Below are 72089 nucleotides of genomic sequence, written 5' to 3' on the forward strand. Positions count from 1 at the left end.
CTGTACTGTATATACTGTATATACTGTGCATTTTATATTTAATATTTAATTTTTGTTTTACTGCTATTTTATTGCTTTTTATTATTCTATTATTATCTTATTGCTTCCTGTATGCTGCTGTAGCGAAAAAAAATTCCCCTTGGGGATTAATAAAGTAACGACCTACCTACCTACATACCTTCTAGCTTGCCAGTACCTCTCAGCTGCTTCAGGAAACACCTGTGCCAACCAGACCTGCTTTTAAAATGGTCTACTCAGATTCCATGTCCCCAACCTCACTCGGGATATGTGAGAAGCTCTTCCGGAGGCGGGAGTTGAAGACCTCCTGAATAGGGGCCTCTGCCAGACATTCCCAGTTCACCCTCACTACACATTTGGGTTTGCCAGGTTTTTCCAGCCGAGCACAGAAGTCCAACAACAAAAAAACATTTGGGTTCAAACTGGGCAGGCTGTACCTCCTAATCACTCCCCGCCAGGTTTCTCTGTCGTTGCCCACATGAGCGTTTGGCCTGTTTGGTCCATAAGCACAAACAGTCAGAGCCTTCCACCCTGTAACCCACAGGCGCATGGAGACGACCCTCTCCTTCCCTGGGGAGAACTCCAATACAGCCGGGGGCTCGTGAGTATCCGCACACTCGTCCGGCACCTCTCATCCTGGGCAACTCTAGAAAAGGACAAAGTCCAGTCCCCCTCCAGGAGCATGGTTCCAGAGCTGGTGCTGTGCGTGGAGGTGAACCCAACTACAGTATATCTAGCTGGTACAGATCCACCCCCCACACCAGCTCCGGCTCTTTCCCTGCTAGTGAGGTGATGTTCCAGGTCCCTTGAGCTAGTCTATGATGCTGGTGATCAGCTTGCCGTCCGGTCTACAATGCACCCGACCCCAATGCTTGTTCCTGGTTGGTGGGCCCACAGGGTGGCTGCTCCATGTTGTTTCTTCGGGCTGAGACCCACTGGGTTCCATGGGCGAAGGCCCGGCCACCAGACGCTTGCCGGCGAGCTCCCCTCCCAGGTCTGGCACCAGGAGCGTGCCCCCGTTTCCTTGATCTGGGCGAGGTGGCTACATTCCGTGTGCTTCTGATCATCTGGGGTTGTTTGAAGCGCTCTTGGTCTGGACTCTCCCCTGGGACCAGTTTGTCTTGGGAGACCCTACCAGGGACTGATACCCCGGACAACATAGCTTCCAGGATCACTGAGCCACTCAAACCCCTTAAGGTGGCGATTCTCTGAAGGGCTTCAAAACATGCAGCATAAACTCTATATCAGAAACCTTTGTCTTTATGTGCATCTTCATGCTGAGAAAATAGTACAAGGAATAGTTCCAAGAAGGAAATAACATTGTTGTGGTTTGAACAAAACTTAAGTTCTCTACAATCTTTATTGGAAACATACAGTATCTGTACAGTCACTGTATAACAAAAGCAGAGGTATATATTGTTTACAAAGAAAAAAAAAATACAAATTTAAACCCCAAGTTGAAAATATCACATCCCTAAACGATGTCAGTTTCACACCAGACCTCCATCAACACCACCGAATGCTGAGTGCTTCTTAGTTGTGTTTCATGTGTTTTTATTGCATGTGGATGCATCAATAGCAGTGTTCAGTGATAGTGTAAAATGACATCATATGCATTTCATATGAAAATGAAACTATGAGCCAATCATCCAACATGAAGCTGCAGGACATCTTTGACAAGTTCATCATCATTTAGCGTCCGTCACTGTTTTCTGTCTTTTTTGCTGTAACGTAAATATGCTGCTTGAAATTAAGTTGATAAAAAAAGCAGGTCATGAACCATAAGCCATATGGAAAACAAAGAGCTAAAAAAAGTTAAAAAGGTCTTTGTGGAGTTTTGCACTACAAGCAACCCCTTTAAAATAAAAGTAATTTGGTTCATATATAAGTATTGATAAGTGCAGTTTTACTGAATATGCAGGTCATAATTCCCCTAAAAAGGTTGTCATATGCTCATATGGTGATGATTGTCTTACACAGATTATTTATGACATTATATGAAGGCACTCTCTGGTAGCATGTGGGGCTTAAAGCTCTGTTTAATACTTTTAAAGACCCCATGTGTTACTCTTTGGCGGTCCCTAGTGGTGGGAGCGAAAAAAGAAGGTAAAGAGACTAATGAATGCTGGCATTACTGTAAACATGCAAAACAGGAGTATAAAAGATACTTCTGATAAAAGTATTTGTTAAAATTAAAATACAACTTAAAAACATACAAAGTAAAACAAATTAAAGGATGAGCAGATCAGAAAAGGTGCTTTATAACACGAAGGCCCTGAGGAAACCGTGTATGTGTGTGTTTGACAGAGAGGAATCCTTGAGTTTATGCGGTCAGCTTGGAGACATCTGAGGAAGATCTACAACAGAAGAAGAAAATAATGATGAATCCCAAACAGGATCCTTCAAACAGCACACACAGAAACAAGATCATAAAACATGACAGGTTGGTCTGGATGCTGCGGACGTTGTATCTCTGGAAGATTAATAACTTCCAGATGGTTCATTAGACCAGTGATAAGGTCTGCAGCCTGCGGTCGTCTGACTGCTCGTGTTAAAAACCTCCACTAACGGTTCGAGGTCTGATGACGTTACCTCTGAGGAGCGGAGCGGGCCGGTCGGCTTTAATCAGAGTACTCTGAGACAGAGCGTCTGTCATCCAGGAGAGGGCGCTGCAGCAGTACTCCAGCTGCAGGAGAGAGACCCACAGACAGAGATGGATGAGTGCTGAGCATGCAGAGCCGACAGCTGCAGGGAAACCAGACACACCAGCAACACACATATACACCCATATCAATCCAGCCATACATACAAGGGTCGGACCGGTGACACTCATCAGTGTTTTGTTAAGATGGGTCAGCTTTTTATTTTTACCTGGCTCGAAACAGGAAAATCTCATTCATAGAAATACAAAAAAATAAAGAAATCTAATCAAGCAAAGAGGCGATGAATTTAAGCTGCAGCTCCACAAACTGCTGAACATTCAGTTGTGTCCCTGGGAGGAACATCTCTCAGTAAATACAAAGTTTACATGTAAAGAATTCACTTGTATAACAACGCTGGATTTTATGGCCTTTGAAAACAACTTGAGACTTGATGGTGACTGTTACAGATCAGGTGTCTATTTAAGGTGCTGCTGACCTCCGTCTCCAGCACATGCAACCTTCGGTCGTGGTTACGGATCTCTGCCATCTGTTTCAGCACACTGTCCACCCTGCAGAGACACAAACACACACACACACACACACACACACACACACACACACACACACACACACACACACACACACACACACACACACACACACACACACACACACACACACACACACACAATGAATATACCAGCTGCAGGTACAACGTCGGAATTCAGTTCAACAAGAATAAACAACCACAAAAGAATTTGAAAACATTTTAAAAGTACAGTGCATCCAGAAAGTATTCACAGAGCTTCACTTTTTCTACATTTTGTTATCTTACAGTCTTATTCCAAAATGGATTAAATTCATTTTTTCCCTCAAAATTCTACACACAATATCCCATAATGACAACGTGAAATACATTTTTTTGAAATTTTTGCAAATCTATTAAAAATCAAAAATGAAAAAAAAAAAAAAATCACATGTACATAAGTATTCACAGCCTTTGCCATTACACTCAAAATTGAGCTCAGGTGCATCCTGTTTCCACTGATCATCCTTGAGATGTTTCTACAACTTGATTGGAGTCCACCTGTGGTAAATTCAGTTGATTGGACATGATTTGGAAAGACACACACCGTCTATATAAGGTCCCACAGTTGACAGTGCATGTCAGAGCACAAACCAAGCCATGAAGTCCAAAGAATTGTCTGTAGACCTCCGAGACAGGATTGTATCGAGGCACAGATCTGGGAAAGGGTACAGAAACATTTCTGCAGCATTGAAGGTCCCAATGAGCACAGTGGCCTCCATCATCCGTAAATGGAAGAAGTTTGGAACCACCAGGACTCTTCCGAGAGTCGGCCGCCCGGCCAAACTGAGCGATCGGGGGAGAAGGGCCTTAGTCAGGGAGGTGACCAAGAACCCGATGGTCACTCTGACAGAGCTCCAACGTTGCTCTGTGAAGAGAGGAGAACCTTCCAGAAGGACAACCATCTCTGCAGCACTCCACCAAGCAGCCTGTATGGTAGAGTGGCCAGACGGAAGCCACTCCTCAGTAAAAGACACATGACAGCACACCTGGAGTTTACCAAAAGGCACCTGAAGGACTGTCAGACCATGAGAAACTAAATTCTCTGGTTTGATGAAACAAAGATTGAACTCTTTGGCCTGAATGCCAAGCGTCATGTTTGGAGGAAACCAGGCACCGCTCGTCACCTGGCAATACCATCTCTACGGTGAAGCATGGTGGTGGCAGCATCATGCTGTGGGGATGGTTTTCAGCGGCAGGAACTGGGAAACTAGTCAGGATGGAGGGAAAGATGAATGCAGCAATGTACAGAGACATCCTTGATGAAAACCTTCTCCAGAGCGCTCTGGACCTCAGACTGGGGCGAAGGTTCATCTTCCAACAGGACAACGACCCGAAGCACACAGCCAAGATAACAAAGGAATGGCTTCGGGACAACTCTGTGAATGTCTTTGAGAGGCCCAGGCAGAGCCCAGACTTGAACCCGATTGAACATCTCTGGAGAGATCTGAAAATGGCTGTGCACTGACACTCCCCATCCAACCTGATGGAGCTTGAGAGGTCCTGCAAAGAAGAACGGGAGAAACTGCCCAAGAATAGGAGCCAAGCTTATAGCATCATACTCAAAAAGACTTGAGGCTGTAATTTCTGCCAAAGGTGCTTCAACAAAGTATTGAGCAAAGGCTGTGAATACTTATGTACACGTTATATTTTCGTTCTTTATTTTTAATAGATTTGCAAAAAATTTAAACAAACTATTTTCACTTTGTCATTATGGGATATTGCGTATAGAATTTTGAGGAAAAAAAATGAATTTAATCCATTTTGGAATAAGGCTGTAACATAACAAAATGTGGAAAAAGTGAAGCGCTGTCAATACTTTCCGGATGCACTGTAAAAGAGAAACAGATGAACAAGTTAAACTGATTAATACTGACGTGATTAACAAACTAAAGGTGAACGAAAAGAGTCAATTAGTTAAAAGATCTCTCTCGTCAACAGATGAAAAAGCATTCACTTCTCATTTGAGGTTTTGGAAAGAACTGTACACGGTTTTCTGTGTGAAAAATCAATAACAAATAAAACCAATTTAAAATTGTTTGCCTTTTTTTGAACTGTTTATAACAATATGTGATATTACAGCAGCACAGGTTTGACTGAAAAACGGCATCAGTCACATGCCTGCATCCTACAGAGCTGAATTCATGCAACTTTATCAGCGTATGAGATATTTTCCAGGATATCAGAGGGTTAATATGCAACATCATGCAGCCCTCCAAAACCTCATCAGATCATCTCCTCTGTATTCACCTGTGCTGAAAGCACAACATTTCTAATGTCTATTTTGAATTGGTTATCATATTCACAAGAATCTGATTTATCCTAATTAAATTAATTATTAAAAGATATTTTACACCAACACATTTGTCTGCTAATAATTTGAATTTGTTAGCTAAAAGAAAGCATTGTTCCCTCAATAATATGCAAATGTGTGCATAAATATGTTCCAAAACGTAAGAGATGATCTCCTCTGTGAAAAGTATGTTCAGTGTAAGAATGAGGTTTCGCTGTGAAGGAACACGAACGCATCCACAAAGTCACAAAGTCACAATGTTTCAGCATCAAAGGAGCCGATGTGACATCCTGCGTACAAAGTAGTGCGTGTGGTCACGTGACGTAGGACTACAACCTCAGTGAAAGGTCGTTGGTCTGTGCCACCGACAGTTAATACGAATACATTGATATGTGAGGAAACACGTCAACGATCGGAGAGGAAACTTACTTGACGGATGTCCGCTTCAGTCGCGCCGTGTCGCTCTCCCTCTGCCTCTTATTCTGAGCCGACAGGAGGTTTTCTTTCTGGATCGCCTCCCATGTGTTGAGTCGGCTCGCCTTCCTGCCCCGCAGCTCCAGAACTGAGGACGGAGAGGACCAGTGGGAGGACAGACAAGCAGGGACACAGATAAACATCCACAGAGAGAGTTATCTGAGCTCTTGGTCCTTTAGAGTTAATGACAGGATTATTTCACAGGTAACGAATCCCCAGTAAAAACTAATTTGGCCTCCTGCTGTTCCTGAGCCGACAACCTTATCTGGAACACAGCTGGAGTACACAGCACCAATTATTATTCAGAACATTTCTGTTGGGGGGGGGGGGTTAATAGAAATCCAGAACACCTTGGCTGTCGTTGGGGTCCAGTGGTTGATCTCAGAGAGGTGCTTGGAGTTTTGGGATGGTGTGTTGGAGTAGGAGGTTTTTCTTTTCGTTTTTGGGTAAGAACTTGATCTGGAGGATGAAGATTTTGGCGGAGCAGAAAGTGGATTTGTCTGCTGTTACCAATTCATTGATGGAACAGATAGAATAGGTAGAACAGGTGGAATAGGTGGAACAAGTGAAACAAGTGGAACAAGTGGAACAGGTAAAACAGGTGGAACAGGTGGAACAGGTAGAACACGTGGAACAGGTAGAACAGGTGGAACAGGTAGAACAGGTAGAACACGTGGAACAGGTAAAGCACGTGGAACAGGTGGAACAGGTAGAGCAGGTAGAACATGTGGAACAGGTTGAACAGGTTGAACAGGTAGAATAGGTGGAACAGGTGGAACAGGTCGAGGGTGTCGTTGTTGTTAAATATGAGAGATCTCCTGCGGTTTCCGGGGATGTGGGAGTCCTTTTGGACTTGAGTCCTTGAATTGGAGGATTGTGGGTAATCTCTACTGGGCGTAGACCTTGGGTTAATTTTAACCAATCAGCATGAATCAAAACCAGATGACACTCTGCCACCGCTGTAATTACCTACTGTGTCCACCAGAGGGTTTTTAACAGAGTACAGAATATTGATCAAATAGTTTTAGTGAACACCAGCAGCTTGACGAGGTGCTGAGTGTTTATTCTGCAGTGAACGCTGAACTTATGACAGTTTATAAACGCTTTTCTCATCACTGTCACCAGCCATCCAATCACAGTGAAGGAGGGGCGGGACAAATGCGGTTAACCACCGACACTGGTCCCTGATTGGTCCGCCCTTCAGAGTGGCTGAGCTAACGCTAATAATAATAACAACAACAACAACAACAACAATAATAATACCAGACTATTCAGAATACCAGAAAAGTGAAGCTGTGAGCGACCTGCTGACAGAGACTGGTTCACGGACTATAAACTGTGTATCAGCCTTTTGATTTTAACATCCACCTTCATACATGAACAAAACCTGAATTTAACCTAACCTGAACATCAACTCCCTTTTAGATTTTAGTGCTCAGATGATTTTGGACCTCCCCCGGGGGAGACAGCCCCCCACCCTGTCTCCACCTGCCACTTCTCACCAAAGTGTTGGTTCTTCACTGACGGGATGCTGTGGACATGTCTCTTGATGAACAGGTGCAGGTGTGAGATGATGATGAAAGGTGGAGCCAGGCAGGGCCTGGAGTGATACTCTACTATCAGGTTGTAGCGCTGGAACTTCCAGTAGGTGTCGCTGCGCTCCTGGACTTTGGAGAAGGTGTGACTGTGGAAATTATAGACTCATTGTTTACATATAGAAGACATTCCTCTGCTGGGTTTCTGTACTGCAGTAATAATCTAATAAACATATATATAGAGGAATTGAAGTGAATCCTTGTGAGTTTTAGTGCACCTGAACATGGCGATGAGCAGGTTGACCAGCACAATGTTGGTGAACAACAGGTAGATGACGAGCAGGATGACGACCAGCCAGTTCGCGTACGTGCTCAGACACGGCTCGGCTCCCGCTGCGATCTCGGTGGCGTTGTTTGTGCAGTTTAATTCCTCCACTTTATCAGCTGGATGGAAGTTAAAAAAACTTGAAGACCTTATAGAGTGGCATCCATTTGAACAATGTTATGTTCAAATCTAAGATGATTCTGTGTTCCAGTGTTAGTGTTACAGGTGTTTCGGTGTTACAGTGTTTCAGGTGTTTCAGTGTTACAGTGTTTCAGCGGTACGATGTTAGTGTTACAGTGTTACAGTGTTTCAGTGCTCCAGTGCTCCAGTGTTTCAGTGTTTCAGTGTTACAGGTGTTACGGAGTTACGGTGTTACAATGCTCCAGTGTTTCAGTGTTTCAGTGTTACAGTGTTTCAGTGTTACAGTGCTACAGTGTTTCAGTGTTAGTGGTACAGTGTTACAGTGTTTCAGTGCTCCAGTGTTTCAGTGTTACAGGTGTTACAGTGTTACAGTGTTTCAGTGCTTCAGTGCTCCAGTGTTACAGGTGTTACGGTGTTACAGTGTTACAGTGTTTCAGGTGTTTCGGTGTTTCAGTGCTCCCGTATTACAGTGCTCCAGTGTTTCAGTGTTACAGTGTTTCAGTGTTTCAGTGTTACAGGTGTTACAGTGTTTCATTGTTTCATTGTTACAGTGTTTCAGGTGTTTCAGTGTTACAGGTGTTTTGGTGTTACGGTGTTAGTGTTTCAGGTGTTTCAGTGTTTCAGGTGTTACAGTGTTTCAGTGTTGCTGCATTAAATCCTGTTTAGTTGTAATCTGAAGATTTTGCTCAGTGGTGGGAAAATTTGTAACATTAAATCATTATACGAGCTGCATATTAGAATACAATGCAGGCTTTGTTTAAGTACGGTTTGTTTTCTGGAATTGCATTTGATCTATTTGTATTGGATTACACCACATTTAACTTACTGACTAAACATAATAAATGTGTGCATTCATTTAAGAAAACTGATTTGAATTAAATGACAACCTTTGAACAATGTGATACCAGAGGTTGGAGTTTTGACCTGATGCAGCTGACCGATATAAAGGCAGGTCGAACTCACTGTCCATCTCATGAATGGGTATCTGCCCAAAGATGTGCAGGTATGGCCTGTAGAAGACTCGGCGGAAGATCCAGTTCGGACGCGGGTCGAACGAGTAGAGCAGAGCTTGATTGGCCACTCCGTAGGCCATGAGCCAGACGGCCAGGAAGAACAGGAAGAAGAACAAATCTTTCACCTGAAGCAAACACACATAAACCAGAGAGGACATCTGTTGAAGAATGTGTGAGAATGATGAGGACGCAGCCGGCTTTACTAATTCATGCATTCTACCAACTGAATCTGAATGTAGAGTCACTGTCCATGATGCTCAAATAATCCCTCACATGACATGCAGCCAGATGCTTTTATGATTGTAATAACAATAATAATAATAATACTAATAATACCAGACTGTATTCTCAGAGAAGAAAACTGTAAGCGATCCTGTGTGTGAGTTTTGTGTGTCCAGCAGGTTGTTGTGTGTCCAGTAGGTTGTTGTGAGTTTTGTGTGTCCAGCGGGTTTTTGTGTGAGTTTTGTGTGTCCAGCAGGTTGCTGTGAGTTTTGTGTGTCCAGTAGGTTGTTGTATGAGTTTTGTATGTCCAGTAGGTTGTTGTGTGAGTTTTGTTTGTCCAGTAGGTTGTTGTATGAGTTTTGTATGTCCAGTAGGTTGTTGTGTGAGTTTTGTGTGTCCAGTAGGTTGTTGTGTGAGTTTTGTGTGTCCAGTAGGTTGTTGTGTGAGTTTTGTATGACGTCACCATTTTGCCGACGATGATGATTTTGGGTCCGAGTTGTTTGTGGATAGCGAAGATGTGGATCAGACGTAGAGTGAAGACCATGTAATCGATGGCCATCACAGCTCGGCCAAAATTATACGACCAGGGAAACATTCTGGAAAAACAAACGTCAATCTCTGGTCAGCGTCCATATTCACCTGCAAGATGATCTCACACTAACAGACGAGAAAGAAGTAAAATAAAAGAGAAAAGACGGATATTTGCAAAAACATGTGAAGGAGGAATCACCTGCAGCACACAGCCAGAATGAAGAGGGCCATGGCTGTCAGATCACACTTGTTCCACACATCCTGGATGTAGTTCTTCATCCTCTGGAGCACAAATGAACTGCCCACAAAGAAGGTCTGTCGACCAGAGAGAGGAGAGTGAGGACAGATGATGGATCAGTGGAACGAGTTCTGCAGGAGTCAGCTGGGAGACCAACACAAGAAAGACTCTACATGGAGACAATATTCATCGGGACCAGACTGTGGCTGAATAAATAGCAACCTATTGTAAGACACACAAAACTCACATAACAACCTGCAGGACACACAAAATTAACAACAACCTGCTGGACACACAAAACTCACATAACAACCTGCTGAACACACAAAACTCACATAACAACCTGCTTGACACACAAAACTGCCTCAACCCTTTTGCTACAGTTTTCAGCCTGTGTACATGTACATGCTGTATGTGTCTTCGCTACCAACCTGTCGGATCTCCTCACACACTAAGGTGAAAACCCAGAAGTAAAGCACCAGCTCCAGCATGGCGGGGCCGTCGGGGGGCGGCGGCTTGAAGTCCACCAGCAGAACGTAGGCGAACAGGCAGAGGAAGAGGAAGTACATGAGCACGTTGCCGAGGAAGGAGGTGACCGGCGCAAACCAGAACTGCCTCCAGCGGGACACGATGAAAGGTCTCTTGGAGGTGGTCGGCGAAGAGCCTGTCGTAAACACCCAGGTAAAAAAAAAAACAGGAAGGGGTTTAGAGACATCAGGAAACACAGACAGACAGCAGAATTCAGTCCTCTGTAATACTATTATAATGTTGGAGCATTTTAAAATGACATCATCTCACAGAACTATGTCACAGTCACGGTGTAGAAATCAGGTGATCAGATGGTGATACTCTCATCATCTTTTAATATCTGCCCTTCTGTTGATTTTACACACTAATACACACAATATCTAAAAAAAATTTGTTCGGCCAAAGAATGGGAAATAATGGTGAGGTTGTTGCCGGACTGTCTGTGCAATATTTCAGATTAAATCTGAAACAAATATCCAGAAATGTAATGAGAACAGGATTGAATATTGAGTCTTCATGGTTCTCAGATTGATTTTTAATGATTTTATGATCGCTGACATTTCAACATAACACCATTAAATAAAACTGTAACTTTGCTCTTTGGTACATGTTAAAGTAACTCGAATAGTAGCTCCATTGCATGTCCTGTTGATCTTATCATTCTTATGGGTTAATCATGTTTTCCTGTGACGCTCCTCCCATTCTTGCACTTTATCATGTAAGAAATCAACGGACATGTAACCATGATATTTGAATACAAAAGGAACCCTGAACAATTTTGGATGTTTTGTGGAGAAAGTCATCACTGCCCATATCATAATTGAATCTAATGTAGGTGCTCCCTGCACTCACTGACTTTAATAAAAAACATTCTTTCACCAGCAACGGAACGAACATGACGTTCATCACCACTGCTGCTGAAACTCTGAGAACAGAAGACGATCGTCGGTCCATTTGGACGTTTTTGATTTCTGGTTTAAATCTTTTTAAGAGATTCCTTATTATATAAAAAAAATGGAGAAAAGCAAAAGGAGTGGTTGTACTTTCCATTATATTATACGCTCGGAGATATAAAGGCACATTTTTATTTTACCAACCAAAACAATAAAACACACAAAAATAATTCATCCCAGAAACAAGCACTGTGTGTATTTTCTCTCAGTGATGTGAACATATAAGTTTTAAATTTCTTCTTCTGACCTCGTCTAACTAGAAAATAAAAATGAAAATGTGAAGTGCAGTGACAGCTTCACTGATGAATGTGTTGGCGGCACCCTGCTGACTCTCTGAGACACTTCTTACTTCCCGACAGGAACATCACCAACAGGAGGAACCACTGAAACGAGGATCCAGACTCACCCACGAGGTTTTCTTTCAGAGCCCTGAACTCTTCTGCTTCTTCCTCACTGCAGAACGAAGCATCACAGACTGCCGTTAGAACTTGATACAAAAACCAACACAACGCGATCTGACCAGCGTGCGTTTCATTTTACTTCTGTATGATGTCAGCGAGGGAGAAGACGGTCGCATCGTTCCCTTCCAGACTGTCCGTGTCTCTGCCGTGTGGGAGCGCCACGGACTTCACCTCCTCGTCCGGTTCCCTGTGACATCATCAACACACACACGCTGCCATGTTTTCGTCCGTCAAACCATCAGAAATATGAATTAAAGGAAAACAAATTTTTTTTTAAAGTTTTTTTAAAAGTTTTTAAAAATTAAAAGTAAAACACACTCACACAGTCAAACATACACTCACACAGTCAAACACACACACTCACACAGCTAAACACATACTCACACAGTCAAACACGCACTCTAACAGTCAAACACACACACTCACACAGCTAAACACACACTCACACAGTCAAATACACACTCACACAGCTAAACACACACTCACACAGCTAAACACACACTCACACAGTCAAACACACACTCACACTGTCAAACAGTCACACAGTCAAACACACACTCACAGTCAAACACACACTCACACAGTCAAACACACACTCACACAGTCAAACACACTCACACAGTCAAACACACACTCAAACAGTCAAACACACAGCATGGCACAGTAAGAACACACCACCGACCTGAAGCTAATCAGGTCTGTGTACAGGAATGGGGGCAGGAAGAAGGTGAGGACCAGTTTCCAGACCTCGGTGCTCCTCTCCATGTCGCCCCACCAGATCTGAGACAGCAGCGACTGCAGCACAGAGGACATTCATTACACTGCCTGCATCATGGCAAAGAGTTTGGATCAAAGAAATTTGTTCAAAAACTGAATTTGAAAGACAAAGATTGGAAATGAATGTTATAGAACGGCTACAGTCTGTCTGTTTGTTTCTGCGTCTGCAGGTCATTTCTAATTTCCCAGCCTGTGTTGTGGAGGGTTCTCCTGTTTACTCCAGTATGGTCCCAGTCTGTTAAAGCAGCAGTGAGCAGGATTTAGGGACATCTGGTGCTGAGTTTGCAGATTACAACCAGCTGAACATGAGTTCACCACAAGAGGCCTTTTGTAGTGCCAGTGTTTGGTTTGTCCCCTCTGGGTCCCTGTAGGAATATGGCGGTGCAACATGGTGCACTGCGTGGAGGAGGACCTGCTCCCTCTTCAGATATTCAGTCTGGTGTCATGGCAACAATGATTCTTATTCACTGATAAAACCTTATTTATGAATATTATCTTCCATCTAAACAATCCACACTGAACCTTTTCCTCCTCTTGTCAGCATCTCTACCTGAACTCCATCGTGGCTGAAGAAGAGACGAGCGTCGGCCACCATGGCCATCTGCAGACACGTAGCTCCGCCCCACACCGGAGACTTCCTTATAAGGAGAGTGAAGGAGCGGCTCTCGCTGTTCTGGTAACACTCACCGAAAACATCTGGACACAGAACACAGTGAAGGACATCGTCATTTTATCTTCTCAATAAGTGTCTCTTAAGTTTCTCACTCTTCACAAGACGACGTACCTCGTGTCACGCCCCCGCCCCTCTGGGATAAGTAGATATAGTGAATGGACGGACAGGGTCTAACCGAGCTGTGATCTTGGTGTGAAAGGTCCGACTCACCATGTGCCAGGTTCTCAAACGTCTGAGCCAGTTCCTTCATGGCCAGCTTGTTCTCAGTCTCACTCTCAAGTTTAGAAAGTTCCCTCAGCAGCTTACAGCCTCCCAGAGCGCTGAGCACCGACTCCCCGGCCTGACGAGAACAAGATCTCAATAAACACCAGAAACACAAGATCCTAATAAACACCAAGAAACACAAGATCTCAATAAACACCAAAAAACACAAGATCCTAATAAACACCAAGAAACACAAGATCTCAATAAACACCAAGAAACACAAGATCTCAATAAACACCAAGAAACACAAGATCCTAATAAACACCAAGAAACACAAGATCTCAATAAACACCAAGAAACACAAAATCTCAATAAACACCAAGAAACACAAGATCTCAATAAACACCAAGAAACACAAGATCTCAATAAACACCAAGAAACACAAGATCTAAATAAACACCAAGAAACACAAGATCTCAATAAACACCAAGAAACACAAGATCTCAATAATCAGCTGGAACTGGTTCCAGTAACGTTGACCGTGTTGTTCAAACACGGCCCATTAAATAAAGACGTCAACTCTGAAATGAGATGAGATCGTAGAGTATCAAACACGTCTCACCATCTCCCAGAAGTAAACAGCCATTTCACTGCGGTTCTGCAGGACGGCCCAGATGAAGAGGGCGGCCCAGGGCGAGAGGCAGCACTGGCCGCGGTACATGCACTCCCCCAGCAGCAGCTTGTTGACTTGCTGAGGGCGAGAGGAGACAGAAAAGACACCGGTGACTCACATCAGACATGTTCGTCTCTCATTGTCAGGATGTCTTTTTGAAATTGTGACAGCAGTGTTTTTTCACTGATGATGTTTTACTGACACATTTTCATTCTCTGTTCTGCTCTGCATCATCGAAGAAGTATGAATTCACCAAATAAACGTGTGAAACAGGAAGCCATCGATTCCTCACTGAACCCTCGTAACACTGTTGGACAGTTTAGAAAGGAAAAGAAAAGAAATGGAAGCCTGTTTCAGTCAGTCAGAGTTGCGGTGAGCGTTGCTGTGAGCATGGATGGTTTCTGGAGAGGTTTGAGTCTCCCTGTGAGCGTCTACAGGATGAAGAGGCTTTAGGTGAAGGATGGATGGATGATAGCTGCAGTTCATTGAGCCTCACAGCTTCCAGCCTCACGCATAGTTGTGCTGCTGGACACACAGGAGTGATAAACTTCTCCACAGCTTCGGATTAAAACCATTTTTTTCAACTACAAAAGCCACAAAAATGACTTCTACACCTTAGATTCATGTCCTCCTCATGGACTGAAGACAGATTTTACTGCTCCTGACCTTCAGAGCCCTCCTGGTGCTCATGCTGTGGTCGAGGCCCATCGGTCCGTAGTAGAATGGCTGACAGATGTCACCCAGGAGGTCCCACAGCAGGCGGGACACCTGCAGCATGACCACACACCTCAGTACGACAGCATGCAGAAGAAGGATGCTCCAATACGTTAGTTTCATAAAATGCATCATTATTCTACTGATTGAAGGCCTAAACAACTGCTGTTTCATTGTTAATGCACTGATCCTACTGTAGTCTTTAACATATGTAAAATAAAGTAAGAATATTAAAAAAAAATTAAGCAAAAGATCAACATAGCTTATATATCATTTCCATCATCCTCACCATCATGGACAACAATTGCACACCATCAGTAGAAAATGAGACAGCTATGTGCCCACCTCTCCCCCCTCCTCACCTCGTACAGACTGAGCTCCATCGCCGAAGCCGGTCCAGTCAGTGCACTCATTGGACTATTCGGAGGTGTCGTCACGGCTGCGTCCAGGTCGGGGCAGGATCCAGCCAGGCCCTGCCGCTCGCTCAGACGCCTCTGGAGGAGGATGTAGGGCAGCGAGGTGTCCGACAGCGAGTGGTACAAACTCTCCAGGCGCTGGTACGTCAGGTAGTCCAGAATATTCAGACCGTTCTCACAGAAGAGACGAACGAACTGGGGCTTATCGTTGATCAGAGCGTCTGTCATGGAGTCCTCCAGGTCCTCATACTGAAAACATAGTCACCTCATACTGAAAATATAATCAACTCATACTGAAACTGTGAGGCTGTGGCTCAGTCAGTAGAGTGGGTTGCACACTAATCGGAAGGTTAGTGGTTCGATCCCTAGCTCCTCCTGTCCACATGCCTAAGTGTCCTTGAGCAAGACACTGAACCCTAAGTTTCTCCCGATGGTGTACCATCGGTGTGTGAATATGCTCCTGATGGCAGCACCTTGCGTGGTGATCTGTCTCATTAGTGGGTGAATGGGTGAATGGGAAAACTATGTCGCTGCTTCACGGATTTGCATCGTGCATTGAAATCACATTACGACTATATGTAACGTAGATATATTTAATGTCCAGTTCTATCTATTTCAATTGTAAAATAAAGGTTACTACTTCACGGATTTCGCCTATCACGGTTTCTATTTGGAACGTAACCCCCCCGAAAAACGAGGGTTCACTGTATATATAAAAAGGAATGAGTGTATCTTTTCAATCCTTTTTCAATCAATCCATTTTTGTTCATATCTAATTGAGAATCCAGACTTGTAAAATGGACCTTTTTTTTTCTTGTATACGACTGGATGGACTGAAAATGATCTCTGTGTTACTTCATCACTGAAGAAATCATAAAAACCTGACGATTCTCAGGCAAGTTCTTCAGTTCCTGCCATATTAGTACAATCTGTTATTATAAGAAACATATTTTCATAATCGGGGTCAGTAGTGGAATTAAGCATCAGGGTCTCGTAGTTACAACCGTTCATTGACTTTCAGTTTGACTCCAACCTTCCACTGAATGTCTCCGTTGAAGAGCTCCGCTTTGGCGATGTCCACTCGGTTCCAGGCCACGGCCAGTTTCAGCTCCTCGATGTACTCACTCGCCTTACTGGACACACGCTTACTGGCTTAACACACACACACACACACACACACACACACACACACACACACACACACACACACACACACACACACACACACACACACACACACACACACACACACACACACACACACAGACAAACAGAGAGGACAGACAGAAAGAAATGATGGGGATAACATGCAGCAAAGGAACCAGACCAGGGACTTGTCACAGATGGCAGCCATGTTGTCTGGACTCCGACCACTATCAGGACTATTTTGTGGCATTCTTAAAAGATTGATAAAAAAAAAAAGATTTTACTGACTTACCTCTAACGAGGGCTTTGAGGAGAACGGTATCGAAGTCATCAGAACCCTCCTGTTCTCCATGAAACACAGTGATGAGCTCTCGGTTCTGGTAAATACTTAGAGCCTAAAGACGTCATGAAGGAAATAAACAAATCAGTACGTGAAGTTTTCATTTTGTACATCACAAACATTTAAACAACCAACATGGAAACTGTGAAGATCAAACACAATGGATGTAAAATTAGCAAAGTGGGCGGGTTTACACCACAAGGCCAGATTTCAACTTATTACTGGATTCCCACTGCAGGTCAAAGGTCAAACTCCCAGACTTTTCCCTGACTACCACTAAATAAAAAGCTGAAAGGCCGATAATAAGCAGACAACAAACAGACATTATCTTATTCCAATCAATTTACAGCTTACAGGCATTTTCAGTATAAAACGTTGAACTGCTTAAACCTACTGCACAATTATGATCACGAACAACTAGACCTGTGCACCTTTTCAAATGAGAACAAGAAGAAGCCAGCATGCTTGTTATCGTTGGCTGCTGAGGGCTCTCTCTCCCATATCTGACAGATCTGTGGTAGTTTTACATTTTGATTTTCTGTTGTCTATCTTTTATCACCCATTCCTTGAATTTATCATTTTGTAGCCAAAGCTCTTGAAATTAAACCTTTTTCTGGCATGCAGGTACAAGAGAGGTCATCTCTTTATTGAAGTGCTAACCACTTGTTGACGAACAGAAAGATGATAAAACCACTCAAGCAACACGGGAAACACGTGAAATAACGTGATAAAAACAAAGATGGAGGATATCATAGTTTGATAAATAGCACCTAAAACCTAAAACATGCATACAAAATTCCCTGATATTGCACGACCTGGCCCAAACACACACACGCGCGCGCACGCACGCACGCACGCACGCACGCACGCACGCACGCACGCACACACACACACACACACACACGCCCCGTCTGACTCACACTGTCCACCAGTTTCTCCAGCTCGGCTTCAGATGGGAAGTGTCTCCGGACCTTTTCGCGGAGCCTGTCACGCAGCTCTGCACTGAAGCCCTCCGCCGTTGCCCCCTCCGCCAGAGGAGAGGCGGGACCAAGGGACACTGGGGACAGATTGTCCAGCAGCTCACTGATTAGATCTGCAGCTGGACCTGAACCAGCCAGAACCAGCCAGGGCGTGGCTCTCCTCAGAGAGATGTCTAATCTCTGAGGAGATGAGATGTATACACAGAATAAAACCATGTGACGTTTTCATTTATCTTCTGTTCCTTCAGGAAGTACAGAGGGAGATGGACATGTGTCTTTAAACAGAGCTGTGAACTGGAATGTGTGCTGACAGGAAACACAACTGAGTCACACAGAACAACTTTTAACGATTACAAGCATGATATAAAATGTCACGAAGTACGACGCCACACTGATGAGAAGACACCGTTACAAAGTCCTGGAAAAAAAAGTCACCTTTTTCAATTTTGTTATTAATTTCATTTCCTGAAAATGTTGAAAATCGATATAAGTATTGTGTGAAATGATCGATGGTAATAAAAATGCATATTAACAGCCAAACCTCTTCCCTGAAGCATAAAGTGTTTGGGTTGGTTTGTGACTGTTATTCGTGCTGCCTGCACACAGTCGGTGATACAAGGTCCATCAAACCAGAATAAACAATGAGCTTCGGTGTTACTCTGAGAATGTACGTGACAGATTCCTCACCTCCAGCATGCTGCCGTCTCCTGAGATGAGCATGCAGAGCACTGGGATCTCAATACTGCCACTACCTGATGTCGGTCCAAGATAAAAAGTCAGAAGGAAAGCTTTTTTATTAAAAAATACTTTCTAACATAAAATAACAGTATAAATAAACCATACAGTGTTATGTCTGATTGTTATGTCTTGCTTTGTTGGTTTTTTTAATCGAGGTAACTTCGCGCTGCACAAACAGGAACTGCTTTTCTCTCACACATCCAGTACTGGTCATCAATTCAACAATCAGATATTTGTAAAGTTTGAAATTTGGTTGAACTGTGTTCTATAAGAATTGCATTTAACACAAGACGTCAGGAAACTACTGAACATACTCAGCACTACTTCCAGCCAAAAATAGAAATAGAAATAGAAAATTGTTTTAATTCATAATTGATGCACTCTTTATTACTGCCGACTCAGCATCACTCAGCATGAGTTTCTGTGTTTGTGTGGATAGTACAAATAGGAATCTAACTTTGGAGGACTTTTGAACTCAAACTGCTAAAATCACACCATAGCTTTGGTTTGAACTTTCAAAGTATTTTTTTATACAGAATGAGGACTGTGGATTTTGTCCCCCACACTCACTTTAACTTTATTAAAGGATTTCTTTATGTTTATAAACAGGAGGAATGACTACAGTGGGTACGGAAAGTATTCAGACCCCTTTAAATTTTTCACTCTTTGTTTCATTGCAGCCATTTGCTAAAATCAAAAAAGTTCATTTTATTTCTCATTAATGTACACTCAGCACCCCATCTTGACAGAAAAAAACAGAAATGTAGAAATTTGTGCAAATTTATTAAAAAAGAAAAACTGAAATATCACATGGTCATAAGTATTCAGACCCTTTGCTCAGTATTGAGTAGAAGCACCCTTTTGAGCTCGTACAGCCATGAGTCTTCTTGGGAATGATGCAACAAGCTTTTCACACCTGGATTTGGGGATCCTCTGCCATTCTTCCTTGCAGATCCTCTCCAGTTCCGTCAGGTTGGATGGTGAACGTTGGTGGACAGACATTTTCAGGTCTCTCCAGAGATGCTCAATTGGGTTTAGGTCAGGGCTCTGGCTGGGCCAGTCAAGGATGGTCACAGAGTTGTTCCGAAGCCACTCCTTTGTTATTTTAGCTGTGTGCTAAAGACATATTGTCTTGTTGGAAGGTGAACCTTCGGCCCAGTCTGAGGTCCAGAGCACTCTGGAAGAGGTTTTCTTCCAGGATATCTCTGTACTTGGCCGCATTCATCTTTCCTTCAATTGCAACCAGTCGTCCTGTCCCTGCAGCTGAAAAACACCCCCATAGCATGATGCTGCCACCACCATGTTTCACTGTTGGGATTGTATTGGGCAGGTGATGAGCAGTGCCTGGTTTTCGCCACACATACCGCTTAGAATTAACGCCAAAAAGTTCAATCTTGGTCTCATCAGACCAGAGAATCTTATTTCTCATAGTCTGGAAGTCCTTCATGTGATTTTTGGCAAACTCTATGCGGGCTTTCATATGTCTTGCAGTGAGGAGAGGCTTCCGTCGGGCCACTCTGCCATAAAGCCCCGACTGGTGGAGGGCTGCAGTGATAGTTGACTTGGTGGAACTTTCTCCCATCTCCCTACTGCATCTCTGGAGCTCAGCCACAGTGATCTTTGGGTTCTTCTTTACCTCTCTCACCAAGGCTCTTCTCCCACGATTGCTCAGTTTGGCTGGACGGCCAGGTCTAGGAAGAGTTCTGGTCGTCCCAAACTTCTTCCATTTAAGGATTATGGAGGCCACTGTGCTCTTGGGAACCTTGAGTGCTGCAGAAATTATTTTGTAACCTTGGCCAGATCTGTGCCTTGCCACAATTCTGTCTCTGAGCTCCTTGGACAGTTCCTTCAACCTCATGATTCTCATTTGCTCTGACATGCACTGTGAGCTGTAAGGTCTTATATAGACAGGTGTGTGCCTTTCCTAATCAAGTCCAATCAGTTTAATTAAACACAGCTGGACTCCAATGAAGGAGTAGAACCATCTCAAGGAGGATCAGAAGAAATGGACAGCATGTGAGTTAAATATGAGTGTCACAGCAAAGGGTCTGAATACTTATGACCATGTGATATTTCAGTTTTTATTTTTTTAATAAATTTGCACAAATTTCTACATTTCTGTTTTTTTCTGTCAAGATGGGGTGCTGAGTGTACATTAATGAGAAATAAAATGAACTTTTTTGATTTTAGCAAATGGCTGCAATGAAACAAAGAGTGACAAATTTAAAGGGGTCTGAATACTTTCCGTACCCACTGTATAGTGACTGAAAACCGTCTCACCCCAGATGCCCGTGCGCTGATGGGAAATGTAGTCCTCCAGACTCGCCCGAAAGGCGGTCTCTCCCCCCCGCTGGCTGACACTCCCATCATCCACCAGGAGGAAAGCCTGACAGTTGTTGTCCAGGCAACGCGAGTCTTGCGTCGTGTTCTGGACGTAGTAACGAGCGGGGAAACTGCCCTTCAAACAGACACGCGGCACAAGAGTCGGGAGTTCACAACCATTCATACGACACACACCTGCCAACACGTGTACGGAGAGGAACACTATGTACCTGCGGGTTGACAAGCTGCTGCCTGTTGTACACGAGACCCCAGGGGGCCAGGCCCACAGCGATCACTTTCTTCTGGGAGAGAGCGGGAGCGGCAGCCCCGTGGTCCCTTACGGCCTCGCCCACGCAGCGGGCCACACCCTCCCGCAAACCCCCCGTCAAGATCCAGGCCCCTGGGTGAAAGTACAGAGGCGAGTAGTGAGTTAGGTAGGTAGGTAGGTAGGTATTTACTTTATTAATCTCCGAGGGGAAATTTTTTCGCTACAGCAGCATACAGAAGCAATAAGATAATAATAGAAATAATAGAATAAAATAATAGAATAGAATATAATAATAGAAAAGCAATAAAATAGCAGTAAATAGCAGTAAAAAAAATAAATATAAAATATAAAATGCACAGTATATACAGTACAGTATATATCTATATATATTATATACAAACAAACCAAGAAACACAGTCAACAGTGTTATTGTTATGTGATGGATTTTGCCAGAGGTGAGTTATTGTACAGTCTTATTGCAGTCGGCAGGAATGATCTCCTGTATCGGTCCTTGTGACAGCGGAGCTGGAGGAATCTTTTAGAGAAAGTGCTCCTCTGTCCCTGCAGCAGGTGGTGGAGAGGATGGACAGGATTATCCAAGATGGACAATAGTTTGTTCAGCATCCTCCTCTCCACCACCTTTTCCAGGCTGTCCAGTTTGTAACCGATGATGGAGCCGGCCTTCTTAACCAGTTTGTTAAGTCTGTTGGTGTCACCGGCTCCAATGCTGCTCCCACAGCGAAGTACAAAGCACTGGCCACAACAGACTGGTAGAACATGTCCAACATCTTGCTGCACACACTGAAGGATCGAAGTTTCCTCAAGAAAAAGAGTCGACTCATCCCCTTCTTGTAGACAGCATTGATGTTGGTCTTCCATTTCAGTCTGTTGTCGATGGACACACCCAGGTACTTGTACTCCTCAACCATGTCCACCTCCTCTCCCAGAACTCTCAGCGGTTGTGGAGCCGTCACCTTCCTCCTGAAGTCGACCACCATCTCTCTGGTCTTGGCCACGTTCAGGAGCAGGTGATTTCTACCAGCCCACTCCACAAAGTCCTCCACTACTGCCCTGTACTCATCCTCCCGTCCATCTCTTATACATCCGACCACTGCAGAGTCATCAGAGAACTTCTGCAGATGGCAGGACTCTGAGTTGTACTGGAAGTCAGTTGTGTATAAGGTGAACAGGAAGGAGACAAAACAGTTCCTTGTGGAGCTCCAATACCACTGACCACCGTATCAGACAGCACACTGCCCAGACGGACAAACTGTAGTCTGCCTGTCAGGTAGTCATTGATCCAGGAGACGGTGGGCGCGTCCACCCCCACCACCTGCAGCTTCTTACTCAGCAGCAGTGGTTGGATGGTGTTGAATGCACTGGAGAAATCAAAGAAAGTGATTCTCACAGATTCACCGGTTCCATCCAGGTGAGACTGAGCTCGTTGCAGCAGGTAGATGATGACATCGTCCACTCCCACATGGGGGGGGGGGGGGGGGGGGGGGGGGGGGGGGGGGGGGGGGGGGGGGGGGGGGGGGGGGGGGGGGGGGGGGGGGGGGGAGAGAGAGAGAGAGAGAGAGAGAGAGAGAGAGAGAGAGAGAGAGAGAGAGAGAGAGAGAGAGAGAGAGAGAGAGAGAGAGAGAGAGAGAGAGAGAGAGAGAGAGAGAGAGAGAGAGAGAGAGAGAGAGAGAGAGAGAGAGAGAGAGAGAGAGAGAGAGAGAGAGAGAGAGAGAGGCTGGTACGCAAATTGCAGAAGGTCCAGTGAAGATTTCACCAGCGGCCTGAGGTGGGCCAAGACCAGCCTCTCCAGCACCTTCATCACATGAGATGTGAGGGCAACCGGTCGGTAGTCGTTGAGGCCAGATGGAGTCTTCTTCTTGGGGACAGGAACCAGGCAGGACGTCTTCCACAGCACCGGGACCTCCTCCTGCTTCAGGCTCAGGTTGAAGAGGTGTTGTAGGACCTCAGCCAGCTGGACGGCGCAGGTCTTCAGGACCACGGGGCTGATGCCGTCAGGTCCTGCAGCCTTGCGCTGGTGGAGTCTCTCCAGCTGTCTCCTAACCTGGCCAGTCGTCACAGAGAGGGAGGTGAGGGGGGTGGTGTCGATGGAGGAAGAGCCCTTTGAGATTGAGGGCTCTATGCAGTTCACCAGGGGGCGCAGAGGGGGGAGGGGGAGGCAGCAGAGGTGTTTGGGAGGTGTGAGGTGTGGAGGAGACAGATGAGGGTGGTGAACTAAACCTGTTGAAGAAACAGTTTAGTTCATTGGACCTCTCCAGGGAGCCCCCTGGTTGTCTCTGTCTCCCCTTGAACCCAGTAATCTCCTTCATACCGGTCCACACCTCCCTCACGTTGTTCTGCTGGAGTTTGGCCTCCAGCTTCCTCCTGTAGGAGTCCTTGCACTCCTTGAGCTTCTCCTTCAGGTGGCGCTGCACTCTCCTGAGCTCCTCCCTGTCCCCAGACCTGAAAGCTGCTTTCTTCTGATTAAGAAGAACTTTCAGGTGATCCATGGCTTGTTGTTGGGGAAGCATTTTACAGTCCGGGATGGTACGGTGGTGTGTTCACAGAATTGAATCTAATCTGTGATACAGTCCGTCATGCTGTTGATGTCCTCCCCATGTGGTCCAAACAGCACATTCCAGTCCGTGGACTCAAAGCAGTCCTGCAGGGCTTCTTTAGCCTCTTGTGTCCACCTCCTCACAGTCCTGGTGGTCACAGGCTGCCTCTGCACCAGGGGGACATACTTGTGAGATACTTAGTTAGTGTCTCATGGACACTCTCATGGATGGATGGATGCATGGATGGATGGATGGATGCATGGATGGATGGATGGATGGATGGATGGATGGATGATGGATGGATGGCTGGATGGATGGATGGATGATGGATGGATGGATGTGTCTACATGCAAACTTTCACTGAACACATCAAGATAGTTGGAATCACATCAATGAGGTGCCAGCGTTTGGGACAAATGAAACAAAACAGCTGCAGTGATTCCAGCTCGGTGATGATGCGACTTTGTAGTTGCACCAATGGAATGAGTGCTGTGTTTAGATGGATGGATGGATGGATGGATGGATGATGGATGGATGGGATGCCTCTAACACATTTTAGTATCTTGAAATTAAATGATATTTAGTTTTTAAACAATGTTTAAGACAAAGACAAAGAAAACCTCATAAAAACAGTATACTAATATCAAAATGAAGAGTTTCACGTTAAATCGGTACATGTTCCCTTCCCAGTAGTTTCCACTGATCCCGGAGGTACCTGCTGCTTCTCACCTGTGCTCTGTGCAGCCCTCACCAGCCCTTTCCTCAGGACATCCCTCACCCACGTTTTGATCTTCTCGTGGCCTTCGCCTCCCACCACCGACACCACCAGGTTGGGGGAGGGCAGCCCCCAGTGAGCAGTCATCAGGGTGTAGACAATCTGAGGGGATGTGTCACATGACAGCCGCAGGAACTAACCAGGACAGAGGATGGCATTCATCCAACAATTTTAGAACAATGCATCGATAAATGTTATCATCCATCACTGATGCTGTTTGACCTGCCTGTTCCTGGGACCTGAACTTAACTCAAACACAACCTTCATTTTGAAGGTGGTTAAAAGCATCGAGTCACTTTCTGCTGGGTTGCCTCACACTAAATTATAGGCAGAGGGATATCATGAATGCAATGACCGTGACTTTTAGAGGTTTAGGGAGGCCAGACCAGTCCAACAAATGGTAAGCTTTTTACCTATGACTCTGTGTGTGTGTGTGTGTGTGTGTGTGTGTGTGTGTGTGTGTGTGTGTGTGTGTGTGTATGTGTGTGTGTGTGTGTGTGTGTTTCTCACATGGCTGTGTCTTCGTCCTGCTCCAGCGAACTCCAGCTCTCCGAAGGCGTCCGTAGCGCACTCTGACGAGTGCTGCCTGCTGTCCCACTCGGTGACCATCGCGGCTCCGAAGTAATCGCCCGTCGCCACCGAGTCGTGCACATCGCGCACACCGCCGCACTGACACAACGCTCCATTACTGACACACAACACACCGACCAGCAGGACCCACACACACACACACACACACACACACACACACACACACACACACACACACACACACACACACACACACACACACACACACACACACACACACACACACACACACACACACCTGTTATTATGCGGTCGAAAGTGTCTCAAACACCCTGAGCCATTCACAGCTACTAATACAGTTTTTACTTTACAACTACTAACTAGTTTATAGCAGCCACAACCATCTCATCCTTATCAATAACGTGTATACAATACTAATTTAATTTAAAAAAAAAAACTAATTCTGAGTTTTGCAATAATGTAACAGACAAAATATATGACAACAAACTTAAAATGATGTTACAGTGAACCCTCGCTATAACGCGGTTCACCTTTCACGGTCTCGCTGCTTCACGGATTTGCATCGTGCATTGTGTTCTGCATTCTGATTGGCTAAACAGTCTCTCCGCTTCTTCTCTACCTGTTTGTCAATAACGTTGCGGTTTAATATGTACACGTACGTAAAACAGCTTGCCAAATTAAAAATAATCGATGGTGGCATGTCGGTTTATAAGAATCTTTTTGCCCAGAAGAAAAAAGAGCGACAACAACTACCGATAACTATGTTCTTCTCTCGAAAAACCACACCTGCACCGCCGGCTTTAGAAGAAAGAACCGCTGCAGAGCGGAGTCAGGATGCAGCGGCTCAGTCAGAAGAGCAGTGAAATACACGAGTCACTATTTGTCCTCCTGTACTTTGTATTTTTTTTTCATAATCATTTTTCATTTCCTCCCGTTCTAATCCAATGACTCGGGTCGCAGTGGGGCGGTGCCGATCTCAGCAATTTGAAGCCTTCAGTTCGTATTGATGATTCAAATTATTATTTTACAGTACAGTAGTTATTTGTAAAAAAAAACATTTATACAGTACTTTTATTTGTTAAACAAATGCTTGGGCCTGTAAAAAGGTTTTGTTCTTTGGTTTCAATGTATTATGGAGTATTTCATTGTATAATAATTGTAAAAAAAAAAAAGGTTACTACTTCACGGATTTCACCTATCACGGTCTCTATTTGGAACGTAACCCCCGCGATAAACGAGGGTTCACTGTACTTGTAAAAGAATTTGATAAAAAAACAAGTATATCAATGTTGGATAAAACTGGATAGTCAGCTCATGAATTATATCTTTCCTTGATATTCAGTCATAATAATATTTAATATAACCTTTCACTGTGTATCGCTTTATAAGACAATGCTAAAAAGAAATAAGGTCACTATAACAAAACCATCTTGAAACAATATTATAAGTAGAATGACTGGTATGCAGACATGTTTACTAAATATTTTTTATAGAAAATGTTTTTGTGGAGAGTCTGAGGTTATACATTATGAAACAATGTGCAGGACTTTCAGACGACAGCACAACAACTACATTCACCTGCACATCGACAGGATCTGCAGCACACATATAATATTAATTACTACACAGTCAGGGCAATTTTAGGGCTCTGATATTGATATGAATGTCTAAGACCTTGACTGTGCAACAAGAAATGTAAAGTTACTGACAGCAACTTCACTTCATGGATTAGGGGCCACCTGACACCTTAGACCTTTGGGCCCCTCAGCTTGTTTAGTAATGCGTCCTGTGACTGAGGCGGCAGGTTGACATGTGTGATGTTTTTCTGGTTTTCATATTAATATTGAATTCAGACATGTTTACAGCCCCAATGTGATTTTTCTGATTTTTCTTTAGTGAGCAGCAGAAAGTTATCAGAGATTTAACGTTTGATATCAGACGTTAATAAAGGGTGTCAGACTGCTGGTGAATCTTGATTTTAAAGAACTTTATCTTCTAATGTTTAGCAATGAAAAGAAATCTTAAATCTTTGAAGTGAAAGTATGTAGATGAAAAATAGAAGAGGAAGTAGAAGCCTAGTAAACATTTCAGAGGGCCAGAGGATGATATGAAATTACCAAGAATAATAGTAAATTGTCTTTTTCTTGGTTAGCAGATAAATCACTTAGGAATCATCTGTAAATTCTACAGTGGGCTTTATTTAAAAGTACTATGACCAACTGTGCAGAGATTCATTTCAGTAAAACAAGAATCTCGTCAACATAAAACTACAACATAAATAATAATTAAACTGGACTCCCAATGACTCATAGATTACCTGAAGGAGTCTTCAACAAAAGTGGTGCACACTCGCTTCTTGATGATTTTGGGAATCCAACTCTGTGAACAAGAAAAACGTTTGTTTACAAATTAAGAGGTCAAAACTAAACTGACACAAGAGTTTAGAACTAAACTGACATTAGAGTTTAGAACTAAACTGACATTAGAGTTTAGAACTAAACTGACATTAGAGTTTCAAACAAAACTGACATACGAGTTTAGAACTAAACTGACTACTACTACTCAACCGTCCAAAATGTGAACATTGTGAACAAAACCTTGCACCAACAGTCAGTCACCAGTACTGTCAAAGCGATGAGTCTTCCTTCACCAGCTGCTATCAAAATTCACATTTCTCAAATCCAAACTTCAAATAAAGTCAGAAGAAAATGCACCTTGAGGTGAAATGTCCTCCGGATGTATCCTTACAATGACTGACACCCATCTACAGTTCTGTGGAAACACTTCTGTCTTTGTTGACATTCCCTAAATAAAGAATCTTAAGATGGACAAGTTCAGGCTCTTTTACTCGTATATTCATTGCACTTCAATTCCTTACACAACTAATGTTACAACCTGTAAATATATGCGCTGGTTTCATTGTCATGTAGATGTGAGCGGGCCTGTATTTACCTCACCGTGTTGGGATGTAACTGTCATGCTGTTTGTCCTTGAGGCGGAAGTCTTAACCCTGGAGGCCTCTCTTTATGCACCGTGTTTATCTTGTGTAAAGATTACAGTACAAGTACATTTATGAGCACACAAGTCTGAGGGAGGGACTTTTGGACGATGCATTTACATGCAGTGTTACTGTAAAATATGTACTGTAAAATATGTACTGTTAAATATATTTATGGACTTGTACTGAAGCTCAGATCTCAGTCAGACCGTGGTTTACCTATTTTATATAACACATTGCTCCCTGATGTGAAATCTGACACCATTCAAACTTCAAACATGTAATCTGTATTTAATGACCTCATCTAGATAAAATCTGCTAAAGCGAAATGTAAATGCACGCTGAATGCAATCCAAGCAGTCTGCACACTGTGATTGGATCTCAGCAAGTAGAAATACAATTCATGCAGTGGGACCACATAAAAAAAAAAAAAAAAAAAAAAATCCCCTCAGAAAGTTGCAAGGTCACCTGACTGCACCTTTTCTTTCTAACTTACGATGCTACATGTGGTAGCAGTAACTTCAATTTGGCAATGGAAAAAAAATAAAGCTGACATCCATCAGCCTGGTTTCCCGTAACCAGCCCCACACAACTCATTTATGTATTTAGACTAATAAATGCAGAGACCCAAGTATTAATGCAGATAGTGTTTAAACTTCTTACACTTCAGACAGTGGAAAATAACATTTACAATTTTAGCTGTCCTGCAGAGACTTTGCTTCTCAGAGAGTTTGATGTCTACTAGAAGCAGAGAACCACAAAGATCCTGAAAAACTAGAGAAGATACATCTTGAAAATGTATGTAGCAAACTAATCAAACGAGAAATTAGATTCAACAACCCGCCTATTTTAGAACTGCAGTCCTGTAGTTTTATAAACTTTATATTCCAAAGTTGATTAGAAGTTAAAATGAGGCTTCAGCAGTGTCAGTCAGATGAACCAAGTGTTATGACTGTTTTTTTTTATTGTACTCTATTAATCCCCGAGGGGAAATTCTTTTGCTACAGCAGCATCCTGAGGGGGAGCTGCTGCAACAGGCTGCCACGACCGTGGTGCCAACAAACCTGAGGTGCATGTTTTTGGGTGATGGGAGGAAGCCGGAGAACCCGGAGAGAACTGTTAGGAGAAAGTTGTTTTGTTACTCACAAACTAACGTGAGAAGCAAACCCACAATCTCCAAGGCTGGAACAGTTAGTTCCGGCCTCCCCCGCCTGCGCACAACAGACCGTTGTTTTGTAGGATAAGAGGAACCAGTATGACTGATTCCTCCTTCCAACTGTTATCACTTTCCCATGAACAGGGACCGCCCCTGCTCAGCTATGTTGTACATAAGCTTCTGCTATAAATAAAGGAAGAAGGAACTGTTCAGCGCGACTCTGTCATAGCGACGTGTGTGCGCTGTGCAGGGTGCCCTTTGTACAAAGTAAGATTCTGTGTCTGACTTCTTTGTTGTTCTCTACACAGGTCGAGTGATAATCTGTAGGATTCTCCCGACAAGAACCCACGCAAGCACAGGGAGAACATGCAAACTCTGCACAGAAAGGCCCAGGACCGGATTTGAAACCGGAATCTTTTTGCTGTGAGGCGACAATGCTAACCACTGCACCACCGTGCCGCCCTTAATGTATTTTTGTATTTTGTATTTTGTTGTGTAACCAGTCACATCTGCATGAGGTGTGTAAGGTTTGAATGAGTGAGTGTTTTACAGTGTGCAGGCATGAGGCTGGATTAGTTCTTGGCCGAGCTGAAATGGTGCAGAGGAATCTCTATTTCTCCCAAGCAGCCACACCTGTTCCCAGCATGCTGTGTGCACCTGTAGCGTTGGCCTTGAGTGTTTTCAAGGAGGTTTTTTTTACAGGTTGGCTGACATTACTTTCTCCTGTTTATGTTTAACACGTTGGTCATGTATTGTATTTTGCTTTCTTGATTGTGGTTGGGTTAAACTGGTTTCTGTTTCTTTAGATGGAGCATTTGGTCACCCTGAAACTCAACACCCTATGACTTAACTTTGTAAATGATGAATGATAAATACTAATAATGTGTCGGACGGGGACCAAGGGACATTCTTTTAATACTAAACAATCCACTGCCAGCTAACCTACAGACAAAAACCAGCCCAGTCACACAGACATGATCTAACTGACGGAAGAAACTACAAACTGGGACTTCCTCAGAAGCTCTGTGAGGGAATGTGAGGACACCAGTTTTATGTGTAAGTGAGGGAGGAGAGTTCTCTGATATTACTAGACCACACGGAAAAGTTAAAGGCAACAGCCGACAAAGAGAAACTTAAGAGAGAGAAACAAGACGAGGAATCAGCTGTTTGAAACAAAGTGTTGGAGCGGCAGATGGAAGATAAAAGAAAAGCGTGGAAGGAGAAAAATGTCAGGAATGAGTGAGGAGAGACTCAAGTTGAGGCACGACTGAAGGGTCACAAACAGAAAGTGTACATGTGTGCAAGCTTGCACAATAACGTCGCTGATATACCGTATAATACAAGAAAGTAAACTTCCTGCACACCTCATCGACCTCGTTTAAACTGAGTTTTTACTACAAGACGGAGCAGATTCATCATGGAGTTTATTGAAACATACCTGTGCTGTTATGTATTTTACATGCTCAATTCAGATATGTTTGCATTCTTTTTTTTGTTTGTTCCAGGGTTGGTATATAAAGAACAGTGGAGCAGCTTTCTGTTGGCAACCTACTGCTGCACACTGGAGAGATATAAATCATACATTTTACTATCAAACCCATTATCCAACTGACTTCACTGGGTTCTGTGCACTTTCCCATCACCCAGTGATCACCTGCAGCTGGAGAATATTCAAATCTATCTGCTGTCAATGTAGTCCACGGCATCGCAGTTCTGTCGCAAATGCGCTTGTTTTGTGCTGATCTTGCAGTTTTCTGTTTCATAAGCTCTAATTCTGAACAGATGTTGCTGAACTTTCAGTCAGTCAGGAAACTTCACCATCTGCCGGTGATTCATTATTCAGTGCACAAGCCAGCAATTTGCAATCCATCAGCCCAGATGAACATTTCCAACAATGTGAGGATGGCAGCGGATCGGTGTTCAAGTAGGAGGGTGTCTGAATCCAGCACCCGTCTGGGCTCTGATGTCTTTGGATTTTCATCTAAAGGAATATAAATAATAATTATCAGGGGAATGTGATCCCCCACAGGCCATCAGGAAGTTTGAGAGATTCCTCGAGTGGGTCAATGTGAGGTCACAGTGGACTCGAACTTTGGTGAACTTCTGTGCCAAATCTGAAGAAAGATAGCCCCCCTTCCTTTTATATTGTATTCATAATGAGGGATGGACGTGAGGTCGGAGTTACCGTTGACCCCCAAAGTCCTATCAGTTCATCGTCTCACAGAACGGATGGACGGACGAACAACATTAAAAGACAGACAGGCAGACAGGCAGGCAGACAGACAGACAGACACTTTATTATACCCACAAGGGGATTTTTTTTTCCGCTACAGCAGCATTATAGATACAGGTAAAGAAATAAAAATAACAGAGTAAAAAATATTAAATATAAAAATACACAATACATACAATAAAATAGAATAATATTAAACTAACTAAACAATAGTGCAAAGATTTAAGCAAGCAAACAAACAACCAACGGTATTATTGTTAGGTGATGGATTTGGCCAGAGGTGAGTTATTGTACAGTCTGATTGTAGTGGGCAAGAATGATCTCCTGTATCTGTCCTTGTGACAGCAGAGCTGGAGGAGTCTATTGGAGAACGTCCTCCTCTGTCCCTGCAGCAGGTGGTGGATAGGGTGATCCGGATTATCCAATATGGATAACAGTTTTTTCAGTGTCCTCCTCTCCACCACCTTTTCCAGACTGTCCAGTTTACAGCCAATGATGGAGCCGGCCTTCTTAACCAGTTTGTTAAGTCTGTTGGTGTCTCCGGCTCCAATGCTGCTCCCCCAGCAACTACTAGAAGTACAGTTCACTGGCCACAACAGACTGGTAGAACATCTCCAACATCTTGCTGCACACATTGAAGGATCGAAGTTTCCTCAAGAAAAAGAGTCTGCTCATCCCCTTCTTGTAGACAGCGTTGATGTTGGTCTTCCAGTTCGGTCTGTTGTCGATGGAGGAGCCAGTAATCTCCTTCATACTGATCCACACCTCCCTCACGTTGTTCTGCTGGAGTTTTGCCTCCAGCTTCCTCCTGTAGGAGTCCCTGCACTCCCTGAGCTTCTCCTTCAGGTGGCGCTGCACTCTCCTGAGCTCCTCCCTGTCCCCAGACTTGAAGGCTGCTTTCTTCTTATGAAGAAGAACTTTCAGATCACTGGTGATCCACGGCTTGTTGTTGGGGAAGCAGTGTACAGTCCGGGATGGTACGGTGGTGTGTTCACAGAATTTAATGTATTCTGTGATACAGTCTGTCATGCTGTTGATGTCCTCCCCATGTGGTCCAAACAGCACATCCCAGTCCGTGGACTCAAAGCAGTCCTGCAGGGCGTCTTTAGCCTCCTGTGTCCACCTCCTCACAGTCTTCACAAAATATAACGCTCTTGGACATGAACATGGACCTGTCCTCGCTCCTTCCTCTTCTCTATCTTTGTTCCCTTCTTTGAAACTCAAAGGCCGCTTTAGTTCCCCTATCACTGCTGTTCTGCTTTGATAGTGTAGAACTGGTAGTGTTATCTCAGCATCAACACAACGTTTGCTCTCATCCTCCTGATGGCAGTGATTCATGCTCATTTCATTCGAAAGCTAACATTGATTCAAGTCATTACCTGCCCTTCATCTCCTTGTTCTTACACATACATCATTACCTGCCTTTTATCTGCTTGTCATATCAGATTTGCGGTTGCTGCAAACCAAACAATAACACAAGGACTCCAGAATGATCGTGTTTCATGGGGAACTGCTGCACATCCAAATTGCTACTGTACTGGTTGTGAGATCACCGGGAGAAAAAAACACCATTGTCACCGTCCACTCCTTTAGTTTCAGCATTTTCTGCCGCCCAGGATCTGGTCTGCCCCCGCCCCCCCACCACACACACACACAGGTCATGTGTATATCGCATCTTGCATTAATTTCTGTACAACTGTCGCTCCAAACAGACGCAGAATGCACGGAGCAGCCATCACGCATACGAGCAGGAAGTATATCTCCGTCCTGAGTTGTATATCAAAGCTGTGTCTCCTTGTTTCCTGTCCCCACTTCACTATTGACTGTCCAACAAAAGTAAACCAACAAAAGAAGGAAATCCAATACAATGACATGCTTCCTTTGTATGACGTGTACCTGTGCAGTAACACACCCGGATCACTGTGTTTTATGAGAATATGACACCAAACAGTTCCACTTTCAGCTCTTTTCTTATTTCTCCCTCTCGATTCGAACTTTATCCCTGAGACTAACTGGTGTGTTGAAGAAAGAGATCGAGCACCAAAACATAAAGCACATACATACGAGTCCTACACAAATAAATGGTTCTCTCATTTAGTCGCATTGCCTGTCTTAGCTTATGTCCCATCAGTCTATCAGTCCCTGTGTGGACATACTGCTCTCCTCAGTTTCCACATGCTTGCTGTTTTTCCCCATGAGCTCATCACTTTCCTGCTGTCATTCCTCACATTTTTTTCCTGTGGTTTTTGGTCTTCTGTTGATTCCCTGGTTTTTGATTTTGCCAGTTAATCAGTTTGTGTGAATAACGCTTGTCTTCTGGAGAGAAGCCTCTCTGGAGAGAAGAGACACGTATTCAAGAAGCTCAATGAAGTCCATCTGCCTTTTGAATAAAAATTAGATTCACCACGACCTCAATGGCCGAAACGCTCCACGGACATAATCGTTGTTTCCTCTGAAAGACCTCAGATTGACACTTTGTTCCTGGATTAATGGTGGACACAAATACTGTGTTCTAGATGTTGTTCTTGTGTTCCAGATGTTATACTTGTGTTCCAGATGTTGTACTTGTGTTCCAGTGTAAATTATTAAAGCTGCAGATATTTTGAATTTCCTGTCAGTGTGATCTGGAACAACACTAATCTGTTAAAATTCAAGTAGTACACAGTAACAGTCCTGACATGGAGGAGTACTATGTGTTCGTGAACTGAGGGAAAGATGCCAGCAACAAACATAGTGACCATTTGATTTCCTTTTGTTAGTTTAAACACTTACAGTACACTATACAGAGTAATTTCTTTATCACTATCCTCTGACAATGATATGATGAAACATGATATTATTTGTTTGGGCACATGAACAACTTGGGTCGGTTCAGGGAAAGATGGGGTTTCATTTGTCTTCATGGTTCAGGTTGAGTTACAGAATATGTTCAACTTCCTGAATATCTAACATATCAGCACACGCGAGCAGCTGCTGCTACCGATGAAGGAATTATTTTCAGAGAGCTTCAGTGCCAAAGTTCATTTCAAAAAGTATTTTTTATGTGACACACTGACTAAACAGTATATTCTTATAACCACCGCATTTTTACTGCACATTTACAGTTTTACACTGAACTGAATGCGATATCCCCATGATGTAAATCACTGAGGTTTATAATGAGGACGGGCTTTAAGGTTGGGTTAATGTTGGGTTTGGGTTTAGGTTATCTTAAGGTTGAGGTTGAGGAAAGCAGTAGTTGGTTTATGGGAGGCAGAGACATGGTTGAAGGCAGCAGGAGGTATCACTCCTCCGTCTGACCTTTTTCACACAACTCAATCTGACTCGTCAGGAAAAGCTCTTCATTAAGATTAGCTCAGATCCATCAAGTAGCCCCATTAACTATGTGTCTGGACCAGCATTCACAACTCCACTACACTGAAGAGGATTCAACTACACCTGTACTCATTCTGCTGCGACGTTAGTTGTGAAAACGCTCTGCTGGGCCTGCACATGGGCTCTTTGGAAGATTAACTGTTCACGTGAAACTTAATCAGATCAATCAAAGTGCAGCTGCTGTTGCATGGTGAACACATCTTTTATTAAAACGCAAGTAAACTGAAAAATGTCTCTGTGTTTTCCCTCTCTGAAACACAGAGGAGGACATTCCAAAGAAAGTCGGAGCTCCTTCATGGAGCTGCTGCTCCTTTTGTTATCATGAAAACAGCCCAGCTTGGACTAATAATTTGTGCACATACAACAAACACACACGCAGGCTTTAAAGGGCAGTTCAAGGAAAAGCGGCACGACTTTGATGTTTAGTAACCTCCAAACCAACATGTGATATAAATGCACACGAGGACAAACTGCTTATTGTAGATACTGTACATTCGATTTCTGTTTGTCTACAACTGCAACTGACATTTTAGTTTTTTTCATCATCATTATTTTAATACTATTAGAATAATGATCACATACCTGCACAGTCTATAATCAGTAATTGTTAAGTCATTTTTTCATAGGGGCCACTGACCTGCACTTGGGGACGTCCTTGATCATAATTTGTTTATGTTTTTATAACTTTATTTCTTGCTTATATATAAATAATATTTAACATTCGGTCCACAGCTTTATACAATATATATATATATATATAAACATATTTCTACACTGTGTAGTCTAACTGTATTCTTCTAATCTCTGTTTCCATTGGATCAAATGCAGTTGGATATTTTATGATACTTTAATATTCAACATTCTGCCTAAAATTATAAGGAAGTAAAATGTTTGTTTTGGTTCAATGTCATCAAACATTACTGATGAAAACAGAAGTAAATACATCTTTATCAGCACTATGGTTGCTGCCATCAAATTCAAAATGAGCATATATATTTTATAAAACAATACAATGTCTCAGTTTCAACATTTGATTTGTTGTCTTTGCTCTATTTCCAATTGAATACGAGTTTACATGATTTACAAATCATCACATTCTGTTTATATTTACATTTTACGCAGCTTCCAAACTTTTTGGGTTGTAGATTAAATAAAAAAACAATGAAGTTATCTGTTAGTTCTTCACACCTGGCAATTAGTTTGAAAAAAGGTGACAAGCTGCAATGATGTTGTTTTTTCGAACAGCAACAGGTTGTGATTTCATTCTAAGTTTTTTTTTAATTTTTTTTACTTTGGTCTATCTTTGATAGCTCTAACTTTTGTCGTGTGAGTGAATGAGTGACAGTGAGAAACCTGCTCCCGTCAGTCCGGACCCCTTAGACTTCATACCTCCAGGGACCCGGAGGCACTTCAGCTGACAAGTCTCAACTACAACAACAGCATATTTATGGGATCCCACGTTTACTACCAGAAACAAGTTGCACTCTCTCATCTCACTTTACAAACACAGGGGAGAAACTCTCTCCACAAACCAGCCGGAAACCAGACAGAAACAAGTTGCGCTCTCTCCTCTGCAACCAGCTCAGGAAAGAAACCAACCAGAAACGAGCCTGTGTCCTCAAACATCCAGCGTGTTCACAGTTGTCCCCCACAGATCCGTCACATACCTGATCCTTCTCCTTCTTGCTCCCAGCTCGTCCGCCTCCTTCATCAATTTCTTTCTCCAGCTCCTTCATCCTGTGCTGCATCCGCGTCGTGTGAGCAGAGAGGTCCGGATCAGCTGCGGATCCTGAAGCCCCGCCCACAGCCTCCACTCAACTGGAGGCAGCGGGAGACATTGGCTGCAGCGCAGTCAAACATTTGTCCTGTCCGTTATCGGAAGTATAAATCCACAATAGCTGCAAGACAGTAAAACATCTCCGATAAAAACAAACAACAAAAACCTCATGAGTGATTTAGCCTCAGTAAACAGATCACACCTTAAAACTGACCTCTGCAAACAAGCTTACATCCATGTTCATCAGACTCAGATATTAAATGCAGTGCAGATTTTATGTGTGAAGCCGACTGACGGCTTCAAATCTAGATGTCGCTGCAAATAAACTACAACTGTTAAACCGAGATGCTTCACACATCTTTAACCTGGCAGCACAGAATATCTTCATACACTCAGTTATCACTTCAGTGTCGGACCGAGGGGGCAGTATGGATCACAGTCTTCTGTTCCTGAATTGCAGCACTGAATAATGGACGCAGAAGTGCTTGTACAAAACATGTGGACGTCACTGTGAAGTTGACCTTTGACCTTTTGGACAGCAATTTTTGAGGTATGGCCACAAAAGATTGTCAGGGAACAACAGAGGGCGACTCTCACAAATAGACAAATTAAACACAACAAACAAACAAACAACAGAGAAGAACTAAATAATCAGTAGAATCCAAATTAGTAGAACCAGTTCAAACCGTTACAGACAGGAAGTGACTCCTGGGTAAGGTTACCATAGAGTTGGTCCTGATGACCAGATGAGATTTTCCAGTTAGGGTTTTTTTAGATACACAGATACTCGTGATTATTGAGTCTGTGATGAGAGAAGGTCAGCTGACCTCATCATCGACGATGCAGCGTAGAGCATCAATGATAAATCTGAGAGCCGATTCTAAATATTTTCACCATAGTATTAGACTGATGAGACGGTTGATTTAACAGATCTATTCCTGCAGATCAGGGTTGGATGTATTTCTGTTGGAAGCCAGTTTTCTGTTTTCATTCGTTAACAAGGTTTTTGATGGTGTCTCAATGTGTTGTATTTTTTTTTCCTGAACCCTTTCAATGTTTGAAACACTGACAATAATTATCTGCAGATTGCTGTTGTCTGACTCAACAACCATGAATTCACTTTTATCATTTTATCATTTATCATTTTATCACTGAGGGATTGTTTCAGTGCTTGAAATGAAAGTTGCAGTTTCTTGATGGCTGATTGGGCCGAATCAGCAGCAACGGTGTGAATGGTACCGTTCACATACAGACATGTAGGAAGATATCATTTCTTAGATATAAATGGTGAACAGGATGTGGATCCCAATGGCACAGTATCAGTGAGGAACTGGAGTCCAGACCAGACCCTTCACCCTCACACAGTGACATCTGTCACATCTGGAAGCATCTGAAAGATCCCAAATCGAAGCCAGAGGTGAGAAACTTATCAATAAGTTTGGATTGGTCGACCTTTCGGTTTAGTTAGGTCCTCAAACACAGCAGCACAATGTCTCCTGTTATCTAAACCGCTGAAGAGATCATTCAATAGAAGTGTGGCAGCTGAGGTGGCGCGATGATGAACTCTATAATCAGACGTTGGACCGAGTGTTCTGAAAGGATGATTTCAGCTGATTGGTCACTGATGCTTCCAGGATTTTAGATTAAAAAAAAAAGAGTTTTAAAATTGGACAATCATTTTTAGGATTGTTGCTATCTCCACATTTACGCGTCGGAAAAATGTTCGGCGATGTTATGAAATAAAACGCCTAAAAAGTCAAGTGCAAGTACTTCAAAATTCTAATCACGCAAGTACTTGAGTAAATGTACTCATTTACTTTCCCCCAGTTGGACCACCTCTTCGGAGATTCATTCATAGGTTTAGGGCTCCATGGTAGTAGTTTACAGAATCTGCTTGAATAATTATATTTCAGGCCATTTTCTACCTGAGTGCTTTTATTCAGTGCCTTTATTTGACAGCTGAAGTTACCATCTGCTTTAAAGTTTGAGATTTTCAGTGTAAAACTGATTAAGAAAAAAGAAGCTCTTTGAGGATCTTTTTTTATGCAACCCTGTTTCCAAAAAGGTTGAGATGCCATGTGAAATGTAAATAAAAACTGAACTTAATGAGTTGTGAATCATGTAAACTCATTTAAATAGACCGATGACAACATATTAAATGTTGAGTGTCTTTTGTTGTGTTTTTTATTTCTGATCCAACATTTTGATTTTATCTTATTATGAAAACAGATATAAATAATATTACACTTGATAAAACCCGTTGACAAAAACACCACAGTAAGTAAAATATTTGTAATTAAATCATTAATGACAAAACTAAAAGAGAGTATAGTGTTTTTTTCTAGTTCTCTTTCTTGTTTTGGTCTTTTTCCATGAAAATATGTTTCTAAGAACAACAAGACCTCTTCAGACAAAAACACACAAACACAATACATCCTGTATTTATTCATTAAAATGTGTCTCCCTGCTGCTCTTACCTTACATTCTTACCTGCATTTGAGTGAAAAGCCAATGAAGCTGATTCTGATTTTTCACAATGCCAATATTTTGGTAATAAGACACCAGGACCTGGTTTCCATACATTACTACGAAGAAAGGATTTCTTATGTTACAATAGAAGGTATGTTGACAGGTAAAGAAAAAGAAGATGGTGATAATACAGCGCGGATAAAAGGCCCTCCCTACTTCCACAGCGTACGGTAAGGATTTAAAATGAAAACAATTAAGTGCAAAAAAAATAAAAATCAATAAATACAATTCAATAAAATTCAATAAAAACCAGGGATAAAAAATATTTAAAATGTAAAAACCAGGACAGTAAACCTTCCTCCAAATTAAAAGAGAGAAATTACTCCTTTAGTAGTTCCTGAACATTTTGGTGAACAGTTGAGTGACAGCTGATATCCAGGGTCAGAGAGCTCCCAGAGAACTTCACAAAACAGGAGGAGAGTAAAGTGAACAGTCTGGACTCGGAGCAGGATGGTGACCGACCCACCCCCTCCCCGGGGGATTCTGCACTCATTTCCGTAGTACAAGGAAGTCAAATAAAACACATGCTTCTTTCTGTGTAACTCTGGGTCTCACAGGTTTACAGCAATTACCACGCGAGTCAAAGAAGCACACAAATACAAACTGAGCACTTTAATATGGATCTCGGTCTTCATTCAACAAATAGACCTTGTTCAAGGTTTTATCTCCTGACAAAAGTGTTGAAGTCTGATCACATTACAACAGGTAGTCATATACAGGGAGACTATAGTAACCCCCTGTCCACTGAGTCCTGATGGACGACCTTTGACCTCTGAATGCTGGGTAGTTTTGATCTGCTCTGACAGAGTAACTCAAACTACAACAACAGCAACACACTCTATTAAAGTTACATAAAAACTTACAATCTGTGTCTAACCTCTGGTCATTTTAGCACAACCTCTTCCTCACAACACAACCCTTTCCTCCAGGCAGTAAAAATAATTAAAAAAAAAAGTAGTTCTTTACATTAATTCAAATCTGCACTAAAAACAAACATGATGGTATAATTTTGCACTATTTTTGTGTTAGAAGTTAAAGTTTGTGTAGCTCTGCAGAGACGACAGTGATGTTTACAATTTCCACCCCTGAATCCCTTGTGTGTGTGTGTGTGTGTGTGTGTGTGTGTGTGTGTGTGTGTGTGTGTGTGTGTGTGTGTGTGTGTGTGTGTGTGTGTGTGTGTGTGTGTGTGTGTGTGTGTGTGTAACCTTGGAGGCGACAATGGGAGATTACGCAGACAGTACAGGAAACAGTAGCTGGACAACTCAGGAAATCTGCTTCCTGCTTATTTCTGCATGCAATAACCACAGCTGCAGTTACAGGTCATGTGACATGCCTGGAGGCTGAGCTACAAAATCAGCTCCATCTTCTATGAGGCCTCTGAGAGCAAAACAAGCAATGAGGCACTTCTCATCTCAGTCCCATCATTGGGAAGCTTTTGCTTTTGTGTTGTAAATTTGTAATAAAACAGTTTACATGTATTTAAAGTGCAGAATGAAGTTTCCTTTTTGGCTTGAGAAAATTATAGCTGTTTATGTACATATGCTGCATGAGCTCGTGGTTACAACACGGGAAGTCGTGTTCAAATAGTTCAAGTTGTAAAAACCCCGTTGCTAGGCAACAGCAACATGGAGGGCGTCTAGAAGCCACAGCTAACCATTTATCAAGTTAACAGGAAATACAAAGACACAGGGAAAAGGTGAGGCCGTTGGAAAGATCAGCGTTTTCCTCAGATGTAGGCTGTTATCCATGTTATGAAGACAAACTCTACATGACTAAAACTACAATATATCAGCTCAACATCCAGCCAAACATGAACTTCCGTGACCTCTGACCTTTCTATAAACAAACACATCACAACTAGTGAACTCTGGACTTGTGAGTTATGACATGGTGAATACCACAAGAGGGCGTCATTCATACGGACTCTTCTCTGTACACGGTGATCATGAACACATCTGAACGCAGCAATAATCCCCTCATTTAGGGCATCATAATAAATACATAAATACATTTATCAATACCAGGGTTAATAAAGTGTTATCTTATCTTATCTCATAATGCTTGGGACACAGCATTCGTAGCCATGTATAGAACTGTGTTGTAAATATCTGTCTGCTGTTCATAAACATTGTTTGTTCGCGAGTATCTGTCCTGGCGACGCTCCGCTGGGCCTCGACTGCAACCGTCTTCAGCTCCTTTGTTCCCTTCAGGTTTCTCTTCAGTACAACTGGAGGTGGACTCAGTTGGACTTAGCTTGTAGCTTTGAACACTTTCACTGGGTCGGCAGTGTGTTTGTGATCATCGGGGGCAAAAGAAAAAGGTCAAAAAGCAGGTAAATAGGAGATCCAACGAAAGACAGACAAAAAGGAAGATCCCGAAAAAAAAACTCAGGTCGATACACCAGGACTCACTAAAAACAATGAAGTGAGAGGAACGAGGAGTGAACGCTACGGTTGGCTTAACGATGGTCTGACACAGGAAGTAAGGAGCACGTAGACTGTATACACAAGAGGGCAGGAGATAAGTGAAAACAGGGGGAGGACACAAGGAAGTGAAGAGAACAGAAACAAGATGAAGAAGTGAGTTACCAAAATAAAAGAGGAAATGAACACTAAAACCTTTTAGGACCGAGAGACAAAACCAAGAAAGACAAGTAACACGAGAACAGACTGAAATGGACAGAACAAAAAACTAATCAGACAAACACAACTAAACAACAAGGATGAAATGTGACATTGTATTGGATATTTGTTTTACTATGATGATAGAATTTTTTTTTCAAACTAAAAGTGTGGTGAAGAAATCTGCCTCACACCTCTACAAATATGTTCATGGCTGAATGTGAAACCAGAGCGTTGGCCTGTTAGAAAAACCTTTTATGAAAGCCACGATAATGATATTCTTAGTGTTGGCCACTAGGGGTACCCTCACTTCCTTCTGAGGAGGTTCCTCAAGACATTTCAGCAGACACAACAATTTCCAAATATGGAAATTCACAGGAACTGAAATTTCCGAGCAGCATTAAGCACGATAACCGGGTCGAAACCAAGAGCTGAGCAGTCAGCTCCAGAGGCCGGAGCAAAGATCCTTGTGATAGGAGACATTCGTTCATGTGTTACAACGAGACGCTGGTTCTGGTGAAGCAGAGTAAGACGTGGGAGGAGGCTCTGATCCGCTGCAGGTCTCTGGGGTTCCTGGCCAGCATGACCACACCCGATGACAACGACTACGCATGAGAGATGGCTCAACACGCCACCATTGACGAGGTTGGTTCTGTTCGTTTGGTCGAGCAGCTCATCGCTCCATATTGATACGTTTCTCCACTTCCTGTCTGTAGGTGTGGACCGGTTTGCGGTACCTGGCCGGTTATTGGGTGTGGGTGGGCGGAGAAAAGGTGCAGTTGATGAATCTTAACAGCTGCCCTGGTATCCGAGCCTGTGGTGTCCTGAAGAGCAGCGACACCACGAGATCAGAGACTGCAGCATGAGAAGAAACTTTTTCTGCTACAGGAAGCCTCAGACCAGTAATTTACTCAGGAGACAGTTTATGACACTCAGGCCTTAATAACTTCATATTGTACTGCAGTGTAGTTAGACACTTTCCAAATGAAGTTTTTACAAACTGTAATTTAACAAAAACATTTTTAGACTGATTAATTGTTTTAATTGTTTGACAGACATAAAAACATTTCATGTTTTAGCCTCTGAAACACGATGACTTGCAATTTTTCCTGTCGTCAAAATAAGAGCTTTGGACTCTTTGTTGGTTGTGTTATGTGGTGAGGGGATAAACGAACCCAAATGCAGACACACAGCAAAATCTCTTAGGAATCAGGTCTTTATTTCCCGGGCAGGGAGTGCAAACAGGAAATGCCCGCCAAGAGTCTGTGTCAATCTGCGCCTTGCCACCCGAGGGAATCCCGGGGTTCTCCTTGACACGTGGCCGGGTGACGTAGCTGAACGGCGATGCTCCGCTGGGGGAATCCCCAGATCTCTCCTCAGCGAGCTGATTGGCTGGATCGACTGTGTGACGTCCACGACTCGATACAGGATCGCTCAAACCCTCGACAGCGGATCTCCGAGGAACGCACTGGAGGGTCTCTTCGTGCAGGTGATGCCCGTGGATCGACACTGGACGGAACCGGCAGGGTCGACTGTGTGACACTCGTAGCTCGACACAGGATTGCCAAGATTGCAGCAGATGATCTCCGAGGAACGATCTGGAATCTTCTTCGTTCAGGTGGATGCCCGTGGCCCGACACTGAACGGCAGGAAAACAGGAAACAGGTCAGAATCGTAATCTCAACAACGGGAGACGGAACGGACTTACTGGACGGGTTGACGGGTAGGTAACGGACGAACTGACACCGGATGGGCAGGAGACTAGGGAATAAGTAGCGGCCGGCGTAATCCACTCAGAATGCCGCTCAGCTGTGCTGCCGGAGAGGTGCGGTGGTGGGCGGTGCTTGGAGGAGGGTACTGCTGAGGGAGAAAAACAGACAGGGAAATGCCAGGACACAGGAGGAAAGGTATTCGGGGGTTAAACAGGGGAAAACACACTGGGAACAGACAGGAATCCTAACAGGTTGGAAAAAATGAGATGTCACTTTTAACTTTTAACTCAAGTATGATGGACATCTGTCACTAGTTTATAACATTTTACAAACCAAACATTCAATGGCATGAATATCCAAATTAATTAAGGACACACAAATGCTCTCTTAAATGTTTATTTATGTTTATTTCATATTATATTAATACATATGGGGCAACAATTTTAATTGACTTGTATTTTGTGACAAATTAATAGGTGAATGATATCAAAAGTGCAGTTTGATTGTCAAATTGATAATAACTGATAAATACACAGCGCTCCATTGCGACTCTACATTTGCAACCATTATTTAAACATGTTATTTTACCGGCTTTCTGAAAAAATATTTTATTATTCTGTACTTACGTACTTTTACTCCTGCAACTAAGATTGTGCTGCGCGAGCTCCACGTGGATCATTTTGACAGTAAAAGTTGTTTCCAGCGGTGTTACGGGGCTCTGGGAGTGATGGGGAGCAGCACAGTAGAAAGAAAACCCAGGGAATTAAGAAGAAGCTGAAAAACCAGTCGTATGAGTGAAACTCAGTCATTTATTCAAAAGAAGGTTAACCGAAAGACGAGCAGTAGAATTACTAGAAACAAAGGAAATGATTGACAACTGCTCAACTACTGCTAACAAACTAAACTTAAACACAAGCCCACAAGAAAGAGGAAACAAGTTGCTGAGGTCACTCATACAAACCGAATGTGATCATTTGAGAATCACGTAAACCCATGTTGAACTGAAAATAGACCAAAGACAACATATGTGTTGGGGATCCGACCTGAGAGACTGGTGTGAAGATGAATATTGACCACTACAGGGTTCCGGTCAGAGAACACAGACATCTGATTGATCCTCACGTTACTGTATTGTGTTTGGCATACAGTATTATAACTTGGACAGATTGACAGATGGAATGATTGACAGATGGAATTTCAGATTAGCCACTTAGCTCAGCGTTGGGCTATTATTTGAACGGCTAATTGCATAACAAACACTTACTAACACCAAATGCACTTAAGAGCGTAAGTACAGCTATAAACGGAACCGTTTTACCACATAAATCCAAAGTTACAGTACTATGACTTACATCATCAATGACTCGATCTGACTGTACTGTCGGTCCTGCAGAAGCATATACGACTCGCGCAACCGGAAGCGGAAACAGTTCGCGGCGTCAAAATAAAGTTTCAAGATAAGAGCGTCGTAACCGTGTTGTCCGTGAAGAATTCGCAACAATATCAAACGTGAAATGTTATTGTTTTATGAAAAATATACTCATTTTGAATTTGATGCCAGTGTCCACGTGTGACCTTGAAATTTCCATCTCACTTTGTATTCCTAATTTTTTTTTTTTTTATTGTACTTTATTAATCCGCGAGGGGAAATGTCTTCGCTACAGCAGCATCTCGGGGGGGGGGGGGGGGGGGGGGGGGGGGAAGCTGCTGCAGCAGGCTGCCACTAGCAACATGTCTTTTGTGCTCAGATTGTGTCTTATGAATTGAAGATATTATAGTTTCAACAGATTAAACATAATATTTCTGTAATTTAAAGATAATATTCATGCATATAACCTCGCTTATTCCTTTGTTCTACGACCTTCAGTCTTGAAATATAAAGTTTATATTATGAGTTGCCTTTAATAGACAGAGAAGTGTTTTAAACTAATCTATATTTGTTGCCACGTTTTGCTTTGCAAGTACAAACGTGGCAAAAAACAACAACACAAAGTTTCAAATCCAGTTTGCTTTTAAATAACTTTCCTCCATAATAACCTATAATGTTGAACCTTAAACGCTGAATGTGTAATAACGTAAAAGATGATCAACAGCAGCTGGTCATGGACTCATCTCTCATTTTACACTTTTTATTTTGAAAACATAAAGTCTCTTTCTTTAATTTAAAGCCTTATGACCAGTTTTCTGATATGAATTCTCGGCCTTCCCAGTGTGATATGTGAATATCACAACCACCATTGCTTTTGTGCGTCATGTTTTGCTATTGAGAGAGTATGCAAAATGGGTTTGCAAAATCAGAGCAGATTTGAATCTCTGAAAGGAGCATCAAGAAGCAAACATTACAAACATCAGATGGAGTACAACATCCAGAGAAAGGAATCCTTAGAAATTCAAGTTTAGTCATCTATTTGTAATTTTATATGTGATGTAATGTGCATTAATCCGTACTATATAATAGTCTGAAGGCATTTAGGTTAAAGATTTTCCTCATGTAAAGTGTTTTTTTTTTTTGGTCTATATGTTGCAATAAAGACAGTTATTTAGACTTTGGTGTTCAGCTGTTTAGAAGTTCATACCTTCTGAGCAGTTTGACGTCATTTGTCGAGGCGGTTGCGCTGAACTACATGGTGACCGTCCAACATGGCCACCAGGGGGCGCTAGAACACCTCAGCAAAACATACGTGAGCAGAAGGAGACACTTCTCTCATTTAGACATGTTCTCAGAGATTCTGCTCAGCTGCAGAGGATGTGTGTGTGTTTGCTTTCAGGAATCGATTCCAGTTTAATCCACATTATAAGACACTTGTTGTCACGTTGTGTCTCTTTATAGTTGTTTTGTGTCTCCTTCGGTATGTCATGAGTCTCTGTGAGTTCGTTTGTTCCTCTTTAAGGTCATTCCTTCCTCTTTGTAGTTGTTTGTAACTCTGTAATCATTTGTGTATCTCTCCGGTTGTTTTGCATCTCTTTGTAGTAGTAAAGTGTTGTTGTCTTTTTTTTTGCCACTTTGTGCCTTTTTGTTGTCACATTGTGTGTTGTTGAAGGATGTGATGTTAAAAAAATCTCAGACTGTGTCGCAGAAGTTGAAAGAATTATAATATCACTATAAAGTGCACAGGCAGATCTGACTTGCTACATGTGCATGATTCATTAAATTAATCTATTATTGGAATTATTCTTATGACGTGTATGAACGTTTTAGTCTCATCATTTCACCTGAGCCAACGGACCGAGGAGCAAATAATAAATAAATATAAAATCATAATTGACAGCGGAGAGGAAGGTTTTACTGTTAGATCTTATTAGTAGGCAACAAGTGCAGTGATTTAGTGAATCAGTCAGTCTGTTGGATGATATCAGTAAAAAACACTGAAATTAATCAATATCTCATAAAAATCAGTCATTGTCGGTCTCTTAACAGTCTGCTCCTCGGCAGAGAACTGTCTCACTGTCTCACTCCACAGAGGACTGTCTCACTGTCTCACTGTCTCTCTGTTTCACTGTCTCACTCCTCAGAGGACTGTCTCTGTGTCTCACTGTCTCACAGTCTCTCTGTCTCACTCCACAGAGGACTGTCTCTCTATTTCACTGTCTCACTGTCTGTCTGTCTGTCTGTCTCTCTGTCGCTCTGTCTCACTGTCTCTCTTTCTCTCTGTCTTCTCCGATTGGTGATGATATTTTTCAGAGAGATCTGATTGGTCAGGTTTCTTACGTTTTGATACGATTTCTCCAACATAACCTGTTCCGGACCAGGTTAAGTTTGCAGCATCAGTTACCATGGTGATCTCTTAAAAGAGACAGCTTGGTGACACTGACAACCCTTTAGTGTCAACATATCTCACTAACCCACTGATCTCACTTTGTAGTTCACCCCTCATTTGTCTTTGAGTCTTTTGGTTGTTGTGTGCATCTCTTTGTAAATGTGTCTGTTTGTGTGTCCTGTAGTTGTGTTTCTTCTCTCAGTAGTTCAGTTGTGTCTCTGTGATTAATAGACATCTCTTGTTGGTTGCTTTCTTCCATTTGTGGTCACGTTGTGTCTCTTTGTGATTGTTTGTCTGTTTTCTATTTGTTTTGCATCTGTTTGTTGTCATTTGGTTGACTTTCCAACCAGAAATGTGAACAGCTACTCAACAAAAAGATGTGTTCACGATTACAGCTTGAGTCCTGTTGAGTGAACATCAGCATTGGATTTAGATTGAGAGTTACAGGTATGTGGATATATTCAGGGTTAGAGTTATGTGGATGTATTCAGGGTTATGTGGAGGTGAGGTTCCTGCCTCTGTTTGGACATTAGATCTAAATTGCCGAGAAGTTCCTTTCTGCCACATGAAACTGAGAGGAACGAAGAGGGAGAGAATATAATTTGAAAGGAACTCAGAAAAAACATCCAGTCCCTCTGTGTGTGTGTGTGTGTGTGTGTGTGTGTGTGTGTGTGTGTGTGTGTGTGTGTGTGTGTGTGTGTGTGTGTGTGTGTGTGTGTGTGCGTGCGTGTGTGTGTGTGTGCATGTACCCTCTCTGATTTGGACATAGAATAAAGCTCGAAAGACTAGAAAGGATTTGGAGGTCAAACTGGACCAGATGAAAAACCAATGTTACTGAAAGTAGACTGTGTGTCATTACTGCAACATAGAATTATAGCAGGCTGGTGTGGTGTTGGAGGCCAACAATGCATTCAGCTAAAACAGTGTCCGACTCTTGCCAAGCGACCTGATTGGTCAGACGGTGGCCCACGCTGTCCTCGGAGATCCCATAATGCACGGCGCTCCCTTTCTGTGGTAAACTGGCTGCTTTCTGCTTCACGACTGAAGAAAACAGTACACGTGTATAACCGATGAGTGTCAGCAATTATCCAGCAGGGGGCGCTCCACACTGAAAACAGTGGGAAGGATCCAGCTGCAGGACCAGCCTCAAAGACTCCCCCACCCAGGGACATGCCCACTCCCTCTCACAGGGTCTCTGAAGTCCAAACAACAGCACAATGGAAAACACCAGGAAACAATGCGTGACTTGTAATCACACAGAACGGCCTCAAGTTTTATTCATAGAAGTGAGACATCATTCACCAGTGTGCTTATAGAAATCATGCTTACAGCAACAAAAAGAAATCAAGACAGATGGCAACATAAAAAGCAGGAAGAACACACAAAAAAAAAAAAATCCTTATGAACTGGAAATCAAGGAACACCATACACATTACACACTGGAAAAACCTTGCAATAGATGTATCATCCCCTTCTGCAACAGAACCTCAGTCAGTTTGGTCATCTCGCCTTAATTTCTCACAAACGTGATCCCATCTATCCTTTTATCTTACTTTAGTTTTATTTGCATATCCACAGTTATAATCTAAGCACACTCACACGAAATTGGAACATAGACTGACTGCTTAGTAAAAACACACACACACACACACACACACACACACACACACACACACACACACACACACACACACACACACACACACACACACACACACACACACACACACACACACACACACACACACACACACACACACACACACACACACACACACACACAAACACACAAAGGCTACACCACTACCAACAGCGTATTAACATCAACTCACACAAACAGCTGACACAACCTGTCACTGTATTGACTGCTCTTATTGTGATTGAATGTTCTTATTCTCTTTGTGTTATTCCCTTAGTGGATTATCTTTTTGTGTTGCACTTCAAAAGCATATATGAAGGGAAGAAACAACACAAAGCTCCAAATAGATCTGAACAGTTGCAGATAATCCATCATATCTGATCACAAGTAACAGAATTAGTTCCTTCACACGTTGTCAGATTGTTTTCTACTGATTTTTAAAGACTTGTTAATTGATGGAGAATGAGTCTTCACATCGGGAGAATAAACCACTGATGATAAATGTGTTGAAGATGAAGATGACTCCCTCAGGTGTTCTTCCTCCTAGTTCTTCACCTGAGGCGTCCTGGTAGAACGGACCTTCCTGTTACTGTGATGGTGACCCGCCTGCCGCCTCTCTTTGTCCTCGTACATCTCCACCAACCACATCTCTTCTTCACTGTTTTTCATTAATTAGACTGATCGTGGAATTTTAAGAGCTCCTGAGATCACGTGACAATCCGTCTTGTCAGGTTTCATGTTGTGCATTTTGGAGCAGAACCACCGTGGTTTGGACCAATCAGATGATTCTACTGGGAGGTGGTGATGTGCTTCAGGTGTAATGACAGTCACAAGTGATTTTTCATTTGAAAACTGCAACGACGACTGCTTTGGTATTTGTAAGAGTGCCTTTTATGTGCAAATGCCCTTTACAAAAATGATGCCTCGCATCTGATTGGCTGAAATTAGCCCATTACAGATAGTCATGGACAAATGATTCCTGCAATCACCTACCATTTATTTGGTTTAAATTGCATTTAGCAAGCAGTTTCCATGGTTCAGTTTAACAAACCATTTGCCACGTTAAGTTCTTTTCTTTTAAAGAAGATTTTTGGGGAATCACTCATGGATGAACTAAGAAGAACTGGACACTAATTACAAGATGGTGCCTCATTAATTTCAATTGAAACATCTCGGTGATGCTTAAACCAATTTTTTTTTTTATCCGACTTCCCTCAGGAGAGACTTGGATGCACTTTTAGGCCCTTTGAGTATCGTCCTTCTCGGTTGAGCCGGAGAGAGCTGACTGACTTCCTGTTGGCTCTCCACATGCAAAAATGTAATAAGCTGAAATGAATATAACTCTTTTGGATTTCCCAGATATTACTAGAGGAATGGATCCAAATCTCATAATAAAAGGTCTTTAGTATCCCATGACATTTCAGGCTATTTAAAAAAAAAAAAAAAAAATCAAGTGTAAGACGAGATGTGAAGAAAGAGATGAGATTGTCTTACTAAATACCGAAGTATTTAAATAATAACAGAATAAAATTCACCTCCAAATAATGATATTTTTTATGTCATTATTTTGGTACGGGACTATCAAATCTGTTTCTTTGCCTCTTGATGTCTCATGTTTTGTGTTTGAAGATCGAGCAGAAGATACAGTTTCATGTCATGGATTAAAGCCTTCTACTTTTTTTTAATTCACTTATTTCAATTTGGGTTTAACTGCAGTCTGATGTGATCTGTAAGTCACACTTGTCGTGTATACCTTAACTCATAGCCAGTATGATTACTGATGATTACATAGATTAAAATTACTGTTGCATTATTGTGTACATCACTACCTTGTTGCAGCAGGTAAAGCTAGGACTAATTCTTATAACTTTATATAATGCTGATGAGGGTTGTAAATTGTTTTTATTTTTGTTGATTATTTATTGTATTCTATGAATCTGCAAAGTAACTAAATCTGTTGTAAAGTCGCATAAAAACATATCGTAAATGTACTCAACTACAATGCCTTAGTGAATTGGCATTGTTAAATAAAATTCACATCTGAAAAATTTAATGAATGATTTAATATCCTGGCCTGTATCAGCACGTCCTGCACAAACGTAACATCCACAGCAGCGCGCCTGTTCAGGCTCGTCTTTATGTTACGCAGAGGTCAAACCAGTGTAACTTAATGGGTCTGCAGGTGTGTGTGTGTGTGTGTGTGTGTGTGTGTGTGTGTGTGTGTGTGTGTGTGTGTGTGTGTGTGTGTGTGTGTGTGTGTGTGTGTGTGTGTGTGTGTGTGTGTGTGTGTGTTTGTGGAGCCATTTGCCTAACAAGCAAATTTAAATGAATGCAAATGTTGTGTTTCCATTATCATTTTGACTTTACCGTCCCTGCCACACATCATTCAAGCCCAGTGAACTGGACTGATGAAGTCAGGAGAGGTGTTGCAAAAGAAGAAGAAAAGCTTCCAGGAAGACGCTCGGAGGAGAAGAGGCAAAGAGAGGAGGGGAGACTATCAGAAGAAGAAGAAGTGGGCTGAAACTTAAGGTATGCTGGAGGCAGGCACAGACAGGCTGAGACACCAAGGAAAGGAAAAGTCATGAGGATTCAAAAAAGGAAATAGTGGCAGCAATCTGAGGAGAGGAAAACATCCCATCATGATTAAAGAGCTGTCCATAAGTGATAAGATGATATTGTGCATAAACACAGAGATCATATAATTTAATTCCTTGGAAACAGCAACTCTGGGAGATCGCCTCCCAGAGTTGCTGAAACTAACTGAAGCACAGAAACTAATAATGAATCTTAAAGGTTAGTATTTGAGAGGAAAAATATAGCCTGATCTGTGGTTTTTTTTTGTTGATGTTTTTTTTGCAGCTAAATTTTGTATTATTTAATAAAGTATTATGAGTATTATTAGAGTTCATTAAGATCTATTAAACTTTTTTTCAAATGTCATTTTGCATAATAATTGTTTTGCTGTAATAAACAAGAACTTCCCTAAAAGAGACATTGTCTGGATGGCAGCATATGTTGCTCCAAAAACTGAATATATCATTCAGCATTAATGCTTCCTTCAAGATGTTCAAGCTACCCATGCCATGTGCACTAATGTATCACGGTACCATCACAGATGCTGGCTTTTTAACTGAGCGCTGATGACAAGCTGGATGGTCCCTCTCCTCTTTAACCTGGAGGATGCAGCGTCCGTGATTTCCAAACAGAATCTCAGATTGTGATTCATCAGAGCACAGGACAGTTTTCCACTTCACCTCAGTCCATCTTAAATTATCTTGGGTCCAGAGAAGGCGATGGTGTTTCTGGATCATGTTTCTATCTGGTTTCTTCTTTGGAAAGTTTTAACCTGCATTTGTGGACGCAGCGATGAACTGTGTTCACAGACGATGGTTTTCAGAAGTGTTCCTGAGCCCATGCAGTGATTTCCACTCCAGAATAGTGTCTGTTTTTAATGCAGTGCTGCCTGAGGGCCCAAAGATCACTACCATCCAATATTGGTTTCCAGCCTTGTCCCTTGTGTTCAGAGATTTCTCCAGATTCTCTGAATCTTTTAATGATATTATGAACCATAGATGATGAAATCAACTAATTCTTTATAATTTTACATTGAGGAACATTGTTCTTAAATTGTTCCACTATTTTCCCACACAGTCTTTTACAGAGTTGTGAACCGCTCTCCATCTTCACTGCTGAGAGACTCTGCCTCTCTGAAATTATCATTTTATACCCATTCATGTTACTGATCTGTTGCCAGGTAACCTATTTAGTTGTGAGATGTTCCACCAGGTGTTTCTCTAGGATTACACAACTTTTCCAGTCCTTTGTTACCCCTGTTCCAAATTTGTTGAGATGTGTGCATCAAATTCAAAATAAGAACATATCTTACATAAAACAATAACATTTCTCTGTTATTGTTTTTGGTCTATTTTAAATCAAATATAGGTTTATGTGATTTGCAAATCTTTGCAGTCTCTTTTTATTTATATTTTCCTGGATTGAATGGAGAACTTGATTTGTTTCCATTTTTTAACTGCAGCTTTGTGTATTTATTTGTTTTCTCTCTCTTTTTGGAAAACTGGATCAGTTTAAACGTTACTTGCCACTTAATGTTTAAATGTATGTTAAACTAGTAAGAATTTTTAAGATTTTGATTAATATCTGCATTTGGTATCTAATCTGTGACATTATGTTTCCTATCATGTGTCTTCACCTGCTCCCATGTACTGGGTGACGGTTCATTGGGCCATACTGGTCATGTGACCACTGACCAACACATATAAAGCAGCTTATTTGTAGTCACCCTGGTGAAGGCCTGAGAGGCTGAAACCCGTTGACATGAGTTTCTACTCTGATTGAACAGCCATGACTGATTAAAGGATTTTTAATAAGTTTTAAGTTTTCAACATAAATTGAAGTTGATTTTTGTTGGGATTCATCATGAATTTGTTAATATGGAACAAACATTGTTACGCAGAAAAAAGTTGATTAATTTGATATAAATACAGTAGACACAGATAATATGTCTCATACATCCACTTAAATCTTAGGAGGACACCTTTTAACGTAACACGTGAAAAAAAAAGACATGGTATGAAACACACACACACACACACACACACACACACACACACACACACACACACACACACACACACACACACACACACACACACACACACACACACACACACACACACACACACACACATTAAAAGCTTTGAAGCCGTTTTGACTGGCTGTCTCACTTCCCACATTCCAGGGGAGTTCTCTCGCTCGGGGTGAAACGACACACCCTGTGAGAAAGGAGGAGAATAAGGGAGGAGGTGGTGGATATTCTTAAACTCTCCTAGCACTTTAGCCAAGATGGAAATATTTCCCTCAACAGAACAGAGGATGATATCCATGTTGGGGCTATATGACAAAGATGAACACGATCAAATTCATCACAAATAAAAAAAAACTCATGAATCAAACATTAAAAATGGTGGACAGAGTTCAGGTTGTAGTTAGTTTTGATACAAATCATTCATCTTTTGAGGCATTGAAATGATTTGGAAAGAAAGTTTAGTGGCAGTGTAGTTTAAAAAAACAACAACACTCAGCTGGGAGGTTTTCATATTATAAGCAGCTAGAGTTCTTTTTTTGATGTGATGGTGGATCGGATTTTTCCATCCTGAGCTCAAAGAGGAGGGAGGAGGAGTGTGTGGACGTACTTTTATTGTCTACATTGTGGGGACTCAACCTTTTTCAGCACTGATCCAGGGTCAGGTCACAGACTGTAAATCCATATAATGTCTTGTGAATGGATGGAAACACCACTGTGTGTGTGTGTGGAGCACACTATGTCTCATAGAGGGAGATAGATTTTTTCCTGCATGGGTCCGTGTCAGTGACTCATGACATCATTGTCAGACAGCCAGTCAGAGAAGACTTCCCCTGCGGTTGGCTCCGCCCACTTCACGCATATCTGTGCACACACACACACACATGCACATCTGGCCTGCGGATGTTGGTCACGGGTCCACATCAATACTCATGAGCTCCTCAGCCTAGTCCCCCACCCCCTGCGCTGTCCTGAACACAACTGGGAGAGACTGTCCAGACCAGCACTAAACACACACAGATACTGCTTAGCCTCCAGCATACAATCTCACACACACAAACACACACACACACACACACACACACATATGGACTATCACGTTGGTTCCTGTGTTGATCCACCACAAAACTGTCTGTCTTGTTGGTAGGAGCCATGTTGGTGATGGTGGTTAAGTGTGTACACACACACACACACACACAGACACAAAATGTTATTTATTTGTAAAACAAATATACAAGATATTGTAGTAGTTGAAACACATAATCTGACTTGAAATATGCACCACTGACTCATTTCACTGTGATCCACTGAGTTGGCCCACTTTCAGACAGACCCTATGTTCTTTCCAATTTTCTGTCTCATGCAGAGGGAGTGTTTCAATATCTACTTATAATATCTTGAATGTATTGTTCTACTTACACTCTGTGTTTCCTGAATGCACCTGTGTGCACTTGAGTGATCATTAACTCAGGCCCTTGGCACACCTGCATTAACATTGGTGACTGTATCACAAGTGGTCAGCTAAAGTACAGAAGAAGAGCTGCCACCTCCACACACAGTTCATTTATCTACCACAGCACAGAACCTGACCCACTGAAATAATTAAATAATCTGACCTGAAATAATTAGTTCCTGTCGGTTCAGGTTGTGAATTACAAATTTATTAAAAAACACAAAATATGTCATAAATGTCCAATAGAAAACACATTAAAATGAGGCTCCAGTGAGCAAAGATGCCTCTCTCTGTTGAATGTCAGTTGCTTCAATCCAAAACTGTACATTTGACATCATCTTTGCTGATTTCTTCCATTGACATTAACATTTAAATTCTAAACTGTTGTTAAAGTAACCTACCAATCATCTGACTTTCCTTCCCTGTCAGTGGTACTCAGCCACAAAGGACACAAAATAAAATAAAAAATACTCAGTATTTCTTAAACCAATCTTTTAAAATGATTATTTTATTAACAGTGGATTTGGACTATTTTCAGCTGTGGATTAATACGTTTGTTGTGGGAGCGTTTGTGGCAGAAGGATGGAGTGTGAGAAACTAAATTTCAGTGTTTTCATGGTCAGCAAAATATCCCACAGTACAACAGTGTGGATCACTGATATGTTCTTCATACTCACAGTAGTAGGATATATTGAGTGTTGGTCTTTTTGGTAGCATTTTTTTTTTTATCAATAATAATAATATAAAGTATCATAGAGGTCATTTTGAACCGGCTCATTGAGCTGTTCATCTGTACGTGAAGTTTTTCTGTTGTCCTATTTCTGAGTGCGTGTTGACAGAAAAGTGTAAAATAAGGCAACAGACAGCATCGTGGAGAGTTCCACTGCCTCTCATCTGGAAACAGGACACCTTCCTTTTCTTTAGCTGTGCCCTCCCTCCCAGGAGCCACACCCTACAGTCGCTCCCAGGTTCGACCCTCCGCTGCCCCTCCCTCCATCCTCTTGTCTCCCAACACCCCAAATCTGCAGCGTGTTCCCACATTTGGTGGTCGCTGGTGTTCACTGAGTAAACCTGCGTGTTGTCTCTTTGTATTCCCACAGCAGTGAAAGCAGTCCTCCATTAAGACCAGAACCAGGACCAGGACCAGTTGAGCAGCAGTTCTGAGGAGCTGCAGGGCTTCAGGGTCTCTGTGTGTGAACGGGAGTTCTGGTTCTGGGAGTGCATTTATTCACTGTAACCACCAGGGGCCGCCAGAACAGTTCTGACTGTCTGACAAGAGCTTCAGAGAGACAATACTGAAAGAGAGGTTTCAACTGTTATCAGTGTTTCTAACAGTTCTGCAGTCATGCACACCAACCTCCTGTTAAAATCAAGGTTTTCAGGCGCTTAGAGTCAAGAATGAATTAAAAGGACCAAAGTAAAATACTGATTACCTGGGGCGTCCACTGGCTGACTACAGAAAATCATCGACAAAGTCTTGGTTATCATAATTTTTTAACAATGAAGCCAAAAGAGAAAACACCTAAATACATTAGAATCAATCCTAAATCATGTTTTAATATAAAACAGTCCTGGATTGGTTCCAGCCTCTGAATCACTGCCACCATCTCTGATGTATTTTTCGGAGAGTCTTTTAGATCTGACTTTGACCTCATTGATGGCTGACAGCTGGATCATCCAATCAGATGTTTGTAGGCGGGACTCAGCTCTGGTACATCATCTTCTTGAGCCAAAGCAACAAGTATTTAGATGCAGCTGCACAGGTTGTTGTGTGATCACGATTAACTCTTTAAATTTGCATGCTTTAACGTGAACCACAAATTCCCAGATGACTTATAATGTTTTTCCTTTTACACACAATATCTGATAATGACAGTATTATTGCAGTATTAATTAAGTTTGGTTCAGATATTATGAAAATGTATTTCCTTTTCAGAATAAAAGGTGACTGTGGCTTTGTACTTTAGGTTTTGGGGAAGGAAAGTCTGATAATAAAGAAAGATTAGAGGGGCGGACAGAGGAAGAGTGAGAAAGCCACAGACAGAGAAAACCAGGCCACATAGCTGTTACAGTAATGAGTAATGCGCTGTGTGTGTGTGTGTGTGTGTGTGTGTGTGTCCTCTGCAGATCTCATCAGCCAACTCAGTCAATCCAGCAGCTTCAGGGGCCACTAATATGACTTGGTATCGACCAATCAGCACCACTCTGTTTGAATAAACTCCACCCACTTCTCTTTACTCCTCCCTCTGTGGGTTTTCTCTCAAAAGGGAAGAACTCCAAGCTGGTTTTAATGTAAATTAAAACTCATGCATATAAAATGTACAATATGATGAAAATAAACTGCTGAAGAGTTAAAAGATGAGTTAAAGTTCCTTAATGACTTTTTTTTTTTAGCATTTTGTAAAGACTGAAACAACACAAGACGTCTGCACCTCCTCTTGACTGTATTCAGGCTTTGTAGAATCTAACTAGTAATGGAGACTTTGGGCCAATCACAGGTCACTTCAGAGAGAGTGACTTCCGATTGGCTGTTCTACATTTGCAGATGCACGTCCCTTCAGATTTCAGCCTGACTGCATGGTGGAAAATTGTGGAGGAGAAGCTGCTATTCAGGCACAAACCCGCAATCTGAAATACACGTCACACTCTGATTGCCAGAACCAGCTGACACCTGTGTCTCACCTCCTTCAGAGACCACTGTCTTTCAACATTTGAGCTTTACACACTCTTTAGAATATTTTTAGACTGGTCAAACGCAGACAAACCACCTGATACCAGACTGCCGACAATAATAAAAATGCATCAAAACAAGAAAAATTAGAAGCAAAACTTTGTAGAATTACAAAGATAATTGTGATCTTGACAGGTTAAAGTTTAACAATTGTTTTCTCATTTGTGGCTAAATTTGGGGACAAAAAAAACTAAAATGACGGACAGATTAAAATAATAGGGCAATTTCAACAGCTGGATCGGCCTTGATTGACCTCGATATAAGAGGGGAGACACTAGAGGATGGAAAAGACAGTTGATGGTACAGGTCTCCAAAGACAGTCTAGTTATAAGAAATGTCTCCCTACACCTAAGAGAGAATCCCTCGATGCCACCAGACGAATTGGAGCAGTTTTTTTTCTGGAGACACCTGAAATCCAGTCAGGTGTCTCCTGATTTTGACCTCTGACTTTTACACTCCAATCAGAAGAGCTCCTAAAGGTTGTGAAAACTTGTTTGCATCTGTAATCGACATTAAAGCTGGAGGAGTAAGGAAGGGTTCACACCTGGTCAGCATGAAGGCAAAAATCTGCTGCTGTATGTTTTATTTCAACGAAGCTCATTCATTGAAAAATGAGTCCACAGACTGGATATAAAAGTGTTCGTAGCTTCTGTGTCTGAAAAATGGTTCAGATGCGGAAGTGCCTTTAGCTGCAATACCACCGAGTGCCACTAGAGCTCGGCTCCAAAAAACCTCCAGCTCCATAGACTCCCATTCAACTTCTCTCATCAAATCCAAAGTCAATAAAATGTGTCCATCAGTTATCTCGGTGTTGTTAGCTAAAGTCACTCCTTCTTCTTAGTTTTCTGGAGGTCCATCTGAAAATAATCCCTCATTCATTAGAAAAGAAGATTCAAGAAGACCTGTTTTTGGGGGGGCGTGTCTGTTTGATTGACAGGTCTGTGGTGCAGTCAGGTTACAGCTATCGGTGGGTGGGACGTAGTATCGTCAGGTTTTCAATCAGATCAGTCAGATCCACCGCTGGCTCCTCCCCCAGCCCGTCCAAATATGGTCACTTCCTGCTCCAAACCGCTCCGAACTAGCAAGATGGTGACAGACAGAATCTGAACTGGAGGCTTCATAACGTTCACAAACCAACAATGACATCACTGACTGTTGGTAAAACAGTTAAACTTGACGCTCCAATGCAGCGTTATTCAGTACAGCAGTGTAGTGGCTAATACAAGGTAGTGCACATTTGACTGTGACTGTAACATATAACAGCGTAATTCTATTTATCACATCATATTAACTAGTGCTGTGATGAATTTCTACTGTTGCAAACATCCTGTTCAGTTTTTTGTTGTCTAATCGAACTAATCGATCTACAACTTTCCCAAACAAATGCACACAGTCGTGCTCTTACCTTACATTCGGAGTATCTGCTAACCTTCAATCACTCTTCATAGAAACTCTCTAAACTCTAATGAATGTGGAACACAGTTGGGTTTTGAACCCCCAACCTTGTGGTTCAGGTGGAATGGCAGCTTCCTGACAGCAAGAAAAACAAACGAGGCAGAATTAAACTGCCGTAAACATTTTGCAACCTAAAGCCCCCAGAAATCCAGTTTAAAGCACCACCATAAAATTTCAAAAACGTGCAGGTCCAATCTAAGCAGCTTCTCCAGAGATACCCCCCACCCCACACACACACACACAAGCTTAACGTGGCTAAGTGCTAACAGAAAACAGCAGTGGGTGTGGCGGTGTGCAGTAGTTGGAGGGGGGCGTCGGTTAATTGGCTTTCAGAGCAGCTAATATGGAAAGAAGGACTGTTTGAAAATTGCTGAGGGAAAGAAAGAGGGACAAGAAAAGAGGAGAAGAAAGGAGAGGAAGAGGTGACCTGTGGCCCCCCCGATGTCCTACTGGAAACCGCCAGAGGGGGGCCACTTTAAAATCACTCCATAAAGATGTTTAAGAGTTTCGGGGTGCCAGCGTGGCAGCCAGGTAGCTGCCGACGTGTGTGTGTGTGTGTGTGTGTGTGTGTGTGTGTGTGTGTGTGTGTGTGTGTGTGTGTGTGTGTGTGTGTGTGTGTGTGTGTGTGTGTGTGCGTCCAGGTATTCAAAGATCTGATGTTAGCTGTTGGCAACAAGAGAGGAAAAACTGCAGAGCTTAGAGATGAAATCTCAGCCGAGGCTGGAAGATGGATGATCCGACACAGACACTCGATTAACGTTGTTCTTTCTGTCACACCAGAACGTTAAAAAACTCTCACACTGCGAAAATCCAACTGTTGAAATTCAGGTTGTCTACACTTTCATTTGTTGGTAAAACTTAAAAATGGCGCCCCGGACATGTGTTTGGTATGACAGGTCAAAGTGATGTTAAAACTGTTTATCAGTCATTCCAAGATTTTCTTTGCAATTAAAAACATTTAATATTGCGACGGATTTTCTCAAAAATTCAATGTCATTTATGGAGTTTTAAGTGAGTTTTTTGTGGTAAAATCACTCGTAGAGAAAAGAAATAGGGATTTTTTTTCTTAAGCACTACCGGATGAAATAAATCTGTAATCACTTCCTGTGATAATAATCATGCTGCACATCACAGAAATATTTTAGTTCTAATCTTTTTTAGATTTATTTATTAAACTTAGAGAACCGTGAGGCTCAACGTTCCTACAAGGTCCTAAAAGCTGCGTATGTTTCCAGAACAGACCGTCTGTGACTGGAATATAGAAACAAGGATAAACAAGGATCAGCTGTCAAAATAAGAGCTTTAGATGCTGTTTAATTCATGTTCATTCAACACATAGACCTGCTGGATGAAACAAACAAAGAGACGTCTCTGACAACTGGACGTGTGGACAAAACTCATTTAACATCCAGTAATATGGAATCACTTCCTTTGATCAGACACATTTAATCACATCATTTTAATGTGAAGACTACATTTTCCACACACCCCGTCACTTCCTGTTTCTCCTCTAGTTCCGGTTTCCTCCGGTGAACAGTTTTATTTGGTGATGAAAACAGGAGCAGAGACTTTCTGATTGGAAATCAGGAGTTATTTTTGTTAATGAAGAGATTTTTGTTTGAAAAAGATTTACTTTATTTTTTAATACTTTTAGCATAGATTCTGATGACGATGGTTGTTGTGGAAAATTGCAGGCTCCTGCAAATATTGCAGAGTTTGCTTGATTTTGCATTAATTATTGTGATCATCCTGGAGTGATTACTTCACATCTGTGAATTCTGTTTATGTTATAATGTTAAAGTGTTATAATTTAAGCAGTTATTTTAGTAAGTGAGATGTCATCATGACTGTAAAACGATGTCCCCCGTCTCCTGTCTGTCTGTCTTTATTGGTAATTGTCCAAAGCAGAAAATTGGCAGATAGAAAAATAAAAGAGAGCAAAGGATGAGGAAGCAAGGTAGGAAACAAATGTCAGCAAAGAAGGGAAGTAGTGGACGAGAGGAAGAAAGGAAGGTTCATTGAAAAAGGTGAAAGCACACGTGGACAAGTGTGTTTAATTCAGAGTTTCTCTTTCGCGCTGACTTCACACAAACACACAGAAACAGCCCAATAAGAGGCTCTGTTTCTGAGGAAGCAGTAAACCCACCAGGTATCCCAGCATGCTCTCTACTTCTCCTCCTTGATCTTTTTCGTGTGTAAAAACCTGTTGCCGCCAGCAACAGCAGGCACAGTGAGAGTGCACATGCATGCATGCACGCTGTTGTCATAAAATCAGTTTCAATTTATTTTAATGTGTTTCTCGCTAACGTTTACAGATGTGTGCAGTAGCTGAGATAAACGAGACATTATACCCTGTTAATATTCTGTAAATCATCTTTTTATGATGACCAGTGCACTTTTACTTTAAAAAAAAAAAAAAAAAAAAAAAAGCCTTCCGTCAACAGTTTGTATGTGAAGAGTAAAAGTCCTGTTGTCTGCCTTTCGTCTGTTAATCTGAAACATGTTTGTTAAGTTTACTGGCCACACCTGAGATCATATTTATGTTTCACTTTCTTTCAGCAATATCGAATAAAAATGTTTGCAATATGTAATTATGCTTCATTGTTTTTTACTTTAGTGGTGGCGTCTGCCACGGAAGAAAATTATGCACGTATATGTTCCAGCATTACTGTTCGTACACGCATCTTTGAGACCACTGGCACAGTGAACTTCACCGATTTCACCATAGATTTGAGGCGCACATTGAACTTTGCGTCAAACTTTGGAAATTATTAACAGAGACCCTTGAAATATTTCAGAAAGTCTACGGCGATGAAGCGACAAGGTGTTTCTGAGTGACATTCACATTTCAAGAGGGGCGGAGCTTCACTGTTCAAAGACCGAGAACAGGTCAGGAGGCACCAGCTGGGTTTTCTTTGTGTCACTGTGAATTCACCAACACCACTAACACCATCACCAACACCAACACCTCTACTTGCTAGATTTGGCTCTCTAGAACTTCTTTCTGTTCCCCACAAATTTAACACAAAATTTAATGTTCGTCCTCTGATCAAGTCCATGATGAAAATGAAAATGTTCTACACACACACACACACACACACACACACACACACACACACACACACACACACACGTAACAGTGGTCACAAAAATATGGACAGTTTCCAAACTTTCAATAGCATCCCCTAACAGCCTCACTGTTTGATGTTCACTCCCTAGATGCTGCATATTGAGTTACTTAGTCAATATTTTCTAATTCTTCCCATTAAAAGAATTCAAGCAATTTTATTGTAAAGCAGCCACAGGAATCATTATGTATTTGAGGGGCAGCTGGTTTACATCAGAAACAAACCTAAAAACATCCCACCCATCATCTTTGGCCTTTTTTCACTGTAGATCAGTTTTAAGACTGCAGAGAGAAAAATGATAAGAAGAAGGAGCTTTTTAAAGAGAACAAAGAGTTTTTAGACTGAAGGTGACCGACATTTGGGTGGAGATCTGGACTTGTTGCTGTAACCGCTGACTACAGCCAACAGGCTAAAACTATAACTATATAACTATATAAAACTATACATCCTATTACACATGGACATGTATTATATGGTGTTTTGTGTCTGACCACGGACCCCAACGAGTCCTCCTAAAACCAGCTTTATGACCATTTCTGATTCATTTTGACTTTGTTTGGAAAAATGAACATGTACTACTAAAGCCGAGGTGGGGTCCTTCTTCATTAGGGACTGTACATGATCATGTGTCCCATGGTAAAATGTAGATTTTATGCTTGAATGGTTCATATTCTTTAATATGTTTGATCAAAATTAACACAGCAGGCAGGAAACTGACACCAAAGCTGATTTGCAACCAGGAGGACTGTGTTCAGAGGATGATTTGTCCATATTAGATTGTTTAACTTACATACTTCTCATTGGACTGAAGAGACAAAATTAATCAGTGATTTGCAGAATAAAATGATGTGTTTTTGACCTTTCTACTATTGTCTTGAGACCTCTTGGTTCTCAAGACATTGTGGGAATTTATTGGTCGGTAGAGTAAATATCAGCACATCATTTCAAACAGGCTCACTGTATGTTGAACGGCTAAATTTGTAAGTATTTGCGTTGTTACAAATGTACTTTGATTTCTGAAACAGGTTTCAGTTTGTCTGTTGGAGAAAAGATTTTATTTTGATATTGCATAAGCAATTATTCAGTATTACTGCAACAATATGACTTAGGGAGTTTTAAATTAGAGAAGAGACAGAACAGAAATTTTAAGTGTGACCAGTAATTTTTCTGCCACTGTGAATATTGTTGTAAACTTGCTGCTAGATTCTCAGAGATATTCAGTAAACAGCTGGAAACATGTGGATATGATGGATGTCATGTAACATGTGACTGGCCTCTTACCGCAGGCTGAGGAAACTACAAAATGCAGCCAGGAATGAGAGGAACAGAAGCCACAGCTGTTTTTAGTGGACTTTTCCTTTAATAGAGGAGCACCAGTGGCAGTAATGTTAATAGTAGCGCTGTGACTCGCTGCTTAAACACACACGTTGTCTCTTCTCTCCTCACTGTGCCACTAAATGAAAAGGTTGGAGGCTTTTAAAGGCCCCATCACACCTGCTACCAAACTCCAAGTATGTTAAGAGCAGAGCAGAGATGGTGGGGAAGAAGGAAGCTTTGGTTTTTATTTCTCAATGGAGGCTTGACAGAGAAGATTTTAGTTTAGTTCTTTCAGCGTTCCTTTAATAGTCATATCTCAGCCATCTCCAGGAAAACACATATTGTCAGTAAAGCGTGTGAATATGGACTGAAAATGAAAGAAGACCAGCGTCCTGCACACATTGTAATCCAGACACACACATACAATACACAACTGCTGAAGTTCTGGTAGCCCAAAGACCATTAGTCCCTCACACACACACACACACACACACACACACACACACACACACACACACACACACACACACACACACACACACACACACACACACACACACACACACACACACACACACACACACACACTAAGAAAGTCTCTAATTTGATGTGTATTTATACCGGTCTGAGTGGCCTGGACGCCACGGTGGATGGAGGGAAATGTCGAGGCGTGATTACACGCTACTATTTCTGGCCCTCCCCCTCCCTTCCTGTGACACACACCAAGTCTTTACTGTCCCAGCTTTTATTATGAAAAGGTCAAGGAATAAGAATTCTACTTCTAGTAAAGTAAAGCAGGTATTCAAAGACAGTTGTTTAAATGTGCGTTTCCACAAGTCATAAACAAGATCTAAAAGATGGAGGAACTAAATTCTGATTTATGGCCCTTAAAGACAGAACAAACATCATGAAGTACAAATTGAAGATCGTGGACATGGGCGGATGACAGAATGTATGATCCTGTTTTTAGGTTTTTATTGTGATCCAAAGCCCTGTGAAGATAAAAAAAAAAAATGAAGGATTTATAACATAATTTTTGAATGGGACAAAACGATAATGACGTCTGAAAAACATGTGGATCACTGTCTGAAATTGCTGCTGTATGTCTGTCTTCTCCATGGTGTTGTAGAGATGCAGCATGATGTGAACAACAGCAGGACGTAGCATGTCACATGTCACGTAGCTTGAATATTTTTGCTCTCCTGATTCAGGCTTTCCATGAGATCCATCGAGTGCAGAATATCATGGGATCACAGGAGTGACATTAAAATATTGGACTTTGTGAACCACATAGCTTTCTTGGTAGATATAGTAATATTTTAGGCTGCATGTGTGTGAGTGTGTGTTTGTGTGTGTGTTATACATTGAAACACTTGTCAATTTCTAAAGCAAGGAGATGAATAAGGTTTCCATTGGTTACATTACACCTGCCTGCAAAAAATTCACAGTTATTACAGAGTCCTTCCACGTGTTCAAATAATCACAAAATAAAGACAGTTGTGCACATGTACACACACGCACACACACGCACACACACACACACACACACACACACACACACACACACACACACACACACACACACACACACACACACACACACACACACACACACACACACACACACACACACACACACACACACACACACACACACACATCTTAAGCCATGATCTTTCGTGAAAATGAATGAAGGCCATGCATTTCTGGACTACTGGAAACTTTGACCTTCTGGATGGAAAGATGGAAAAACTACTCCATTATCTTCTCTTTGCAAAAGACTGCAGGATACATTCCTTCTTTCTTTCTTTCTTTCTTTCTTTCTTTCTTTCTTTCTTTCTTTCTTTCTTTCTTTCTTTCTTTCTTTCTTTCTTTCTTTCTTTCTTTCTTTCTTTCTTTCTTTCTTTCTTTCTTTCTTTCTTTCTTTCTTTCTTTCTGTACAATTCCACTTACTATCTTGTTGTGGAAATTATGTCTGTGCTAAAAAAACAATTCCAGAAACCATTGTCTGTGAACACAAGTTCATCACTACATCTACAAACGCAGGTTAAAACTCTACTATGCAAAGAAGACACAATGCAGCGATGAACTGTGTTCACAGACGATGGTTTTCAGAAGTGTTCTTGAGCCCATGCAGTAATTTCCACTCCAGAATAGTGTCTATTTTTAATCCAGTGCTGCCTGAAGATCACCACCATCGAATATTGGTTTTCAGTGTTGTCCCTTGTGTTCAGAGATTTGTCCAGATTCTCTGAATCTTTTAATGATATTATGAACCGTAGATGATGAAATCCACTAATTCTTTAAAATTTTACGTTGAGAAACATTATTCTTAAATTGTTGCACTATTTTCCCACACAGTTTTTCACAGAGTTGTGAACCTCTCCCCATCTTCACTGCTGAGAGACTCTGCCTCTCTCAAATGATCTTTTTATACCCAATCATGGTACTGATCTGTTGCCATGGTAACCTAATTAGTTGTCAGATGTTCCACCAGGTGTTTTTATCATTACACAACTTTTCCAGTCTTTTGTTGACCCTGTCCCAACTTTTTTGAGATGTGTTGCTGCCATCAAATTCAAAATAAACACGTAATCTTCCTAAAAAAAAAAATAATAAAAAAAAATTCTCCGTTTCAGCATTTGATATGTTGTATTTACTCTGTTTTTAATTAAATATCAGTTCATGTGATTTTACAGTCTCACTACTGTTATGTAAACGGGGTTGTAGAATATCACCAGACTTCTCAGTTAATTCTCTGCTCCTTGGTGAGATGAGTGAAGAGAAGACAGTCATCAATTCACTTCAGTATAGACTCACTTCTGAAATTTCCATGAAATTCAGCTGCCCTCTGTTTCCTTGTGTGTATATGCGGTTTTGTGAAGTTCACTCTGGAAAAGGGAAGAAACCTCTTTGTCAAGAAGTTATAACCGTCCTCCGTTTCTCTCTGTCTCATTCTGTCGTTTCTTCCCTCGTCAGCCTCAGCAATCCTCTAATTGCCAAAACCCGACAACACATGATCACAGGGCATGACTATTTAGTGTTTGTGTTGGAATTGACCCCGTGACCTCTTTATATCTGTAATATAATTCCCAGATGGAATGACAAAAAGAACGTCTTACCCCTTCATAAGCTTTAACGCTTGTCCGTGATACCTCTCCTCATTCTCCTCTTCCTCACGCACTCAATTTCCAGTTGCTGAACCTCTAATCATAAGAAAATAACAGGGGTGTCAGAACCATCATAAAACCACATATATTTCTCCCTTCTGCATCCATAATGTCACATATTACAGACCAAATGGCATCATGGGAATCACCTGCTTCACAGCACACAGGTGTTGTGATGAGAGAGGGAGCGAGGCAGGGAGCGGTTCAAGATGGAGCGGGGTCTTGAGGGCATGTGGAGAAACATGTAATTTGAAGTGTTTCAACAGTACAGGGAATGTGTTAAAAAGAGTATAATTATTTTTTGCTGCAGGAATACCGTTTCCAGCAAATTATATCACCTGTTAACAGTTGTAAATATAGGAACACAAGAAATCCTTCAGTCGGCATTTCAGCATGTGATAGTTCTTGTTGCTTCTTTAGCAATCAAACACTGTGTTGTGATCTGAATGCTAACAGTTTAGCATACCCTGTAATTATGAGTTATGGTTCCATTCTTCAGCTTATCCATTCACTGTATGGTGATAAGAGGCATTGAAGAGTTATTAGTAACACTTAAAGGTCCACTTCTGCAGAAATATTTTAGTGGTGCGTAGTAACTGTGATCAGCAATAAGAAATGCAGAAAACTTAAATATACAAAATTGTATGGTGCAAAATGTTAACAAATTAAAATTAATACCACAGCGTGTCTTATGTAATTATATTTGGAATAGGTTATATTTATAGGGACGCCTTGCCTGTAATAAAGACCACTACTACATACAGCCAGAGAAATTACTACTTTCCCATCTTTAACTGGAGAAAGCAGGATCACAGTGCTTTAAAAAGCTGGTACTGATCAACAATGTCATCCAGCAATCAAGGTTGACTTGCTCTTATCATTAGTAAAGGTAAAAGCATTCCAACATGCTTTATATGAGACTGACCTGAGTACAATAAAATACGAATGTATTTAAAAGAATTAAAGTATATCAACACTGTAATTTGTGCTTAGTTCCTTGAGCAACTAAAACTCACAATAGAGACTTTATTTATTTATTTATTTTATTTTATACACTTTATTAATTCCCGAGGGGAAATTTCTTCACTACAGCAGGGGGGCTCTCAGGGGGGAGATGCTGCAGCAGGCTGCCACTAGCGCGGCGCCAGGTAACCTGACCTGAGGTGCATGTTTTTGGATGATGCCGGAGAACCCGGAGAGAACCCACGCAAGCACAGGGAGAACATGCAAACTCCGCACAGAAAGGCCCAGGACCGGATTCGAACCCGGAACCTTTTTTGCTGTGAGGTGACAGTGCTAACCACTGCACCACCGTGCCGCCCTCAAGTTAGTTAGTTAGTTTTATTTTATTTTAGTTTAGTTTAGTTATTTTACTTTAAGTTTGTAATTTTGCATACAAAACGTGGGGCTCTAATTTTGTGAATCTAGGTGCAGCGCAAACGTAGATCTCAGTGGTGTGGGTGTTGGTAATTTGGTGAACACAAACGCAGGTGCGTGACGTGTCACAGCTGTCTACAATTAACGACAATCAAAATCAGCTCCTCTCATTCCCTTTAAACCACTGTGGTGCAGCATATTATGTTTCTAAAGGCTGAAGAAGGAGCAGACCAGTGTTGTCAGTCTGACTTTATTTTTATCGGAGAGATTCAGGCTCCGAATCATCAAATTTATGGTTCCACGAGTCGTCCTCCACAAGCTGATGATGTTAAATTGGCTTAGGAAGAGTTAACTGATATTATAAAAGCATCTTCCTCTGGTATTATGAGATAGCTGCCCAGTGTAGAAAGCAGATCAGTGAAATAAGACAAAATGCCAAACAAAAATGTGTCTTACAGATGCCAAACACTTGAATTAATTAATGGCCAAGTGAACCAATAACTCTCATCCAATACAGTGAAATCAGGAGCTGGAACCATGTTGAGGAGCAGAAGTAAATTATTCATGCTTAAACCTCCCGATGCAACTTATTTATTAACAATACCGATAAAGAGCAATGTTATCCAAACAGCACTGATGTTGTGGTGTTAATAAATAAACTGATGTTGGGGTTTTAATAAATAATCTGATGTGGTGTTAATAAATAAACTGATGTTGTGGTGTTAATAAATAAACTGATGTTGAGGTGTTAATAAATAAACTGATGTTCTGGTGTTAATAAATAAACTGATGTTCTGGTGTTAATAAATAATCTGATGTTATGGTGTTAATAAATAAACTGATGTTGTGGTGTTAATAAATAAGATGATGTTGGGGTTTTAATAAATAATATGATGTTGTGGTGTTAATAAATAAACTGATGTTGTGGTGTTAATAAATAAACTGATGTTGTATAAACTGATGTTGTGGTGTTAATAAATTAATTGCACCGGGATCTTAGCATATGCCTAACTTATTTTAACCTTTTCTGCGTACGCGACGCAGTGATATGAACTTGAATTTAGATTACTAAATCAGATAAGTAGATGAAAAGGCTTTTAAATTGGTACCATTCTATTGTGTAATTTGATTGCAATGACATTTTTGTTAAACACTAACCCGATGGACACAAATTTAGTCAGAATTTCCACAGGCGCAGAGATAGACCCCTTCAAATTTCTAACTCATCTTGTCCCACAAACGTGGTTCAGATATCGCCTGATCTCTGCTGCCAGCTGCTGTGGTGAGATACACTTAAAAACATAACAGTTTCATGAGCTGAAAATATTTATTTTCCTTGGGTTCCTTGGGGTTAACCCAAGCTTCCTTCAATCATTTTTACATGATTGACTGAATCAGAAATTTGCATAAAAATAAATAAAAAAAATAAAAAAATTCCTGTTTTAATTATTTATGTAAATGTGATGAAATATTTAATTATTTATGTAAATGTGATGAAATATTTCCTACACCCACCAAATCTGTCTGTGGGATAATATATAGTTCTGTTCATGTTTGAGCTGGCGGAGGTGCAAGCGGTATTTCACCGCAAAATTGACACCAAAATTGCACTGCAAAGGAGCGTCTTTACCGACACACCTGCTGTTGCACCATTAAAATGCGCTTGGAGCATCACTTAAATAAAAATGAGGTCCATGAAGTTGGTTTGCTTTAGGTTGATTCCATCAGTGGGCATTTATTCATTGAGACTGATCTGACTCCAAATTGCCCAAAAGTATATCATAGTAAAGCTGAAACAATGAGTCAATTTAGAAAATGTATAAAAAAAATTCATGGAAAGATGCCAAACAGTTAATGATTCCAGCATCTCAAATAAATACTTTCACATTTTCATATTAATTACTGTTTGAATGATTCAGACAGAGTAAGCACTGTGAAGGTGATACTTTGGACACTATAAAAAATAAAAAATAATTACCAATCGCAAAATCCACAATTATTCAAGAAAATCATTATCAATTAATCAATAATTCCAATATTTGTTCGCAAACATGTCCATAATATTAAGATCTACTAAAACTTGTGTAACTCGGTCGCTGATTTTGCTGAAGCAAAGAAATTTGTTGATTCACTTTCTTATTCAGCAAACATCCAGAGAACGATTTATCCTGGTCAATAATAATAATAACTTGAACATTACATCCTCATCATCTGAAAACGCAACAGCATCAATGTTACATTAGCTTACCTAAATAAAATTGTGAAATATATGTAAATGTCGGGTTGCTTCCTGCATTTTTGTAGTTTGTCTCAGCTGTTTTGTTGGTGGTTCTTGTCAGTTTTAATTACAAATTGTAGATGAATTTAATTCGTCCTTTTCTTCCTGAGAACCAGTACTATTGATGGTTTTTAAACTAGTTGTAATGTTACAAATCCTCCACATTTATTTAAATTGAGACTTCTGGTGTGAAACCTGCTAAATTCAAACTTAATGCTGGTGGTTCACATGTATGGTCAAGTGTCATCTATGTGGGTGGTGGATGTTGAAGGGGGGGGGGTTAATGTGACATCAGAATTTAAAGCAAAGTAAACACAGAAAGAAAGAATGGGAAGACAAAAAAAGGAAAAAAGAAGTCATGTGGAAGAGAGATTAAGGAGAGTAGGAACGAGAGAGGGAGGACGCACAAAGTGAATCTGCAGACTGCAACAGGAGATGAGGAAAATAACTGGGAAGAAGAAAATAACACTGAAGGAAAAATGAGGGAACTACACACAAAACTGAAGTATGTGTCGATTCAACGACAGCAGCGGGATAGTTTTTTGTGAATATCAGGTGATGAACCCCGTCAGGAAGTATCTAAAAATGTTAGATACTGCCAACGTAATATACAACTGACACACACACACACACACACACACACACACACACACACACACACACACACACACACACACACACACACACACACACACACACACACACACACACACACACACACACACACACACACACACACACACACACACACAGTGGACTGTAGCTCATGTTAGGGAGTGGTAAGACTGTGAGAGAAAGCAGAGCAGAAAGGAGTCATTTCCAGACAGGTTAACTCTTCATATTCCGTCCATACTGACCACATGACCTAAAACTACAGGACTGCTGATAAAAGTAGTGTGTGTGTGTGTGTGTGTGTGTGTGTGTGTGTGTACATTTATGATAAATAAATCAGAAATGATCTTGTACCTTCAACTCCGCATTTATTTGGCAGCACGTTGTTGAAGTTTAAACGTCTTTTTAAACCCTGATTTTCTCTTTTAAACTTCTCACATGGTTTAATTTTATTATATGTTCATCTGATTGAATATTTCATCAAAAATCAAAGGTCAGCAAAAAAGTCCAGAAACTGAAAACAGATGATTTGTGGATCATAACAATAATGTTAGCGAACATTGACAGAAGACATTGTAACATTCGCTATTATGACTTGACCGAACAAACGATGACGTTGGCGTACATCACTTGCATAGACTTAAGAAACTGCCTTTAGCGAACGTCTCATGCTGAAAAATGATAACATTACAGTAGTTATATTAATGGCTTTAGAGATGTGACTCTCCACTGGACTCACAATTCAATTTGATAACAGTCCACCTGTCGATGATTTAATTGCATGATGCATCTTGATGCTATATCAGCATTAATGGTTCCTTCCTAGATGTACAAAATACCCATGCAACGTGCACTAATTCATCCCTGTACAGTCATGGATGCTGGCTTTTGAACTGAGCACTGATAACAAGCTGGATGGTCCCTCTCAGAAGTGTTCCTGAGCCCATGCAGTGATTTCCACGCTGGAATAGTGTCTGTTTTTAATGGAGATCCGAAGATCACCACCATCCAATATTGGTTTTCTTACTTGTCTCTTGTGTTCAGAGATTTCTCCAGATTCTCTGAATCTTTTAA

General features: G+C 41.7%; 1 protein-coding gene across 1 annotated transcript; it reads right to left on the reverse strand.

The window, feature by feature from the left end:
* Positions 1 to 1359: 1359 nt before the first annotated feature.
* Positions 1360 to 36592, reverse strand: trpm4a (transient receptor potential cation channel, subfamily M, member 4a). The gene is made up of 28 exons (XM_069710215.1): positions 36523 to 36592; positions 27411 to 27472; positions 25052 to 25229; positions 24496 to 24676; positions 21174 to 21343; positions 20902 to 21079; positions 18571 to 18635; positions 17824 to 18063; positions 16856 to 16958; positions 16451 to 16569; positions 15364 to 15666; positions 14954 to 15055; positions 14237 to 14365; positions 13621 to 13750; positions 13288 to 13433; positions 12643 to 12755; positions 12040 to 12147; positions 11906 to 11952; positions 10450 to 10682; positions 9980 to 10095; positions 9713 to 9845; positions 8978 to 9152; positions 7827 to 7992; positions 7516 to 7697; positions 5969 to 6101; positions 3157 to 3229; positions 2611 to 2704; positions 1360 to 2375 (listed from the first exon to the last, which is right to left on the reverse strand). The coding sequence occupies exons 1-28, from the start codon at positions 36589 to 36591 to the stop codon at positions 2350 to 2352; spliced, it is 3774 nt and encodes a 1257-aa protein (XP_069566316.1). The 5' UTR covers position 36592; the 3' UTR covers positions 1360 to 2349.
* Between the last annotated feature and the right edge of the window lie 35497 nt (positions 36593 to 72089).

The sequence above is a fragment of the Brachyistius frenatus genome, unplaced genomic scaffold (genome assembly GCF_029030835.1).
Source record: "Brachyistius frenatus isolate BFR_SWC_R1_liver_20210118 unplaced genomic scaffold, ASM2903083v1 Contig_90, whole genome shotgun sequence".
Lineage (NCBI taxonomy): Eukaryota > Metazoa > Chordata > Actinopteri > Embiotocidae > Brachyistius > Brachyistius frenatus.

Excerpts from the sequence above, each read along its gene's own strand:
- trpm4a (XM_069710215.1), bottom strand. The coding sequence starts at position 36,591 with ATGAAGGAGCTGGAGAAAGAAATTGATGAAGGAGGCGGACGAGCTGGG. Across the intron at positions 15,056-15,363 it reads TGGAGCTCAGTCTGTACGAG|GTGTCCCGCCTGCTGTGGGA; the intron begins GTGAGGAGGGGG and ends GTCATGCTGCAG. Across the intron at positions 3,230-5,968 it reads CTGAAGCGGACATCCGTCAA|GGTGGACAGTGTGCTGAAAC; the intron begins GTAAGTTTCCTC and ends GTGTCTCTGCAG.